Source organism: Erythrolamprus reginae, chromosome 2 (genome assembly GCF_031021105.1).
Source record: "Erythrolamprus reginae isolate rEryReg1 chromosome 2, rEryReg1.hap1, whole genome shotgun sequence".
Classification (NCBI taxonomy): domain Eukaryota; kingdom Metazoa; phylum Chordata; class Lepidosauria; order Squamata; family Dipsadidae; genus Erythrolamprus; species Erythrolamprus reginae.
In genome coordinates this window covers 238,092,185-238,164,273 of record NC_091951.1, presented here as the reverse complement: position 1 = coordinate 238,164,273, position 72,089 = coordinate 238,092,185, and positions in this window count along the sequence as shown.

Genomic DNA, 72,089 nt, shown 5'->3' with positions numbered 1-72,089 from the left:
TTTTACCAAGGTTAGTTGAACGAGGCATAATGGCCTGGCTTATGTATAATGCCAGGCTATCAACCATGATTTATAAAGCCAAATAGCTGAACTCACACCTCGTAGTATTTTAATTATTTGTTTGTTGATTTATATCGCTGCCCACTCAGCAAATGAAACAGGGAGGCTTATTTCACTAATAAAGATAATGACTCAATTTAAAAAACCCACACACAATAAAACAAAACATAATATAATCCAAAACAGGAATACAGAAACACAGAAAGTGTTGGGGGTGGGGGTGGGAATCATCCAAATAGGTCAGATCTAATGCCAGAGGGGGGGGGGAGTTAGTGGTGAATGTCTTCTGGAAGGAAGGAAGAACGGGCCAGCCGAATCTCAAGGAGGAATTTTTTCCAAAGATTAGAATAGCAACAGAGACGATACCTCTCCTTGGTCCTGCCAGAAGTTGTTGACTCAACAGCAGTACCCAGAGCACTTTGAGCCTGTCAGATCTTATTGAATGGGCAGAAATAATGATTTGCAGAAGATCCTACAAGTAGCCTGGCCTTGTGGAATGAAGAGCTTTATAGGTAAGAACCAAATCCTTGCTTTGCATCCAGAAGTTCACTGGTAGCCAGCGCAGCTTGGGAAGCCGAGATACTACATGAATATAATAAAGTATGCCCATAATTAGTGATGGGTGAACCCAACGGTGTTCGGGTTTGGCAAGTTTGGACAAACTTTACCCAAAATTCGGCCGAACCCAAACTGAACCCGAACTCGAACCCGAACGGGGAATCTCTCCCACTAAGAGATTCCAGGGGCAGAGCTTTGACGTCACCGGCAGGTTGCTAAGGATGCCAAGGTAATCACTTCCTGGATTCCATGGAATCCAGGAAGTGATCACCTTGGCGTCCTTAGCAACCTGCTGGTGACGTCAAAACTCCGAACGCTGAACACGACCCCGAACTTTGCCCGAAGTTTGAAAAAATGTCGGGTTCATGTTCGGCACCCTGAACACCGCAAAATTCAGTACGGACCCAAATTGTGCGGGTTCAGTTCGCCCATCACTACCCATAATTACTAATGATGCTGCATTTTTGACCAACTGAATTTTCCAACGGGTCGCCAAGGGCAGCCCCGTGTAGAATACATTGCAGCTATCTCCTCACAAGGTGGTTGAGGTGTGAGTGACTGTGAACCAGGAGCAGGCCCATCTGATGCGGAAGATGATACTGTTCAAAGCTCTTTGAGCTGTAAAATGAGAAAGATCTTAAATTATACACGGCAACTTGGGCAGTGGAACATTATTTTATTCCCTGGTTAGGGCTTTAAAAAAACCTTATTTGGAGAGAGTAATAATGAAAGAGCTTGCAAGCCAGTAAGAGCTGCAAAGACTTAGGGCTTGGAAAACATTCTTAGCAGAGAGTAACAATAAAATAGAATTCTTTATTGGCTAAGTGTGATTGGACACACAAGGAATTTGTCTTATTTATTTATTTATTTATTTATTTATTTATTTATTTATTTATTTATTTAGATTTGTATGCCGCCCCTCTCCGCAGACTTGTCTTGGTGCATATGCTCTCATATGAAAGATCTTGCAAGCCTATAAGAGCTGGGAACATTGTTAGCACCTTGTCAGGGCTGGAAAGAAACATTTGGAGCAAGTAGAACAATAAAAAACCTATAAAGACATGGTTTGAAAAACATTATTCACAGAGAGTGAATAAAAGAGAGTGAGCTTGCAAGGGGGTTAGAGCTGGGGACATCGTTAGCACCTGGTTAGGGCTAGAAAGAAACATTTTGACCAAGTTAGACCAATGAAAAAAACCCTGAAAAGACAGGGCATGGAAAACATTCTTAGCAGAGAGTAATGATGAAAGCGTTTTCAAGCGGTAAGAGCTGGGAACAATGTTAGCACTTGGTTAGGGCTGGAAAGAAACTTACTTGGAGCAAATTAGAGTAATGAAAAAACCTCTGCAACATTCTTTGCAGACAGTAACAATGAAAGAACCTGCAAGATAAGAGCTGGGAAGATCGTTAGGGCTGGGGGGGGGGAAGCTTTGAAAAAAGCCGCATCCAGGGTATTTATTTATTTTATTTATTTATTAGATTTGTATGCCGCCCCTTTCCGTAGACTCGAAAGGATTCCGTATAAGACGCACCTGAATTTTCTGCCTCTTTTAGGAAAAAGGTGTATCTTATACTCTGAAAAATATGGTAATTGCTCAAAGTTCATTTCTTCTTCTGCTAACATTTATCTGCTGGTCACCACACAGTTCTCTTAACATGTGATGGGTGGAGGTGGCTGAAAGCTGCTTGAATGAAAGCTAGTGCCTTGAATGATGGTTTGGGCCACTGTGAAATTGTCTAATAGGTCAGAGGTAGTATCTTGCCTATGTGATCTGTTAGGCTATTTTGAAAGCGCCCTAACCCTGAAGAACAAGTGAAAAATGTGTATGATAAAATGGGCTAAAGTGTTGATTATAATATACAAATAGCAATAGCATAGCATTTAGACTTAGATACCGCTTCATGGTGCTTTTACAGCCCTCTCTAAGCAGTTTACAGAGTTAGCATATTGTCCCAACAATCTGGGTCCTCATTTTACCCATGTTGGAAGGATGGAAGGTTGAGTCAACCTTGAGCCGGTGATGAGATTTGAACTGCTGAATTACAGCTAGCAGTTAGCTGAAGTAGCCTGCAGTGCTACACTCTAACCACCGCACCATCCTGGCTCAAAGGGGAAAATACTGTATGTGGTTGGAAGCAGGGGTGAGTTCTACTTACCTTCCCTACCAGTTCTGATCACAATGGAAGTGCACATTTTGCTTCGTCACGTCACGCAAAACACCCAGAAATGACCACTGTGCATGTGCAGAAGCCTTTCTGCATGCACAGGGTATTTTTCCAAGCCATGGTGACCAGAGGATCAGTTCGGGAGTGTGCACCCCTGGCCATGGCTGCTGGTTCGGTGAGCGGTAGTGTTGTGGTTAGCTCTGGCCCAGCTCCTGCCCCAAGGACTGTGGATGTGGGGGAGACATCCACATGCTGCAGGCCTGTTTTGCCCCCCCCCCCGTGGAATCTGCTGATGAAGGCTCCTCTGACCAAGAAGACACGAGTGACAGGGAGGAGGAGAGTGTGGCAGACAGCTCAGAAGGAGATCAATTCTCTAGCTCCTCCTTGGATTCAGAACAAGAGTTAATGATACAGCCACGCACGCGGAGAGCGATGCATAGGCAACAACAACTGAGAGATTATTATCAAAGAAAATGAGGCCACCTGTGGTTGGGTGGGGCTGTGGTAATTAGTGAGGCTGCTATAAAGAGCAGCCTGCGGGTTTGGCCATTGTGGAGGATTCTCTGATCTTTGTGTTTCATGACTGCTTTACTGACTTTGACCTTTTGTGTGCTGATTTTTCCCCGCTTTGAAACTAAACCAGGGCAAAGTGTGTTTCACTTTGTGAAAGAAGGACTTTGAATTGCCTCACAGCTGCAAGCTAAGTATCACAGAACTGATAAGGGACTTGTACAAATTACCAGTTTGTTTGAAGACGAGTGCTCTTTGCTATACCAAAAGAGGGCTTACTTTAAGTGAATTTTCATTATAAAGAACATTGTTTTGAATTTTCAAACGTGTGTGTGTCTGAAATTTGTACCTGTGAATTTTTGGGAGGAGTCTACCAGAGAGCCCAGCAGAACAGGTAGTAAATTTCCTCTATTTTTATTTTTGAATATGGGATTAGATGCCATCTTTACATTAATGATGTTCAACTATACACATCTAAGGAACCTGTCTGAACTAGTTGGGAGGATAGAGATTCATTTCATGTTGCAGCCTTAAAGAGATTTTTTATAAAATGCTGTATTACTAGTATTTGTCACCAGATAAATTGTTCGCAAAGGAACTTCAAATATTTGCTGGAACCACGAACAACATGAAGAGACATTTTACAATGTTTGCTGGACATGGAAAAAAAGCAAAAATGAATCAAATAAATACATTAAACCAGAAGATGTTGAAGGTTAAAGTGCAGTTGAAACCAGGGAATTTTCTTCTGGGACTAATGGGCAGACAACAAGAAAAAATAATAATGGAACTTTGTTTTTATATATAACAGCAAACATGTTCAGAAAGAAAAGGTTCAACGTTACCAATAACAGAGGAAAGGCTGGTGAATATGATGGATCTTGCAGAAGTGGCTAAATAAACATCTTTGATTAGATAAAAAACCACAATATTATGGCTGAGTGGAAACCTCTTAAGGATTTTTTGTATGAAGCAGAAAAAAGTGAACTAATGATTTGTGATTTGCGATGATTAGGAAAAAATGAATAATAGAAAATAGTGATATTTTATGTAATCAGAGAACCAATATTGTACTGCAATTTGAAATTTTTCTACATCTTTGGCTTCAATTTTTCTGCACTTTTTCTCTTCTCCTCTCCTCCCTTTCTTTCTTTGCTTTTTTATCCTTTACCTATTTAATAAAAATTTGTAAAACTTAATAATTTTTAATATATATAAAAGAAAGGGCCCTGTGTCCAAAAGCAGCCAACGAATAAGCTATTGGAAGAGGCAAATGGGGTGAATTTGGAAATGCTTGCTGCGGTCCAAGCCAAAATGGCTCAGAAACCACAGAAAAGGAAAAAGACATGCAATTTACACGTAAGACACGTAAGACAATATGTTAACAATTAACATTTGTAATCATTGAAGGGCTACCAAAATTTTTACTACCACACTATGGGCGTGGCCCTGCATTTTCTTTCAACATCTTTCAGTGCAAATTGGGTGATCTGGGATGGAGCTCCATTTTCGCTAGCCCACTGCATTTATTTATTTTATTTATTTATTTAATTGGATTTGTATGCCGCCCCTCTCCGGGGACTCGGGGCGGCTCACAGCTTATATAAAAACAGAACAATAATGTAATCCAATTAATACTACAATTTAAAAACAATTTTAAAAAGATTAACAAAACAAAACTTATTAACCAAACATTCAGCAGTCATACTTAAGGCATTCAGTGGTCAGGGGAAGATCTAAGAGTCCCAAGCCTGATGGCAAAGATGAGTTTTTAAGCTCTTTCAGAAGGCAAGGAGGGAGGAGGCAGTGTGAATCTCTGAGTTGATTCCAGAGGGCTGGGGCTCCTACAGAGAAGGCTCTACCCCTAGGTCCCCCCAACCGGGCAAGCAGCCCACCCCTGTTTGTAATATAGTTTATTAGATTTGTATGCCACCCCAGTTGTGTTTATTGAAATCTTTAGATTATCTGAAACTTGAATGAAGAGGAATTCCTCCACCACATTCTGATTAAACCCTATATGAGTTTAGTCATTCTATGCTAATGATGAAGAGAGCTATAGCTCATGAAAGTTTACAGCTTTTAATAAAAGATGCACTTGCAAGCCACATCTCCATAACCGCACTGGCATTCCAAGTCTCAGTCGCAACATGCAATAATTAATCATTAAAGCAAACAGGTTTTTATTTAGAATGCATTTAGATAAATGAGCATTGATAGATGAAGTTGCAAAGGAAGATTCCTCATTTTAGCCTGAGTAGAACTGTATCTAAGCCTGAGTAGAATTATTAGGAGAAGTATTACAATATCTTTCACACAACAATTGCATACATCATCCTATGTCATTGAAAACAGTGTCTTCTATAATGATATATTTGCATGGTGTAACCTTCCTCTCATCTTAATCCATAGCCAAGGATAACTAACCATTTCCCCCTGATATTAGATTGACGTGTTCTTTCTTCTCCAAATACTACCCTTACACCTATGCAAGATTTGTGTCATTCTACCATGAACGTGGTGATAATGAAATAGAAACATAGAAACATAGAAGACTGACGGCAGAAAAAGACCTCATGGTCCATCTAATCTGCCCTTATGCTATTTCCTATATTTTATCTTAGGATGGATATATGTTTATCCCAGGCATGTTTAAATTCAGTTACTGTGGATTTACCTTTATGACCTGCTTTGAGCTGCTGTGGGAAGGTCTCCTTTTCTCTGGTTGCAACCAGCTTCCTCCTTGGGTAGCGTTTGTTCTGGTATACTGATGTGACACTGGCAGAGAAATGCAATTAAGATTGCTAGAGGAAGTAGTTGACTGGTGTCTTTCGAAGTGATCAACCTGTCAGCTCCATTTAATAAGAAATGGTCCATCAGGCAAGTCTGTTTGTCTGTCTGTCTGTCTGTCTGTCTGTCTGTCTGTCTGTCTGTCTGTCTGTCTGTCTGTCTGTCTCTCTCTCTCCCTCCCTCCCTCCCTCCCTACCTACCTACCTACCTACCTAGTAGTATGCTAGGATCTTTCTAAATCTTTCTGCGGAGAGGGGCGGCAGAAAGATTTAGAAAGATCCTAGCATACTACTTAAATTCTGTTTTGCCTGCTATGGCTAAATTAATCCCATGGCCAGTATACGAGGTGATCAGTTCATTTCTAAATATTCTTGCCTATCATCTGGGCTACATTTTTTCCTATAAGGGTCTGATAGCTAGATTGGATGAAGATTGCTAGAACACAGTTTGAGGTTTTGACAGATAACCCACTGTTATCTATGGTACTGTGGTAACTACCTGCCAAAACTCACCACCTCTCCTAACCCATTTTAGGAGGTGAGGTTAGGGAATATATTTTTTTCATCCTGCAGAAAAACCCAGGATTTATTGCAACTTTATTTGCCTTGCGCTGAAATGGTGCCAAAACAAAGATTGAAGACTGACTATGTAGCAAAAGCAATTTTTTGTAAGATATTTTTCTGTTAGGGTTTTTTTGGGGGCCTGCCATTTTTTCTACAGTATTAATGAAATTCTTAATCATATAACCCATAGATGGGAAATATGGTTTTATCCAGATTATCCAGTTATTGCTCAACTATCCTTCAGCATATCCCTTGAATAGCCTTTCCAGTAAAAATGAGAACCACAACCCACCCAAGTGCTTTTACAAATAGAAAAGTCAGCTAAATATTTATCCATCCATCCATCCATCCATCCATCCATCCATCCATCCATCCATCCATCCATCCATCCATCCATCCATCCATCCATCCATCCATCCATCTATCTATCTATCTATCTATCTATCTATCTATCTATCTATCTATTAGATTTGTATGCCGCTCCTCTCCGGAGACTCGGGGTGACTCACAACAATAAAACAATGTCCAACAAATCTAATAATTTAAAAACACTAAAAACCTCTTATTAAAAGCAAACATACACACAAACATACCATGCACAAACTGTTTAGGCCAGGGGGAGATGTCTCAATTCCCCCATGCCTGACAGCAGAGATGGGTTTTAAGGAGTTTACGAAAGGCAAGGAGTATGGGGGCAGTTCTAATCTCCGGGGGAAGCTGGTTCCAGAGGGTCGGGGCCACCACAGAGAAGGCTCTTCCCCTGGGTCCCGCCAAATGGCATTGTTTAGTCGACAGGACCCAGAGAAGGCCAACTCTGTGGGACCTAACCGGTCGCTGGGATTTGTGCAGCAAAAGACGGTCTTGGAGATATTCTGGTAATAGCTAATTAACTAAATGACTGAATAACAATAGTGTAGGGCAGTGATGGCGAACCTATGGCACGGGTGCCACAGGTGGCACGCGAAGCCATGTCTGCTTGCACATGAGCCGTTGCCCGAGCTCAATTCCAACGTCTATGTATCTGGTGGCCAGCTGATTTTTGGCTCGTACAGAGGCTCTGGGAGGGTGTTCAGAGCTTCTAGGGGGGGTGGGAGATTGTGTTTTTACCCTCCTCCCCCCGCTCCAGGGAAGCCATTGGAACCTGGGAAGGGTGAAACATGTGCCTACTGAGCCCACCAGGCCATTTCCGGCCTTCAGAGTGCCTCTGGGGTGCAGAGGAAGCTGTTTTCGCCCCCCTCCAGGCATTGAATTATGGGTGTGGGCACTCGTGCACGCACGATAATGTGCATCCATGCTCTTTCGGCACCTGAGGAAAAAAAGGTTCACCACCACTGGTGTAGAGTTTCCTGCCTAAGCAGGGGGTTGGTCTAGAACAGTGTTTCCCAACCTTTTTTGAACCGCGGCACATTATTCATATTTTCAAAATCCTGGGAAACACTGAAGGGGGGGCGCAGGGGGGCTAAAGAAAAGTTTGTACAAAAAAATCTCCTCCTCCATTTCACTCTATTTCTCCCTCCCTCTTTCTCTCTCTTCCTTCCTTCCCTTCTTTCTCTCTCCATCCCTCTTTCTTTCTTTCTTCCTCTCTTTTTTGCTCTCTTTCTCTCTCCCTCCTTCCCTCCCTCTATGTCTTTCTCTCTCCCTTGCTCTCTCTCTGCCTCTCTTGCTATCTCTCTTTCATTCTCTCTCTTTCTCTCTCTTTCTTTGTCTCTCTTGCTATGTCTCTTTCTTTCTCTCTCTCTCTCTCTTTCTCTTTCTCTGTCTCTCTTGCTATCTCTGTCTCTCTCTCTCTTTCTCTGTCTCTCTTGCTATCTCTTTCTTTCTCTCTCTTTCTCTGTCTCTCTTGCTATCTCTTTCTTTCTCTCTCTCTCTCTCTGTCTCTCTTTCTCTCTCTTTCTCTCTCTTTCTCTGTCTCTCTGTCTCTCTTGCTATCTCTCTTCTATGTCTCCCTCCCTCTTTCCTCCCTCACTCCTTCCTTTCTATCTCTCCCTCCCTCTTTCCTCCCTCCCTCTTTCTTTTGTATTTCTCCCTCCCTCTTTCCTTTGTATCTCTCACTCCCTCTTTCCTTTCTATCTTTCTCTCCCCCTGCCTTTCTCCAAGCCCTTTCTTTTCCCTCTTCCTATCCTACTACCCCCTCTCCCTCCTTTTTATCTCTCCCTCCCTCTTTCCTTTCTATCTCTCCCTCCCTCTTTCCTCCCTCCCTCTTTCCATTGTATCTCTCCCTCCCTCTTTCCTTTCAATCTCCCTCCCTTTCCTCCCTCCCTCTTTCCTTTCTATCTCTCCCTCCCTCTTTCCTTTCTATCTCTCCCTCCCTCTTTCCTCCCTCCCTCTTTCCTTTCTATCTCTTTTCTTTCTATCTCTCCCTCCCTCTTTCCTCCTTCCCTCTTTCCTTTCTATCTCTCCCTCCCTCTTTCCTTTCTATCTTTCTCTCCGTCCCTCAGCGGCGGCAAAGAAGAAGGAAGGCAGGCTGCAGAGGACACCGAGGACAAGAGCGCTCGCTCCCTCCCTCGCCCTCTGACTTCCCTCCCTTGCTGCTGAAGGGACGAGTGTGGGCACGAGCGCGCGCGTGGGCCCACTGCAAGAAGGTTTTTTTGCTTTTTTTTCCTTCCCCCACCTCACGGGAGAGAGTGAGAAAGAGAGAGAAAGAGCAGTGCACTGTCGGTTCCGAGCGCAGCCAGGAAAAGCGGCCTCGAGCCAAGTGCGAACTGCAGGATGCGGCAAAGGACTCCTTGCCAACCAAAAAAGGGTGGGGGTGGTGAAGGCAAAGCCTGGGAGGCAGGGAAGGGAAGAGCGTGAGACCCCCAGACAGAACGGCTGAGGGGAAGGAAAGACGGAAGGAGGGAGGGATTGAGAAGCGAAGCCAGGGAGGGCTGAGAGAAAAGGGGAGCGGCACGCGCGAGAGAGGGGCGGGGCGGGCATTCCCAAAATGGATGGAGAAAGCCCTCTCTCACAGCCCCCTGGCTGGGAGGGAAAGATAGAAAGGAAAGAGGGAGGGAGAGATACAATGGAAAGAGGGAGGGAGGAAAGAGGGAGGGAGAAATAGAAAGGAAAGAGGGAGGAAGAGATAGAAAGGAGGGAGAGGGGGGTAGTAGGATAGGAAGAGGGAAAAGGAAGGGCTTGGAGAAAGGCAGGGGGAGAGAAAGATAGAAAGGAAAGAGGGAGGGAGAGATACAAAGGAAAGAGGCAGGGAGAAATACAAAGGAAAGAGGCAGGGAGGAAAGAGGGAGGGAGAGATAGAAAGGAAGGAGTGAGGGAGGAAAGAGGGAGGGAGACATAGAAGAGAGATAGCAAGAGAGACAGAGAAAGAGAGAGAAAGAGAGATAGCAAGAGAGAGAAAGAGAGACAGAGAGAGAAAGAAAGAGATAGCAAGAGAGACAGAGAAAGAGAGAGAGAGAAAGAGATAGCAAGAGAGACAGAGAAAGAGAGAGAAAGAGAGAGAGAGAGAAAGAAAGAGACATAGCAAGAGAGACAAAGAAAGAGAGAGAAAGAGAGAGAATGAAAGAGAGATAGCAAGAGAGGCAGAGAGAGAGCAAGGGAGAAAGACATAGAGGGAGGGAAGGAGGGAGAGAGAGAGAGAGAGAAAGAGAGCAAAAAAGAGAGGAAGAAAGAAGGAAAGAGGGATGGAGAGAGAAAGAAGGGAAGGAAGGAAGAGAGAGAAAGAGGGAGGGAGAAATAGAGTGAAATGGAGGAAGAGATATTTTTTTTGTCCAAACTTTTCTTTAGCCCCATCCGCCCCCCCCGCCCCCCCCATTCAGTGTTCCCCAGGATTTTGAAAATATGAATAATGTGCTGCGGCTCAAAAAAGGTTGGGAAACACTGGACTAAACAATGTCGTCTGGCGGGACCCAGGGGAAGAGCCTTCTCTGTGGTGGCTCCGACCCTCTGGAACCAGCTCCCCCCAGAGATTAGGATTGCCCCACCCTCCCTGCCTTTCGTAAACTCCTTAAAACCCACCTCTGCCATCAGGCACGGGGGAACTAAAACATCTCCCCTTTGCCCATGTTGTTTGCTGTCTGATTGATTGTGTGCTTGTTTTTTATATATATTGGGATTGTTTTATGAATTTCTCAACTTAAAATTGTAATTGGATTGGTGGGCATTGGATTTGTCACTATGTACTGTTTTTTACTATTGTTGTGAGCCGCCCCGAGTCTGCGGAGAGGGGCGGCATATAAATCCAATAAATCTAATCTAAATCTAATCTAATCATTAGACCAAGGGTGGGTTCCTACCAGTGCGGTCCAGTACGGGTGCTCCACTGAGGAGCCAATTTTGGCGTGATGCCTCCAGTGCTGTCTGTGCCCGGTCTGTGTGCGCCGCCATATTTTTTTTCAGAATTTTCAGAAATTTTTTGAGTCTCTGAGCATGCGCAGAAGTAAAACCGTCCCTCTGCGTATGTGCGGAAGTAAAATTGTGCAAGAGGACACGTACATGCATGCAAGTGTAACAAGCGCATGTGTGCAATAACGTCCTGCATTAGACCAGGATATTCCATAAATATGAATCTGAACACCTACCTTTATTCATTGGAAAAGCCTCCGGTGGATAAACTGGAGCCACTGGACGACATCTTGTCCTCCTCCATCTTGATTAGAAACAACAGAGTACTTGTCCTTGACACAGGAGAAATGAAGCAATGCCAAGACCTCCGTTGCAATCGAGCTCATTTAGTGCTTACAATTTTAACAATGAACAGTTACACTATCCTCATTTGTTTCCTTTTCTGTAAATTATGGTATCTTTCAAAATAATTAGTGTGGGAAAACCACTAATTGCTAGTTTCTCTCCTTTCCCAATTTTTAGATGTGTATCGGGCTTTTCAGTAATTGTATCTTTCTCGTCCAACTTTCTATTATGAAATTTTAAAAAGTCACATACCATATCTGAAGATAGCAGGTGCTCCCAGACGCTAACCCTCCCTACTTCTTAATTCAAATTGTGCAAACTCTGTCTTTTCCAAGTGGGTTGGAAATAATGAAAATACAATTCTTTCAGCCCTTACTTTATTGTTCTTTGTCCCTGTCCGTGTCTACCTCCTCCACCCCTCCTCCTCCTTTCTCCTCCTCCCTTCTCCTTCTCTTTCTCCTCTCTTTCAGTCTCTGTTTACACATACACACAAAACAAACAAACAAACAACCTTTTCCAGCCCTGTTTCCTCCCAGGAGATTCCTAGAGAGGCCCCACGGAGGCTTCTCCCTGCCTTTTCAGTTACAGTTTTGAAGGCTCGGGATTGTAAGTGGAAAATGGTTCTTGAGAAGAGGCAAAAAAAATATTGAACACCTGGTTCTTATCTAGAAAAGTTTGCAAGTAGAGGCATTCTTAGGTAAATTATACTTGATTATTCTGTTTCCACTAAAATGTGGAAGGCAAAGCAGAAGAGCATATCTATCATTCCCTTGTAACAAGTAAGCAAATTGCTACAACAATTTGAATTCTATCCTTTTTGACATTCCACCCTCATTTAGTACGAGGGTGCAGTCATTGTTTACATCCTTCCTAACTTTTCCCTTTTTCCACCTCCAGAAGTATCCTCCAGAAATTTGGCATTATAATATCCTCCTTTGTAAGATGTTTAGAGATGTATTGCTACTGATTCAAAAGAATGCTAGGTTGGAGTTCAGTGTTCCCTCTAATTTTTTTGGGGGGTGGGCGGAAAAGTATAGTGTCTGAGCGGCAGTCCCTTTGGGACTGGGCGGCACAGAAATAATAAATAAATAAATAAACACTGTGTGTCTATAACAGTGAGCTCATAATAGGGCAACTCTATCAATATCAAAATGCCACTTAAATAGTTGAGCTAGTTTCAAACTAGATTTTTATTTTCTTTCTCTCTTCCTTACTCCCATTCTTTTTCTTTCTCTTTTCCTTCCTCTCTTTTTTCTATCTGTTTCTCTCTCTTCCTCTCTTCCTCTCTCTCTCCTTCCCTCTCACTCTGTCCCTCTTGGCTTCTGGGCAGGTTTGGAAAACTCTGAGTTGATGATGATTTTTAAGTGAGCGATTGCTCACTGCTCAGCTTAGAGGGAACTATGTTGGAGTTGTCTGATATTTATTCTAAGAGAACCATATGGAGAACACATTCAAATATACAGCTTCTGGAATTATTTACCAGCCAAAGCCATAGCAGACCTCCACACTTCCTTCTATATCAGACTGGGTGCATATGTGTTGTCTTCATGTGTGATTCTACTCTCCCCTTGTTGCATTGCTGTGTGTATGTGTGTTCTGAGAAGCACAGAGTAGGTTGCATATATGCCATTTCGGGAAAGAAGAGAGATTTTAAAAATATTGGATTGTTCAGAAATGAATAGATTGACAATGAATACAACTTATACATTCAGTGTATAAGACGCACCCAAGTTTTCACCCTCTTTTGGGATGGTGGTGGTAAAAAGCTGCATCTTATACTCTGAAAATGCAGTATGTGTATTTTGTTAAAAATTAAGGTATATGTATGGATGTGTCGTGGAGAAAAACAATAAAACTTTATTTTAAAAAAAGGGAAAGAAGAGAGAGGAACTTTAGAAAAGAGAAGATAGCAGTATTCCAAGCTATTGTCCAATTGTCTTCCCCATAGAAAGGATCTTGCCCATTTTTCATTCATTTTTCTTTTTCTGGCTTCTCTTGTACATCAAAGTTGAATTTGCTCCGGGGCCTTCTGGTGGACAGACGGACCGACTGATGGAATCCATTTAATTTTTTTCCCATGGGTTTTATACCCCAGAAAAGTACACAACAAACTGCTGATTCTACAGAGCATGTGGTCATCTGGTTGCTTAATCAATAAATTAGGGATCCCCCAACCTCCAGTCTGGGGACTGGTACCAGTCCGTGAAGTGCCAAAAACCAGCTTGCGCAAACTAGCGAAGCCCCATTCATGGGGTGCAGGCAGCACATGAAACCAGGCAGCACATGAAACCACAGAAAAAACTCTCTCCACAGAAGTGGTTGCCGGTGCCAAAAATATTGGGTGGCCGCTGACATAAACAACTGTTGGAATAAAATGCACCATCATCCAATCTGATACCGACGTTTGGAATTCTTTTTCTTATTGTGCAATTGCTTGCTTTTTGTCTGGATTGGCTGATAAACCTTCTGAGACAGAATCTTTTGAAATGATGATTCCCTTTGTCTTAAATCAGTGAATGGCATTTTGCGTAAAATTTATATAACCAAACTGGCTTTGGAAAGATTAACTTTAATATACGGTACTTCATCTCTTATTTATCCTATGAGCTTCGTGATTTTATTTCTAATCTAATGTTCCTATGCTTTTGTTTTAATGTAGTACACAATCCCCTCTGGCAAAGAATGCTTGAAACATAGGTTTAAAATATAGACCTGTCAAATGTTTTCATCATTTTAATATAAAACATTAAATATTGTTCAATTTTTCCTTACAAAAACAAAACAAAACAAAGCAGAGTGGTATGCTCAATAAAGTTGTTGGACCTTAAAATGAAAACAATTGCTTTTATTTTAGATTGGAAAAGATCTGTAGCAAGCCCCCCCCCCCAAGAGAATGAAATATTTTGGGGAATATTAAAAGAGGCAGAATATTATATTTTTCCAAAAGAAAAATGGAGCTTCCTGCATAGTAAAACAGCATCCAGCAGATGTCTGAAGTCTTTAGAGATAGATCTTTTGTGCCCATTAAGAAATCTAGACCAACCTATTCAGAAACAAAGCACCTTCAGCTCCAATTGATGGGATTAACTATTTACATCCCCCCAACCAAATTCTAAGAACAGGCCATGACCTTTAGGATATAATAGGATTAACCCACCCACCACCACTCTCTACATGGGGCTACCTTTGAAAAGTGTTTGGAAACTTCAGATCGTGCAGAATGCGGCCGCAAGAGCTATCGTGGGGTTACCTAGATTTGCCCACATCTCTCCAACACTCCGTGGCCTGCACTGGCTGCCGATTAGTTTCCGGTCGCAATTCAAAGTGTTGGTTATGACCTTTAAAGCCCTGCATGGCATTGGACCAGAATATCTATGAGACCTCCTTCTGCCACACAAATCCCAGCAGCCGATAAGGTCCCACAGAGTTGGCCTTCTCTGGGTCCCGTTAACTAAACAATGTCGTCTAGCGGGCCCCAGGGGAAAAGCCTTCTCTGTGGTGGTGCCAGCCCTCTGGAATCAACTCCCCCCAGAGATCAGAACTGCCCCCACCCTCCTTGTCTTTCGTAAATTGCTTAAGACCCACCTGTATCGCCAGGCATGGGGGAACTGAGATACCTCCCCCATGCATATATAGTTTTATGTACGGTATGCTTGTGTTGTATGGTTTTAATGACAGGGTTTTTAGATGTTTTTTTTAAATATTAGATTTGTTACATTGTCATATTGTTATTATTATTGTTGTGAGCTGCCCCGAGTCTGCGGAGAGAGGCAGCATACAAATCTAATTAATAATAATAATAATAATAATAATAATAATAATAATAATTTCCAATAGCTCACCTGTTATTGGAAATGGTTCAAGAGTTCACACACACACACACACACACACAAGGGGGGAGAAGACAGGGATGGAAAAAGAGGAAAAGATAGTAATAATAGTAATAAATTTTGGTTTTGTTTTATTATTAATTTCTTTTAATAAAAAAGAAGGAAATTGTTTTCTTATTTATTTATTTATTTATTTATTATTATAGTAGCAAAAGAGAGAAGGCTCACACATTGCACAACCCCTTATAATATCTCAATCACAAAATCCCAGAACCCTATAAAAATCCATGTACTCGTCAAACCACATTGTCAGCTGCCCCAGAACTCAATGCTGTTGTTGATTTGGCTCACCTTCTTTCCTTGCACTCAGTCAGCCTCCATTTTATTTCCAGCGCCTTTCTTCTGATTTGTGACTGGACTTCATTTTTCTTCCAATAGATCATTCTGGAATTCTAAGGAGTATGGGCTATATACCGTGTTTCCCCGAAAGTAAGACAGTGTCTTACTTTCTTTTTACCCCCAAAAGCCCCACTACGTCTTACTTTTGGGGTATGTCTTACATTGGAAAAAAATTGAAAGGGTCACATTCCCGAAGGCATCTCCCCAGAGTCCAGAAGGGCAGACGCGGGACAGGAGCCTCATGAGCCCTTTTCCAAGTTCAACCTGAGGGCTCCAAGTGGTGTGCACGTGTGGAGCCGCAGACGCGTGTCGGGGAAGCGTGTGTCTGGAGGGGAGGAGCCGCTCTGCACAGTTGGGCAGCCCCACCTGCCTGCCGGAAAGGAGGCGGGCGAAGGAGGGCGCAGCTCCGGCCGCTCGCCTCGGAGCCGGTCGGCCTCGCTGGCCGCTTGCAGCCGAGCCTCGGCAGGACTCGGTTGCTGGGACGAGCGCCTTCGCTGCAAGCCGCCGCCCGCTCAGCTCGCTTCAGACCAGCGCCATCCTTCGCTTTGCCAAGCCGGGGAAGAGGCGGTGGCGCCGCGGTGAGGCAAAGGCGAGGGGCGCGCGGGGAGCTTGGAAGCGACGTCATCGGGCTCCCCCCCCGGCAATACTCCCGTGTTTCCCCGAAAGTAAGACATATGTCTTACTTTCGGGGTACGGCTTATATTAGCCGACCCCCCTGAAACCCCCGATACGTCTTACAATCGGGGGTGTCTTACTATCAGGGAAACAGGGTAAGTCTAACTTCTTACGTAACCAGAACTGGCCCTAGGAGGACATGCGAGCCGTTGCCCTAGCTCAGCTCCAGCGCACATATGTGTGCCCCTATCCAGCTGATTTTCAGCTTTTGGAGAGTCTCTGGGTTGCGGGGGAGGACATTTTCGCCCTCCCCAGCTCCAAGAATGCCTCTGGAGTTTGGGGAGGGTGAAAAATGGGCCTAACAAACCCACTGTAAGTCAGAAAATGGAGGAGCGGGGTGGGTCATGTGCACATGTACAGGTGAGGAGAGTGGGACAAATTATGGATGTGAGTACATGCATGCCCATGTTTTTGCCCTCCCAGGCTCCAAGAAACCCCCTGAAGCCTGGGGTGGCGAAAAATGGGTCTACTGGTACCACTGGAAGTCAGGAAATAGGGATCAGGGGGGTCATGTCCACATGTGCAGGGGAGTGGGGTGCATGGCGGGCATTGCATTACATAGATTTAGGCACATATGTGCGTGCAATAGCACACAGGCAAACACTTTTGGCACCTGAGGGGAAAAAAGGTTTCGCCATCACTGCTCTAGATTGATGAGGCAACAAAATGGAGGAGTTTTTGCTGAGGTGATTGCAAAAGTGGCATTCTTGGCGACAGCTGCAACTTCTATTTAAAAAATGTAACACCCATTCCCAAAATATCCAAACGAAATATCCAAAATTCAAGGGATGAATTACTAACAGTATTTGCTGCCCCAGCTGAAAAAGAAGCAACGGACCATTTAGACCTCTCCATATCAATGTGTCATTTCCTCTGTGTCAGCTATCCCACTGGGTGTCTCAGCGCTTCACTCCAAGATGCTTTTCTAGGTTCATTTGAAAGAGGAAGAATAAAAAAGCCACCCTCATAGAGTGACATGCAGCATTTGTTCATTTAGCATTGTCTGTCTCTGTTTTTATTTATTTATTTTAGTATAGTCTCATTTGCGGCCTATTTTGAAATTGTTGGGTTTAACTACTCTACTACAGGCTTGCACTGTCTTGTAAACACATTTCTATGGTCAGGTCGCAATTAACTGACCAGTGTGTCACCTTTTGATGACCAAAAGGGGCAGATACCCTGCAGGCTATATAAACCTCTGCAGAGTAGATGCCCCCCCCCCCGTTCTTTCTCTTCTACCTCTTCTACCTTCTTCTTCTGTGTGTGCTCCATTGTCTTCGGCTGAGGACACATGTGTGAGATGAAATCCAAAGCCATCCTCACACATGGGACCATCCAGAAGTTATTAATATGGACTGGAATATAAACTTATCTGCCTGCAATATCTATCAATTGCATGAATCAACATAATTGTAAGTAAAGATTGTATTTTTCATCTTTATGAAGGAGTGGTCATTCATTGCTAACAAATGGGATTCTGAACCACGTGTTATTTCTTGCCATGCTAACTCCGCTGCAAATTAAGCCAGCTGAACTCTGCTAATACAAGTAATATTAATAATAATCAAAATACCCAATAGAAATGCTTACATCTGTTGCTTTTGTTGGTCTCAGCAATTTCTTGTGCCCAAAGATCATATCAAATTGCCTGATTTCCCACCTCTTGACCTATTTTTTGTGATAGCTGGATGTATTTCGGAATGCTTCTCTAAATACTGATTGATTCTTCCCAGGATAATGCATTCCATTTTTAAAATGGAAATGTATTAGTACCATCTTTCTGCCAGATGAAAATTATTTAAACATTCACTTAACACCAAAGAGACTTATCAGCAGTAAATGAAATCTCTGCTCCTTGCAATCTTAGGAATGCTATCTGCCATTCCAACCATTTTTGGCTCTAGCATGTTGAGTGCCATCTGATCTGAGGAGTCCAACACTATCTTCAGTCAACTTATATCAATATGGATCTCTTGCCAAAAATATAGGAGTGATTTAATGTCGCCTTTACCTGTGTAGTAAAGGCGATCATGTGTCTTCAGCATCTTCTTCCATCACTGCTGCTCAACACACACTGTCAGGTTGTTTTAGTTGGGTAAGTAGGATGACCTTCACCCTTTGTGTGACCCTATTGCCAAGATGGCAAACTTATGGGATGAGTTCCACAGGTGGCACGTGGAGCCATATCTGAGGGTACACAAGGCATTGCCCTATGTCAACTTAGGCATGCATGGCCAGCTGATTTTTTGGCCTTCCAGAGTGTGTGGGGAGTATGTTTTCACCCTTCCCAGGCTTCAGGAAAGCCTCTGGAACCTTGGATGGTAAAAATAGGACTCAATGGGCCTATCACCCTTGCTCTCCACAGGCTCCGGAGGCTTTCCTGAAGCCCGGGAAGGGCAAAAACAACTCAATGGGCCTACTGGAAGTTTGGAGACTTCAGTGAGGCCTGCATGCCTGCATGGAGGGTCGCAACAGGGTGTGTGTGTACACGCACGAGGGAAGGGCATTGCATTACGGGTGTGGTCATGAGCGCACACCCTTTTGGCACTCGAAAAAGAAAAAAGATTCACATTCATTGCCCTATTGCATATTCCTGGCAGAGATTCCTGTGGTTGTTGCCTCCTCCTTTGCGAGAACACTTTCCCCCTATTCCCCCCTACTCACCTGTACCTGGGAGATCTTCAGGAGAACTAAATGTTTGTGGAGATTTTCAGTCATCCAGGTCATGGTTAGATTAGATTAGATTAGATTAGATTTATTGGATTTATATGCTGCCCCTTTCCGCAGACTCGGGGCGGCTCACAACAATGGCAAAACAGTACATAGTGACAAATCCAATACCCACCAATCCAATTACAATTTTAAGCTAAAAAATTCATAAAAACAACCCCAGAATATATAAAAACAAGCACACAATCAATCAAACATCAGAACAACATGGGCAAGGGGGTGATGTTTCAGTTCCCCCCATGCCTGACAGCAGAGGTGGGTTTTAAGGAGTTTACGAAAGGCAGGGAGGGTGGGGGCAATCCTAATCTCAGGGGGGAGCTGGTTCCAGAGGGTTGGAGCCACCACAGAGAAGGCTCTTCCCCTGGGTCCCACCAGACGACATTGTTTCGTTGACAGGACCCGAAGAAGGCCAACTCTGTGGGACCGAACTGGTCGCTGGGATTCGTGCGGCAGAAGGCGGTCCCGAAGGTATTCTGGTCCGGTGCCATGAAGGGCTTTATAGGTCATAACCAACACTTTGAATTGTGACTGGAAACTGATCAGCAACCAATGCAGACTGCGGAGTGTTGGAGTAATATGGGCATACTTAGATGAGCCCATAATTACTCTCGCAGCTGCATTCCCAAAGGTTGTCCAAAAGATACTCTTTGATAAGGTAACTGCACTCTCTTTGTCCAGTTGCCTTTTGAAAAAGCACTTTTGGGACTTCAGCGAGAACCTCAGTTTACGCTTGCCAATATTTCTTTAGCATGCATGAAAGACTGACACTTTTATAATTTTGAAGGATAGTTACCAGTCCATGACTAACGTGAAGCGCTTCCAATGAACACCTCAGCATGAAATATTTATTATAGGTAAACAGGTTGGTGTCCAAAGAAGCGTAAAATGCTCCCCCCACCACTCTTGGCTTGTCTCAGCTAAACTGGTGAGCAGCTGTTTTACAGAGAAGCATTGGCGTATTTGTGCATTGGTGTAAAAATACTTTAATGACTTATTCATGGGCGCTATCAATCTAATCCTTTGATTCTGATTCTAATGCGATGCATTTGATTCTTTAATAGACTTGGTCTCCATAAAAAAGAAAGGCACTCTTTGCCGCAGGGAACGATTTACAGATAGCTTAGTGTGCCACAAAGATTCCAGGATGCCTACATGGCAAGGTTTTATGGCATGTTTCAAAATACTCAAGGTTTTCTCTACAGCCATGAGTCAGCTCAAGGTTTAACTGAAAAGAAGAAATAACACAAAGACCTGTTTTGAAATGGAGCAATAATCCACAAAAGTGAAATAAATTGAAGTAAAATAATAATACAGTGATCCCTCGATTTTCGCGATCTCGATCTTCGCGAAACGCTATATCGCGATTTTTCCCACCCGATGACGTCATTCTCTTCCTTCCTTTCTCATCTTTCTTTCTCTCTCTCTTTCTCTATCTTGCTTCTTCCTCTCTCACACTCTCTTCCTCCCTCTCTCATCTCTTTCTTTCCTTCTCTCTCTTTCTCTATCTCTCCCCCTCTTGCTGGTGGGCGGGCGAGCGGCGGGCGGGCAAGCGGGGGCATCAGCGAGGAGCCGGGGTTTCCCCTTTGCGTGGGTGGCTGGGAAACCCCGATCTTCGTCTGCTCGCTGCTGCTGCGCCGAGCAGATCAGCTGCTGGACGGCCGAAGGAACCTTCCCTGGGTCTTCCCCCTCTTGCTGGCGGGCGGGCGAGCGAGCGGCGGGCATCAGCGAGGAGCCGGGGTTTCCCCTTTGCGTGGGCGGCCGGGAAGACCCAGGGAAGGTTCCTTCGGCCGCCCAGCAGCTGATCTGCTCGGTAGCGCAGCAGCAGCGAGGAGCCGAATCGGGGTTTCCCCTTTGCGTGGGCGGCGGGGAACGCAAACTCCACCATCTACGCATGCGCGGCCATAGAAAAAAAGGGCGCGCATGCGCAGATGGTGTTTTTACTTCCGCAACCCTACATCGCGAAAAATCGATTATCGCGAGGGGTCTTGGAACGGAACCCTCGCGATAATAGAGGGATCACTGTAATCATAACAGGGCAAAGAGGAGAGTTGCTTCTGATCTATGGAGAACAATCCCTTATTGCACTGCTGCTGTGGCTATAATAAGCATTCTTCAGATTTTAATCTGGGTCGGTCACCAGTTTAGCCTTCTGAGCTTTCAGATGTAGGCTAGAGCCCATCTTCATAGAACTTCTCTCTCACCAGAATGTGTGCTTTGGATTATTCTATGCATAATACTTATGAGGTGCTGGATTGCATGTGCTTTTTAGTTGTTGATTGGGTGTTGATGGCCGGTTATTAAATTGTTGTCTGTTGTTCCTTCTGCTGCCAAGTCCTTTGTTCCTAAGTGCCTGATAAGTTGGTGGTAAATCAACACTCCTGCTGAATAGAATAGAATAGAATAGATCCATCCTAAGATAAAATACAAATAATAGTATATGGGCAGACTAGATGGATCATGAGGTCTTTTTCTGCCATCAGTCTTCTATGTTTCTATGTTTCTTTATTGGCCAAGTGTGATTGGACACCCAAGGAATTTGTCTTTGGTGCATATGGCCTCAGTGTACATAAAAGAAAAGATATGTTAATCAAGAATCATAAGGTACAGCACTTACTGATTGTCATAGGGGTCAAATAAGCAACCAGGAAACAATAAATATTAATGAAAATCTTAAGGATACAGATACAAGCAACAAGTTACAGTCATATAATCATAAGTGGGAGGAAATGGGTGATAGGAACGATGAGAAAAAAATAGTAGTAATAGTACTGACTGACTGACGAGGGGCCCGTTTTCCCAGCTTCAATCATTTCCCTGGCTATTTGTGTATCTACTCAGCCAACAATCTGAGCAAGGGAAATGATTGAAGCTTAGGAAACAGGCCCCATATTCCAGTAGAGAGAAGTTCCCTGAGGATGCCCCATCTCAAACAAATCTGAAGGTTCAGTAGAACTGTGGTCCAACTGAGTGACCCAGATTGGATCCTGCGACATTATCATGGAACACGAATATTTGTCAATCCAGATTCATCCAGTGCAACCGACAAACATATGAACCAGAATTTTGATCACATGGCAACAACAGTTGTAAAGGTGAAAAATAGTCATAAATTGCTTTTGTTCAGTGTAAATTCAAATGGTCATTAAATGAATGGTTAAGTCAAGGAATATCTGTATTGTAGCATCTCAAACATAGTATTCTTCTGGAGACATAGTAAGAAATAAAATTTTTCATGGTGTCTCAAGTCTACGCAACATCGTGGACATTGTAAGAACCCAAAAATATTGGAAAAGGGCTAGGCAGGGCTTAACAACTAATTACCTTGATGATATTAAGCCAATTGTAAAGCTTGTCTTACTAACTCAATATTTTATTCTGGTTCTACAGTATTCAGCATTTAAGCATATAAGGAACAAAGTTGATTGTCTACTTCCTTTCTATGGGTGTTTAAATCTGAATAAAAGAATATGAGTAGCACTCTGCAGGGGATCCCTGAATCCTTGTCACCTGGGGACCTGGTTCAGTCGGAACCAGCTCAGAACTGACCTGGAGGGATGGTAAAGAAGAGGGACACTATCAGCAATCATTTGGGGTCAGCAAACCTCACAGAGAACTGATTTAAATCTATTGATCGGCGGTAGTGGAAATCAGCTTTCAAAAGCAGTCCAAGCCATGGTGGTCACGAACGCAAAGATTGATTTGTGTTGGAGATCGGAAGACACCTGGAGAGAAGAACAAAGAAAAGTGCTGGAGAGATAAAGAAGACTAAAGGTTGTGCTGGTGAGTAATTTAGCCAGATTGAAGTTTGGGACTTTTTTTTCTGATTTCAAATGGAAACAAAAAGATTGGGAAAAAATAAAGACAAAGCAGCTACTTAGCATCAAATCTTACAGTGGAAAAATACTAGAGAAGTCTGTAGAAGTCCAATGTTTGATGACATTTATATTTAACCTTTAAATTAACTCTGAAGTGAATTATTTGATCTAATAAAATTGATTTCATTAAACATCAACATATTAATTAAGAGAAAATAGAATTGTGGAATTAATGAGGAGTGCCACCTGCTGGTTGGAGGAATTACTACAGTGGAAGATTTTTGTGGGTGCTTATACATCTGCTGTCCTTGGACTTTGAAAAGATAAAATAAAATTGACATCTTATCTGTTCAGGCTGTGAACTTTGAATGAATTTCTATTTACTTGAAAGTTGAAAGGAAAAGATTATTTCAGATTATGAACTGGTGAATGGTGGCTTTGGCAATATGGCATTAGAAGATGAGGATCTTACAGCGTTATTTAATGATTATTTTGCAGATTTACAAAGATCCCTTTTGGAGTATGAAGAAAAAAATTGGAAAAAATGTGGAGAAAGCTCTTGAGCACAGCAAGTATCTTGAAAATAAGATTGCAAGGAACAAAAAACAAGAAGATAAAGAGGACCTGAAACCAGAACAGGAGCAGCTAGAGGAAGAGCTGGAAAATGATAAAGATACAGAGGAAGAGGATTTTGAAGACAGACTAATGACTAATTTGAGCTTTATGACTATACTGAATTTTATGATTATTACACTGGGATTTACAGTGGGAGGGAAAAGAATAAGGCAAGGATACATGTATTGGTCTAGGCCAGTGTTTTTCAACCGGTGTGCCATGGCACACTGGTGTGCCGCGAGACATCATCAGGTGTGCCGCGAAGCTCAGCTTCTGAGACCGGAAGCTGAGCTTTATTCTTCGCGCCCAGCTGGAGCTTCCCAGTGGAGGCGGCAACAAGTGTCCTTTCGGGCCCGGCGGGAGGGCAATGGCAGCAGGAATGGGAGGCTGCCGGCTGCAGTGGCCCCGGGCAGATGCTGGGGGATGGCAGTGGCGAGCAAGAGCTCCACGGTGGAGCCACCGGCAGCACCCCGCCCAGCTGGAGCTTTCCTGGCGGGGGTGGCAACAATTGTCCTTTGGGGCCCAGCGGGAGGGCAATGGCAGCGGAAATAGGAGGCTGCCGGCTGCAGCAGCCCCGGGCACCGTTCCCTGTAGGCTGGGCACGCCTGCGCCAGCGCACCCCAAAATGCCCCCCCGCGCACCCTTTTCCAGGGGCGTGCAGGGAGTCGCGGCCACCCGCCTGCCTGCCCGATTTCCCTCCGCGCGACTGGGGCGGTGGATTCGCCGCCCCGCCAGCCTGATTTCCCTCCAGTGGCTGGGGACGCAGATCTACCGCCCTCGCCAGCCTGATCGCCCTCCGTGGGGGGGGCGACGAACTGACGACCGGGGGCTGTCCGTCCGTGTTGGGTGGTGCAGGGCAGGCACAGGCAGCCCCAGGGGAGAACAAGGGAGGGAGAGAAAGGAAAGAGAGAGAAAGGGAGGGAGAGAAAATTGAATGAAGGAGGGAGAGAAAGAAAGAGTAAGAGGTAGAAAGGATAGAGAAAAAGGAAGAGAAAGGGAGGGGGAGAAAGGAAAGAGGGAGGCAGGGGGGAGAGAAAGAAGATATGAAGGAGGGAGAAAAAGAGATAGAAAGGAAAGAGGGAGAGGGAGAGAAAGGAATCAGAGAGAAAGGGAGGGAGAGAAAGGGAATGAAAGAGGGAGAAGGGGTGAGAGATAGAAAGGATAGACAGAAAGGGAGAGAAAGGAAAAAGAGAAAGGGAGGGAGAGGAAGGAAAGAGATGAGAGAGGAAGGAGGAGACAGAAAGAGAGGAAGGAAGGAAGAGAGAAAGAAAGAGGGATGGAGAGAGAAAGGAAGGAAGAGAGAGAAAGAGGGAGGGAGAGAGAAATAGAACGAAAGGGAGGAAGAGAGATTTTTTTGTCCAAACCTTTTTAGCCCCCCCCCCTCAATGTTCCCCAGGATTTTGAAAATATGAAAAATGTGCCACGGCTCCAAAAAGGTTGGGAAACACTGGTCTAGGCAAGTTAATAGAAGGAAGGGGAATTGAAGGGATATTTAGGCAATTATTATATAGAAAAAAGAAAACAAGGAAAGAAGTGAAAAAGAAGGGAGTGCATTCTTACAAGAAAGAAAAAGAAGGGGAAGATGAGATTAGAAAGATGGACATTTAAAGGAAATGGTTGATTGTCATCTGACTATTTGATCATAATTAGATTAATCTAATTTCCCTTTGTATTCATTTCCTTATTTATTTATTTATTTATTTATTCATTCATTCATTCATTCATTCATTCATTCATTCAATTTTTATGCCGCCCTTCTCCTTACAACATGTTAGCAATAGCACTTTTTAACAGAGCCAGCATATTGCCCCCACAATCCGGGTCCTCATATAGGAGCTCATTGCCCTGTATGTGTCAAGATACTTTGCATCACAAATAAAACCAAGTCTCTTTGGCAGTTTGAATAGACTGTGAAGCAGCCGCTGCAGTTTCTTCGGTAACATTTATTTTCAAATGGCTTATAAATAATTCTCTATATTTATCACCAATGCCTGAAAGGTTCCTGTTTTTCACCAAAGAAAGAGAAAATGGGAGAAACAGCACAATGCAAATATGCAAATTATCTGTCTTTCAGAGGCTGAAGCTTTCTGATCAACTAATTTCCAAAGAAACCAATTCCTAAACCACAACAATAATTCACACCTTTGACGACAAGGGCCAAATGAAATGCTGCGAAGAAGGGAAGGGCTTTCAAATAGCTTTTAACCTTTTATTCCCACCAGATCACATTAAACAAATTTATTTATTTATTTATTTATTCATTTGTCCAATACACAATACATATGGAAGAGAATAGACATGAAGTAATATATATAAAGATAATATGTAAAAATAGAGGAGAAGATATATGAAAGGAAGAAAATATATATGATATATGAGATAAAGGAAAGACACTTGAACAGGGGACGAAAGGCACACTAGTGCACTTATGTACGCCCCTTACTGACCTCTTAGGAACCTGGAGAGGTCAATCAGGAGTCTAAGGGAGAAATGTTGGGGGTTATGGGTTGACACTATTGAGTCAGGTAATGAGTTCCACGCTTCAACAACTCGATTGTTAAAGTCATATTTTTTACAGTCAAGTTTGGAGCGGTTAATATTAAGTTTGAATCTGTTGCGTGCTCTTGTGTTGTTGCGGTTGAAGCTGAAGTAGTCATTGATGGGTAGGACGTCGCAGCATATGATTTTGTGGGCAATACTTAAATCGTGTTTTAGGCGCCCTAGTTCTAAGCTTTCTAGACCCAGGATTGTTAGTCTATTTTCGTAGGGTATTCTGTTTCGAGTGGAGGAGTGAAGGGCTCTTCTGGTGAAATATCTTTGGACGTTTTCAAGGGTGTTAATGTCCGAGATGTGGTATGGGTGCCAGACAGATGAGCTGTATTCAAGGATGGGTCTGGCAAAAGTTTTGTAGGCTCTAGTGAGTAGTGTGAGATTGCCGGAGCAGAAGCTACGTAGGATCAGGTTAACAACTCTAGAAGCCTTTTTGGCGATATTGTTGCAGTGGGCTTTAGCACTTAGGTCATTTGATATTAGTATTCCAAGGTCTTTTACTGAGTGTGGGTTGGCTGTGAGAATTTGTTTATTCAGTTTATATATGAGGTTTGGTTCAGTTTATATATGAGTTAAATCCTTTAAGAGTTTTAAGAGTTGTGAACTTCAACTCCCAGAATTCTCCAGCCAGCTTTGCTGGCTGGAGGATTCTGGGAGTTGAAGTCTACAACTCTTAAAGTGGCCAAGTTTGGGGACCCTTGTGCTACACCATTGAACAGCAATGATTATCACTTGCGGAAAAGCAAGGATGATGCTGACTTGATTGTGCCATCCTTAGAAACTGGATCCCTTAAATTGGGAAAGCATAGGACTGCTTCCCTGCGTGGGGCTGGTTTAAGGTCACCTTCATGAATGAGCAGAAACTGCAGGCAGCAAGATCCATGTGCCAAGGCAGATGACAAATGCAGTGCGTGGACAAGAATCCGAAGCCAAGTTGGAGGCTTTTATCCGTAGGATTGAATCAGGGCCAGAGAGAATGACTTAGTGCTCTCTGTCCAAATGGCTGCTTCTCGGTTTTAGCCTCACTAACTCCCAAGTAGAGTTTAAGAGCAATTTTCCAGCTAAAGTGATTCTCTCGGTCTGATCCAAGTCTGCTTTAAAGATAAAGAACCACTGCCAAGGGGAAGAGGGATTTCAGTGGCCTCAGCCTTTCCACAATGATTGAATGAGTCTCTACTTCATTGGTAGTTGTTGATTTTTGATTGCATCCTTACAAGCCCCAGTAGTCCTTGACCAGTGATGGGCTACCAAAATATTTACTACCACACTGTGGGCGTGGCTTATGCATTTTGTTTCAACACCTTTCAGTGCAAATTGGGTGCTCTGGAGCTCCATCATCGCTACCCCACTGCGTTCTCCCCCATCCGGGCAGTAGCCCACCCCTGATTATCTACTATATAAAGTGTATGTATACACATGCATGCATGTACAGCTCTTCTAAAATTATACACATTCAAACTCATTTACTGCGATAGGAAAAACATACCCAGAGCCCAGAAGGGGGAAAAAAAATATCAAAATTTTGCTACCGGTACTGCGTACCTGACCATAGGAGCCCATCACTGTCCTTGACCAGATGTAGTATTCATCCAATTCGAACAGGTTCAGGCGAATCAGTAGCGGCGAACTATGGGTGGAGCTGCCCAGCCATCCCAAAGCTATGCCGTCCTATTTATGCATGTTTTGAAGCTGTGTGCATGTGTGCAAGCCATGCGCACGAGCAAAGCATATGTGCAGAAGGTCATGCACATGTGCAGAAGGGGCATGTGGCACTGAATCGAGTGTCGACACGCGCACGCTCACATTTGCAAACTGGTAGGGAAGATAAGTGAATACCATCTCTGTCCTTGACTTACAACCAAAACTGAGCACCACATTTCTGAGAACTATGCAAGACTGTTGTTCAGTGAGTTTTGCCTCATTTTATGAGCTATCTTTCTACAGTTGTTAAGCGAATCACTGCAGTTGGAAGTTACTAACACAGTTGATAAGTGAACCTGGCTTCTTCATTGACTTAGCTCAGATGTCTTCAAACTTGGCAACTTTAAGACTTGTGGACTTCAACTCCAAGAATTTTGAGAGTTGAAATCCACAAGTCTTAAAGTTGCCAAGTTTGGGGACCTCTGACTTAGTTTGTCAGAAGGTCACAAAAGGAAATTACATGACTTCAGAAGAGAAGGATTTAGGGGTAGTGATTTCTGACAGTTTCAAAATGGATGAGCAGTGTGGTCGGGCAGTAGGAAGAGCAAGTAGGATGCTTGGCTGCATAGCTAGAGGTATAACAAGCAGGAAGAGGGAGATTGTGATCCCCTTATACAGTATAGAGTGCTGGTGAGACCACATTTGGAATACTGTGTTCAGTTCTGGAGACCTCACCTACAAAAAGATATTGACAAAATTGAACGAGTCCAAAGTCAGGCTACAAGAATGGTGGAAGGTCTTAAGCTTAAAACGTATCAGGAAAGACTTAATGAACTCAATCTGTATAATCTGGAGGACAGAAGGAAAAGGGGGGACATGATCGAAACATTTAAATATGTTAAAGGGTTAAATAAGATCCAGAAGGGAAGTGTTTTTAATAGGAAAGTGAACACAAGAACAAGGGGACACAATCTGAAGTTAGTTGGGGGAAAGATCAAAAGCAATGTGAGAAAATATTATTTCACTGAAAGAGTAGTAGATCCTTGGAACAAACTTCCAGCAGACATGGTTGGTAAATCCACAGTAACTGAATTTAAACATGCCTGGGATAAACATATATCCCTTGTAAGATAAAATACATGAAATAGTATAAGGGCAGACTAGATGGACCATGAGGTCTTTTTCTGCCGTCAGTCTTCTATGTTTCTATGACATCCTGCAATGATATGAGCCAGGTGCCAAGGGATCATAAGTCCATTTCTTCAGTGCCATTATAACGTAGTACAGTCATTAAACAAAGTGTTGTAAGTCTAGGGCTATCCATACTTGTAATTTATAAGCATGAACCCATACATTCACTGAAAAACAGGTTAAAATCACATGTTCATTGGTTTGTTAATTTTACAAGTTATGTAGCCTGGATCTAAAACATTTGTAGTACAAAAGATGGAAATAACAACAAGGAAAACAAAACCACATTTCTAATATCAACCCTGAAAACATCCCTTTCAGTTTGGAGAAAATGATACTCTTATACTAGTACTGTACTGACATAAGTTGGTACTTAGATAAATTGTATGCCCAACTGGCATCAAAAGTGTTGCAAAGAACCAGAATTACAGGCCAATGAGCATTTGGAAACTTTTGTCGCTCTCAAATCAATATTTGTAATTTATTGTCCCCTTGTAGCAGTATGGATGGATTTCATTAGCAGAAGGACTAGAATGTACCACCGGAGACCTCACTCCTATATAAAATGAAGCATTTCAGGCAAAACGCTCAGTGGGAGTAATTGAAAAAATGAAACGTTATTACATTCTTATACTGTGGGTTTTGTTGGATTCGACAGAGTGAATTAGAAAGTACTAAAAGTATTTTACTGCTATGTCAGTGAGTTTGGTTTCTAAATATACCATCATGTATGTGCACCTTAGCTGTCACTTTATAATGCAGAGTATTGTGAGGAAAAAATAAGAAAGGTCTGTATCATTATTAGCACAGCAAAATTATCTGGCTTGATTTGCTTATTACTGAACATAGTGTTACCATCTCGCTTGAAAATTTCTTTCTTTCTTTCTTTCTTTCTTTCCTTCCTTCCTTCCTTCTTTCTTTCTTTCTTTCTTTCTTTCTTTTTTTTCTCTGTGCTCTTTAGAATTAAGAGGTAGAGAAATATCAAGCCAATGATACAGGTCAAGTCATGTGAAACATATTCTGTTTTTATAACCTGATTCCATTAATCCGGAGGTAGGTTCCTTCCAATTCAGACTGGTTTACCCGAACCAGCAGTGACCCACTGGTGATGTCATGATGACATTATGGAACTGTTTCGGATGGTGCCAGTCCATGCGCACCTCCATCTTTTCTTTTTTTTTTTTTAAATTAAATTTTAAATTTTTTAAAATAAATTTGGGGAGTTTTTTTACATTATTCTGAGCATGCGCAGAAATCGAGTTTTTTAATGGTAGGTATCCAATTTTATGGTTTTGCCATGAACAGCTTTTGCTTGTTTAGCAAATAGTAAAAATTTGTTTAGTAAAAATCTATTAGACACTCTGCAAGAACGGCCTGTAGAAAGTGAGAATGAAAAAGAAATAAACAAACCATGAAATCCTCTAATCTGCCTAAATCAGGATTATGCTTTCCTCCTGGTAGCCAAAATAGATAGATAGATAGATAGATAGATAGATAGATAGATAGATAGATAGATAGAGAGACAGACAGACAGACAGACAGACAGACAGATAATATCTTGCTGTAGTGTTCTGTTTTGGAAATTAATTTGGTACTGTCAAAATGAAATTGACATGACATGAATGAAAATGACATGAAATTGATTTTGACAATACCAAATTAATTTCCAAAACAGAACACTACAGCAAAAGAATAATCATGGAAGCCATCGAGATAGAAAAACATCCCCAAAATATGAACAAGCGGGATGATACCTCCCGCCTACCAGATATCTGGAAACCAGCCCTCAAACGTATCCCAGCCATAGAAACTGAAACCAGACTCAGAACACACATCGCAAAACAATCAAGTAGCCTCCAAGCTCCAACTACTCAGGATATCACGCCTAATCCACAACCATTAACTAATCAGCATACCTCAGTTACATCAACGACCCCAGGTGCTACCCCACTGACTCACCAGGAAGTTTCTACACAGCCATCAAACCACACCCAGCCACCAGTATTCATAGAAGGAAGGCAGCTCAGGTCTCGCTGTGTTTGCCCTAGAACAAGGACAGAAACCAAAGAGGAAATAATAGAAAATAAACAACTGACATTCCGAGACAGAATTTCTGCTGTTTGTTGAAATAGGAAAATGCAGCATTTAAATAAAGATCATATTAAGACCCATTAACAGAGGATGCATCCACTTTCCACACAGCCAATTGAAATATGTGCCAATGTATTTCTCCAGTAACTTTTCTGTTCATAACAATGTTAACAACCAGCTGGAAAAGTGGGTTGCATATTTGACAGTCAAAATTTGGGCAATTTGTGACAGTCACAAATTGCCCAAATTACTGGGCAATTTGTTCTCCTTTACTAATTCACAAGCCACATGTAGTATCTGTCTTATTCTCTGAATATCAAAATCCAGGAACTACTATTCAGTTCATTTTTTAAAAAGGGAATAGATAAGATAAACTTCCTTTAAACAGAATTGAAATATTCCAAATATAAACACTTCCTATTCACAATAGCTCCATCATATCTGAATCCAACTTTACTTAGCTGGCCCTCTTTCAATCCATCCCTGCTTCTGGGGACGATCAAGAAACTTCATAATTCCCTGCCTATTCAAATCCACAGGTGACTTCCACAAAGTACTTCATATAGATGCACAGGTTGAACAGTAGGGGAGAAATAATGGAACCCTGTGAGACCCATAATATGCCATAAAACCAGCCAGTCAATAAATTTCTACTTACTTACTTACTTACTTACTTACTTACTTACTTACTTACTTACTTACTTACTTACTTACTTACTTACTTACTTACTTACCTACTTACTTACTTATTTACTTACTTATTTATAATTTATATGCCATTCATTCCAAAACTGTCTCAGAGTGGCTAACAAGTAAGATAAATACAACAATAGTAAAATAGGGAAATAGTAAAAAACGATCCAATTAAAACCAATAATATAATAAAAAAATAATATCCTAAAAGAACCATACGTACACTACAGTCAATCTAATTCCAGGCCTGCTGGAAAAGTCAGGTCTGAACGGCTTTTTGGAAGACCAGAAAGGGGCAGTTGATTCCACAGGGTTGGATTCTGGGGGCAGTTGATTCCACAGGGTTGGAGCGACCACAAAGAAGGCTCTCTTTTGTTTTCTAGTCATACTAAATAAGTGAATTTTAATTAATCTATAACATGATAGCAATAGATATGATTTAATAGTTTAAAAATAATATAAACATAGAATATTTTTGCAATATTACCAATATTAAAGTGTTATTTTTTTATATTTTATTACTAGTTTAAGTATTTTATATTTTATAGATAAGAAAATTAGTTAAAGTTATATAAACTATAACCTAAAGATAATAGTGTTAAATTCAATAAGAACATAGAGTGTGTGTGTTATATTTCTGAATCGATCTGAATATAGTTAGGGTGGGTTTTTTTGTATTAGTTAGACTTCTATGATAAGCGGAGCAATGGTAGCTCCTTAAATGTTTAATGTTGTCTGTTTTTGTTTGTCTAATGAAAAATAATAAAAAAAATATTTTTTTTAAAAAAGAGAAGGCTCTTCCCCGAGGTCCCACCAAAATATTCTTCTTTTTGTGAGTATAAATTTTTATTGTTTTTCACAATTTACATACCTCAAATTAAAATATAATACAATACAATATCAAATGCCAAATTCTTAGTCAAGTTAATCAATTTTTTCTAATTATCCAGTTATTTCTGATATATATCATTCATCCTGTGCTACCTCCTTTCCAAGTGCTATCATCCGGATTTTAGATAATGTTCTTCGCTTTCATTTATATTTAAAGTGATACCATGTTTTCCCGAAAGTAAGACAGTGTCTTACTTTCTTTTTACCCCCAAAAGCCCCACTACGTCTTACTTTCGGGGTATGTCTTACATTGGAAAAAAATTGAAAGGGTCGCGTTCCCGAAGGCATCTCCCCAGAGTCCAGAAGGGCAGCCGCTGGACAGGAGTCTCGTGAGCCCTTTTCCAAGTTCAACCTCAGGGCTCCAAGCGGCGTGCACGCGTGGAGCCACAGACGCGTGTCGGGGAAGCGTGTGTCTGGAGGGGAGGAGCCGCTCTGCGCAGTTGGGCAGCCCCACCTGCCTGCCGGAAAGGAGGCGGGCGAAGGAGGGCGCAGCTCCGGCCGCTCGCCTCGGAGCTGGTTGGCCTCGCTGGCCGCTTGCAGCCGAGCCTCGGCAGGACTCGGTTGCTGGGACGAGCGCCTTCACTGCAAGCCGCCGCCCGCTCGGCTCGCTTCGGACCAGCGCCGTCCTTCGCTTTGCCAAGTCGGGGAAGAGGCGGTGGCGCCGCGGCGAGGCGAAGGCGAGGGGCGCGCGGGGAGCTTGGAAGCGACGTCATCGGGCTCCCCCCCGGCAATACCCCCGTGTTTCCCCAAAAGTAAGACATATGTCTTACTTTCGGGGTACGGCTTATATTAGCCAACCCCCTGAAACCCCCGATACGTCTTACAATCGGGGGTGTCATACTATCGGGGAAACAGGGTATAGCTATCTAAATTTCTCTTGGCTATTTGATATTTTTCCTAACTATGCCATCGTGCTTCAGTCCCTTTCTAGCTGTGGCGAGGGGGGCGTTTGCCCAGGTTCACCTGGTGCACCAGTTGCGGCCCTACCTGGACCATGAGTCACTGCTCGCAGTGACTCATGCCCTTATCACCTCGAGGTTCGACTACTGTAACACTCTCTACATGGGGCTACATTTGAAGAGTGTTCGGAAATTCCAGATCGTGCAAAATGCAGCTGCGAGAGCAATCATGGGTTTCCCTAGATAAGCCCATGTCACGCCAACACTCCGAAGTCTGCATTGGTTGCCGATCAGTTTCCGGTCACAATTCAAAGTGTTGGTTATGACCTATAAAGCCCTTCATGGCATTGGACCAGAATTTCTCTGAGACCGCCTTCTGCCGCACGAATCCCAGCGACCAGTTAGGTCACACAGAGTTGGCCTTCTCCGGGTCCCGTCGACAAAACAATGTTGTCTGGCGGGACCCAGGGGAAGAGCCTTCTTTGTGGCAGCCCCAACCCTCTGGAACCAACTTCCCCCAGAGATTAGGATTGCCCCCACCCTCCTTGCCTATCGCAAACTCCTTAAAACCCATCTCTGCCATCAGGCATGGGAAAATTGATTCCCCTGGGCCGTTCCCGCTTTACGTATGGTTTGTATGAGATGTATGATTGTTTTTTATATTAAGGGTTTTAAATTGTTTTTTTAACTATTGGATTTGTATTTTTCTGTTGCTGTGAGCTGCCCCGAGTCTTCGGAGAGCGGTGGCATACAAATCTAATAAATAAATAACATTCTTAGAAAACACATTCCTACTTTCATTTAAGAAAAAACCCTCATTTTATCGTAACTGCCCTTTCTATATAATAGAAAATATCCAAATTTACGTCTCTTTAAAAACCCAAGAAGGAAAGAATTTTTTTTAAAAAGAATATAAGGAAAAAGGAAAGAAAAAAGAAGAGCGGAAAAGAAAAAGAAAAGGAAAACCACTATTCATATCATATCTTAACCTATACATAGGAGGAAGGGTTGTTGTTAGATATTCTTCTGAAGTAGGAACAGAACACGGCAACACCAATTTTGACGCAACAAGTACATATATGAATATTGCATAGTTAGTAGTTGATATAGCTGGAAGAATCAACATAGAAGCTCTCTGCCATCATTGTCCCTATGGAGGGCAAACAAAGCTATTTCTAGGGGATATCCAAATCTGAAGCCAAGTATATAGATTTACTTCCAAGCACTGCAGTTACATGGCCATTGTATTTTTTAATTTTTTTGTCAACTGGGCTGAAACTATCCCAAACTCAAATGGAAGTAGAAGTCAAAATACAGTGACTTTAAAAATTGATCAAAATCATAATTAAAATTGTATACATGTTAAGAATTATCCAAAGATATAAAATAGCAATATTTACTTTATCCGCTCTGTGGAGCCCAAGAAATGTTTTTGGAACGGGGAGAACAAAACTTCAGTTTTCACAAATCTTGTAATGTTAAGCTTTCAAGCAATTGATGTCTGCCTTAAGAGTCCATTTATCTATCACAAATGTGAAATGCAGAGATTGTTTTTAAAGAAAAGAAACCAAACCTTTATAAAACACTGTGAGGCCCATATTGAAAAGAAGCCATCCATAAATAAAGAGGATTGACTGTTTAACCTGAAAATGATTAGATAACACTTTCAAGTACTATCTTCCACATGGTTGGTTGAAGGAAGCACTCCTTGGCATACAATGAAAGCAAAAGGAATTTAAAAGAGACCACACGTGAGAACTAAAATTTTATTTGTATGTTTGTTAGTTGGTTTGATTTCTAAGCCGCCCTTCTTGAAGTGACTCAGGGAGGTTGTATATATTGCAGTCAAACATCATAAAGTCCATCACTTATGACCACAAGAGTGCCCCAAATTTCTATTGTTAAGCAAGACATTTGTCCAGTGAATTTTGCTCCATTTTATGACCTCTCTTGTCACAGTTGTTCAGTAAACACGTCGCTTGTTAAGTTAGTAACATGGTTGTTAAGGGAATCTGACTTACCCATTGATATAGCCTGTCAGAAGGGGATCGCCAAAGTGGAAATCACGTGACCCTGAAACACTGCAACCATCATAAATATGAGTCGGTTGCCAAGCATCAGTATTTGATAGCAGTCTACAAGTATACGAGGGGATGCCACAGAGAGGAGGGGATCACTTTATTCTCCAGGGCACCAGAGGGCCAGATGAGGAACAATGGCTGGAAGCTGACCAAGGAGAGATTCAACATGGAGATAAGGAGGAACTTCCTGACGGTCAGAGCGATTAACCAATGGAACAACCTACCAGCGGACGTTGTGAACTCCAACACTCTGGACATTTTTAAGAGAAGATTGAACTGCCACTTGACTGGTGTGCTATAGGGTTCCTGCTTGGACAGGGGGTTGAAATTGATGGCCTTCATGGTCCCTTTTAACTCTAACAATAAACAAACAAACAAACAAACAAACAAATAAATAAATTGGATGACTATGGGGATGCTGCAATGGTCATAAGTGTGAAAAAGGGTCATAAGTCAGTTGTTTCAGTGTCATTGTAATTTTGAATGATCTCTAAATGTTGTAAGTTGTAAGTTGAGGATTACTTATATGTTAGAGACTACAGTAGGCCAGTCTAAGATAGTAATAAACATATAATTGGACTTTCTCAGTGAGAAAAGAGCATGGAAATCAGGAGTGGGTGTCAATTACTTTTGCTACCAGTTTGGGAGCAGGAGCGTGCAATGCCTTCTGCTGCATGAATCCCAGCGACCAATTAGGTCCCACAGAGTTGGCCTTCTCCGGGTCCTGTCGACTAAACAATGTCATCTGGTGGGGGCCAGGGAAAGAGCCTTCTCTGTGGCGGCCCCGGCCCTCTGGAACCAACTCCCCCCGGAGATTAGAATTGCCCCCACCCTCCTCGCCTTTTGTAAGCTTCTGAAAACTCATCTATTTATTTATTAATCAGATTTGTATGCCGCCCCTCTCCGTAGACTCGCCAGGCATGGGGAAATTAATATACCCCTTGTTCTGTCGAGCTCTCTGGTAGAATCCTCCCAAAAATGCACAGATACAATTTCAGACACACACACGTTTGAAAATTCAAAACAATGTTCTTTATACCGAAAAATGCAAATAAACGAAGCCCTCTTTTTGTAGAACAAAGAGCACTTGTCTCCAAACAAATTGGTAATTTGTACAAGTCCCTTATCAGTTCTGTGATACTTAGCTTGCAGCTGTGAGGCAATTTACAGTCCTTATTCTTTCACAAAGTGAAACACACTTTGCTCTGGTTTAGTTTCAAAGCGGGAAAAATCAGCACACAAAGATCAAAGTCAGCAAAGCAGGCATGAAACACAACGATCAGATAATTCTCCACAACGGCCAAACCCATAGGCTGCTATTTATAGCAGCCTCACTAATTACCACAGCCCCACCCAACCACAGGTGGCCTCATTTTCTTTGATAATAATCTCTCAATTGTTGTTGCCTATGCAACGCTCTCCGCATACGTGGCTGTATCATTAACTCTTTGATAAAAAAATTCCCCAGACCATGAGAATAAAAGCTAAAAGACCACATGATATATATATCATAGAAACATTTATTAAACAAAACATATATCAACACATAACATACAGATCCCAAACATACCAGTGTGATAATATCACACTGGGACCAATTTGAAGTCACAGGTATTTTTACCCGTCTACCTCAAAAGGTAGAGTACCTAACTTCAAGTATCATCTTTTATAGTAGTTTCATGTCTAATTAACACCCCCTTCCTCCTGTCCATATATGGGGTTGTCTTGCATCCAATTTCATCATAGTTCCTTGGAACTCTCTAGATTAATCCATCAAGTTATTTATCTTGTTTATGAATGTTTATTGGCCTAAACAATAGGATTTCTTCATCTTGATACAGGATGTAAACATGTTTTTGTACATTCTTGCTTTTCTGGCAAGGACTGCTGTCCAAAAGGTCGGAAGTTTAGTACTCTAATAAGAGTGTTTTGTATCCATCTAGGCCTTAGATGCCTAGATTCTATAGATTCTATAGATTCTTCTCTCAATCCCTCCTCTTATTCTTCTAAGAATTATTTATCAAAATTCTTGGAACATGTCTATCATAATGCAGACCACCCAATTCTTGGGGATATTCATCCTTATGTCAGCGGGCCTTCCATCAGATAAAGCAAACCAGCATACATTTGATACAGATACAGAACTTAATACATAACTTAATACAATGCTTATAATAACTCCTACAAATGAGTCTGGCAACCAAGAGTTGGAGTGTTCCATATGTCACTAGATGTAGCATTGTATGATTCTACTCCTAACTGCAGTTTCTTGTGCTTTATTTCTACTTGCATAACTCATCTCCCATGTCTATATCTATATGCCTTTATGGTTACTCTATTTTATATTATAGATTCATTACCTCCTTTTCCAATGCACATGTTCAATGCCGCATTTGCTTAAATTGAGTTCTTTAAGGCATATCAGGGACGTATACTCAACAAATCATCTTACATGTTTATACTACTCCCACCTTATTCATGAGTGTGGAATATGTCACCAAGTATATTCTATTCTCTAGGCTTTGATCAAACAACATTTGTAAAGATAGGCCTCTAAATAAACCATTATCTTGGTATATGCTTATAATGGGGTACATATACCATTTCTCCACCTTCTGGGACATGTTTATGTATTGTTTCTTTCACCTCACCTTTCTCTATTGTAATGCCTGCTAATACATGACTATCATGTTATAGTGTAGAATGATTTTTTCCTCTCAGTTACCCTTTCACAAATGACCCATTTGTTTACAACAAATGTTACCTCCATAAATGTTAGATTTGTCTATTTTACAGGGCCCATCTAATCCAGTTGCAAGAATGCATAAGCATGAACATATAAGTCACTAAATTAAAAACCCACTTGTCTTAGGGCTTCAGCTTTTTTCCCTTTCCAGCAACTCTATGGATAATTGTGTTCACACCTCTTGCCTATATATTACATACCAATTGGCTGGTAACATATTTCCCTACAATCACCAGGCATATTTTACTCTGTCCATTTAGAACATCCCAAGTAATCACCCTTGCAAGTTAGATTTCATAACAATCTTGACTTCTTCAAACAATAGGGGACATATATGCATTATATCTGGCTTGTTAATTCCCCTTTTCTTAACGTCTCCCATCTCCCTTGTTTAACTTCGTCTCATTTTATTCACATAGCTCATTTGCTGAAGCTACATTGTATAAAAAATACCAGTTTGGAAGGTGTTTTTGTTTCATGATATAGCAATAATAATTCGTCTTCTATAATCCTTCACTTCTTATACAAAGGTATGTAATCTATACCTTTAAAAATATTACTCATAAATTACTTCCACTTCATAGCTAGTGGATCTGAGGCATATTCCAGTTTTCAAATCTGGATCAATTAATACTAGTGATGATGTTTGTGTATACCAATGATCCTGTCCGGTATGGCAACAGAGCTGCTATCCTATCACCAGGTGATTAGATAACACAGCCTCTGATCCCATCCCCTTTGTGTACAGTATAACATTCCACAAAACAATCACCAACTTTATTATCACATTCATGCTGCTATGTATTATGTGTACTAGCCCCCCCCCCCAGCGTATAGTTGCATGTCATGTGTATATGTGACAGTATTGTATACACTAACACTCTGAATTCAGGGGCTTACATCCACAAATTTACACAACATAAATGTGACTTATTCAGATATATCCTCTTCTCTATGAGAATGACAATGGCAAAATAAAACATTCCTATCCAGATTCACAAATCCACCCTCCAAAGTTCCATTTATGAAAAAAAAACATTAAAAGGTTTCTCAGTCCTTCTTTCTCTCACTCTGCTTCCGGGAGACACTGATAAACTGACAAAGTCCATTCCTTCATGCATCAGACCCTTCATATGTGTCCATGGCATGCACAGTCATCTCAATCATTATCAGTCTTTTCCATGGACATTCCCAAATAAACTTCCAGTTGTGTCCTTTTAAGTTTTCAATCAGGAATCTGTCACTCTTAAAATTATGCACTTGTAAATAAGCCACCAGCCCGTCAGACCTTAAATGAGAAAAAACTGGGACAAGTACTTTTTAGTTGTTTCAGAGACAATTTAGCATCTCAGTGCATCTCATTCCAGTATTACACACTTAAATATACATTGCACAATCATTTATACACATACAAATGCTAAAGGTAAACGTTTCAAAGTTGTTATAACTTTATACTGCTTCTGGGATTCAATTTTCTCCCCAGCCTTTGCCAAATACACTCAGACAGAAGGGAATCCTTTTCAGTTCCCTATTCTACTAAATAGACCATAAAACGTGTACCTATATCATTATTAATATACATTATTAATATACATATTAATATACATATACTTTTCCATACCAAGGCATATTTGTTTCACTATTATATTCACTCTCATCTTAAGTATTTATCATTACAAATGAAAATGTTTTCACCCATCCACTTAAAGGATTCAATTCTTACCCAAATACATATCTCAACTGCTGGCATTTTTCCCCCCCCCACTCAATTCACTGAAATAACCAGCTAGCAGGTTACCTACTACAATTAGTCCTCTCATTCCTTTGAATTCAAACAGTACACTGAGATCCAGAAATACCCTCCTCTCCAGATTTTCCAAGTTCACCATTAAAGACCCTTTGGTCCTGGGAATTCAATATTACCAGGTTCACCTTGTGTACCAGCTGGATCAGCTGGACCAGGGCAACCATCAGGTCCAGTTGAACCAGGAAGACCTAGACCTGGGCTTCCAAATTGTCCTGGAAGACCTCATAGACCCATCAGACCAGGTGCACCAGTGGGGACTAATAGCATCAGCTAAACCTTGTACCACCATATTTGCCATAAGACCCTGGATCACAAGATCCAGATTCTCCAAAAAGAACCTATTGAACCACAAAAACCTTGAGGCCCTGTTTAACCAGGTTCACCAGGCTTGCCTGGAGGTTCCTGGTCAACAGGAAAACCAAGTAATTTATTTATTTATTTATTTATTATTTGGATTTGTATGCCGCCCCTCTCCGAAGACTCGGGGCGGCTCACAACAAGTGAAAAACAATCCAATACAATCCAATTAATTAAAATATTATAAGTTTAAGAAAATCCCCTGTACTAACATACACACATACAGACATACCATATATAACTTCAACGTGCCCAGGGGGAGATGTTTAGTTTCCCCATGCCTGACGGCAAAGGTGGGTTTTGAGGAGTTTACGGAAGGCAGGAAGAGTAGGGGCAGTTCTGATCTCCGGGGGGAGTTGGTTCCAGAGGGCCGGTGCCGCCACAGAGAAGGCTCTCACCCTGGGGCCCGCCAACCGGCATTGTTTAGTTGACGGGACCCGGAGGAGGCCCACTCTGTGGGACCGAATCGGTCGCTGGGATTCGTGCGGCAGAAGGCGGTCTCGGAGATATTCTGGTCCAGTGCCATGAAGGGCTTTAAAGGTCATAACCAACACTTTGAATTGTGACCGGAAATTGATCGGCAGCCAATGCAGACTGCGGAGTGATGGTGAAACATGGGCATACCTGGGTAAGCCCATGACTGCTCTCGCAGCTGCATTCTGCACGATCTGAAGTTTCCGAACACTTTTCAAAGGTAGCCCCATGTAGAGAGCATTACAGTAGTCGAACCTCGAGGTGATGAGGGCATGAGTGACTGTGAGTAATGAGTCCCGGTCCAGATAGGGCCGCAACTGGTGCACCAGGCGAACCTGGGCAAACGCCCCCCTCGCCACAGCCGAAAGATGTTGTTCTAATGTGAGCTGTGGATCGAGGAGGACGCCCAAGTTGCGGACCCTCTCTGAGGCGGTCAATAATTCCCCCCCAGGGTGATGGACGGACAGATGGGATTGTCCTTGGGAGGCAGAACCCACAGCCACTCCGTCTTATCCGGGTTGAGCTTGAGTCTGTTGACACCCATCCAGGCCCCAACAGCCTCCAGGCACCGGCACATCACTTCCACCGCTTCGTTGACTGGGCATGGGGTGGAGATGTAAAGCTGGGTATCATCCGCATATTGATGATACCTCACCCCATGTCCTTGGATGATCTCGCCCAGCGGTTTCATGTAGATGTTGAATAGCAGGGGGGAGAGGACCGACCCCTGAGGCACCCCACAAGGGAGAAACCTAGGAGTCGACCTCTGGCCCCCCACTAACACCGACTGCGACCGGCCAGAGAGGTAGGAGGAGAACCACTGAAGGACAGTGCCTCCCACTCCCAACCCCTCCAGCCGGTGCAGAAGGATACCATGGTCGATGGTATCGAAAGCCGCTGAGAGGTCAAGGAGCACCAGGACAGAGGATAAACCCCTGTCCCGGGCCCGCCAGAGATCATCCATCAACGCGACCAAAGCGGTTTCCGTGCTGTAACCGGCCCTGAAACCCGACTGCCGGGGACCTAGATAATCGGCTTCTTCCAAGGACCGCTGGAGCTGGAGTGCCACCACCTTCTCGACAACCTTCCCCATAAAGGGAAGGTTGGAGACTGGACGATAGTTGTTAAGTACGGCTGGGTCCAGGGAGGGCTTCTTGAGGAGGGGGCGCACAAGCGCTTCTTTATAGAGTGATGGAAAAACTCCCCTCCCCAAGGAAGCGTTGGTAATCTCCTGGGCCCAGCTCCGTGTCACCTCCCTGCCGGCCGAAACCAACCAGGAGGGACACGGATCCAGTAAACAGGTGGCGGAACTCACAGCTCCAATGGCCTTGTCCACTTCATCAGGTGTCACCAGATCAAACTCTTCCCAGACAGGTGGACAAGTACGTGCCCCAGTCACCTCGACTGACTCGTTGTCAGTCGACTCTGTTTTACAATTGGAGTCGAGGTCGGCTCGGATCCGAGCGACTTTATCAGCGAAAAACGTGTTAAAGTCCTCGGCACTACTCTGTAAGGGCTCCCCAACTCCCCCCTGGTTAAGAAGGGAGCGGGTCACCCTAAACAGAGCGGCCGGGCGGGATTCCGCTGATGCAATCAAGGCGGCATGGTACGCGCATCTTGCCGCCTTGAGCGCCACTTTGTAAGTCTTAATAAAAGCTCTTACAAGTGTTCGATCAGATTCAGACCTACTCTTCCTCCATCGCTTCTCTAGACGTCTCTTTTGGCGTTTCAACTCCCGGAGCTCCTCGTTGAACCATGGGGCTCTACGGGGTCTAGCGCCACGGAGAGGTCGCAAAGGCGCAATCCGGTCGAGAGCCTCCGCAGCAGCCGTATTCCAGGCCTCCGCAAGAGACTCCACCGAACTGTGGATGAGTGCCTCTGGAATAACCCCAAGCGCCGTCTGGAAACCCTCTGGATCCATTAGGCGTCTGGGGCGGAACATCTTCATTGGTTCCGCCTCCCTGCGGGGAAGGATTGGAGCCAGGAAGTCAAGCCGTAGTAGAAAATGGTCTGACCATGACAAAGGCACTGCTTCTAAGCCCCTTAGTCTCAGACCATTGCTCAATTGCTCGGAAAGGAATACCATGTCAGGTGCGTGCCCCCCCTCATGAGTTGGACCCCGTACTACTTGAGTCAGGTCCATGGCTGTCATGGTGGCCATGAACTCCTGTGCCAACCCCGAGGTTTCGCCGAGTGACGGCAGGTTGAAGTCCCCCAAGACAATAAGTCTGGGGAACTCCACCGCCAACCCGGCTACCTCCTCGAGTAGCACAGGCAGGGCTTTTGACACGCAGCTGGGAGGCAGGTACGTGAGAAATAAGCCCACCTGAACCCCTAAGTCCAACTTCATCAAGAGAGACTCGCAACCCGCAATTTCCGGAGCAATGAGTCCACGTAGGCAAAGGCTCTCCCTGGCTATAATAGCCACTCCTCCCCCCCTTCCCCGAGGTCGAGGTTGATGCCATATCTGAAACCCAGCTGGGCAAATTTCAGAGAGAGGAACACCCCCCTCTGGGCCCAGCCAGGTTTCAGTAATACATGCCAGGTCGGCCTCCTCATCCAGGATCAAATCCCGGATGAGGAGAGCTTTATTTACCACCGACCTGGCATTGAGTAGCAGCAACCTGAGCCCAGGGCCAGAGTTACATTCATCACCAGTACCCAAGATTGGGCTCACAGAGCCAGAACAAGGGATCGTTATTAAGCAACGATCCCCCGTTCCCCTGGAACGGCTAACTCTGTGGCCCCCGCCATATCTGCCTCTCCCCAGCAACACTGGAATATTCCGACCCTCTGCCACCCCAGAGATCAGTGCCCCTTCCTCTCCTGTCTCCCGAGCGTCAGGTGGGCCAAATCTGTCGTTCATACTATTTTCATTCATCTCATGCATACCACAACCCCACCCACTCCAACCATCACAGTCACACCAATCATTCATCCTATGCACAATATTACATACACCCCAGTCATCCATTCATTAAGAAACCCCCCAATAATATTAAGATTAAATTAGTAATAATTAAAATAGATTAACTTGATTATTAAAATACAATAAGAAAAATATCTAAATTTATCAAATTTTAAAAAAACCTATAAATATAAAACTGAATAAAAATAACAATAAAAATACAGAAAATACAAATATAGGTAATAGTGAATGATTCAATTCATTTAGGGAATCCGGTCAGCAGCAACTAATAAAAGTGCTAAGGTTCTCAACGTGCTGAGTTTCCCAAAGTGCCAAGTTTTTCAAAGTGCCAAGTTTTTCAAAGTGCCAAGTTTCTCAAAAGTGCCAAGTTTCTCAAAGTGCCAAGTTCTCAGGGGCAGAGGTTATTCAAAAGTCAAGGATCATTCAGCATCTCTCTCTCTCCCCCCCCCCAGAATAGGGAGGGGGCGTCCATGTCTGTATAACTCTCCCACCACCAGACCTTGCTCTACCAGTCCTCCTCCCTTGGTCTCCTTTCAGTCTCCTCTCTCCTATTGCAATGGTCAGTTCTCCGTCCGCCAGGCCTCCTCCAGCGCCGAGCGCACCCACCGCACAGCTGCTCAGCGTCCCGGTCTGCCTGGCTGGTCGCATTGTCCTCACGAGTGTCCTCCTCCAACACAGTCAACTCGATCGGCTCACCCGACTCACCAGCTTGTTCATTCGCGAATCTCACCCCAACTCCTTCACCCGTCCCCCCAGCCTCAATCTCGGCGTGGGAACATTCCCGGAGCGAGAGAGGAACTCAGGGAGAGAACTCGGAGGCGGGGCAGTTCACTCACTCCACAGCGGCCGCCATGTTCCGAGCCCCAGCTGTTCGGGGCTCTCAGCTCTCCGCTCTCCCACAGCAAAAAACAGGGGGAGGACGCCGCACAGGAATCGGGCATCAAGATGAAGAACCTTCGGCCCACCGAGTATGCACGCCGGCTCACTGAATATCCACGCCGGCTCGCTGAATATGCACCCCGGCTCACCGAATGTGCCCGCTGGCGGCCGCCATCTTCCGAGCCCCAGCTGATCGGGGCTCCCAGCTCTCAGCTCTCCCACGGCCAAACCAAGGAGAGGACGCCGCACAGGAACCGGACACCGAGACAAGGAACTTTCAGCTTCCCGGACATGCACACTGGCCTCCAAACTAGTTCAAAACCACCTATATTTTTGATGTTATCGCCGTAGTCCAGCGGAGCAGCGGTATCCCTTCCTTCTCGCTGCTCTGCCGGAACCCAGTAGGCGGAGCAGCGAGATACAATACAAAACAAAAAAACCCCCAGCAACACCACTAAAGCCAACAGGGCTGACTACTACTAATATCAGCTTGTCCTGGAGTACCTTCTTCACCAGGTACACCAGATTTACTTTTGTTATCAACAGTATCAGGTTATTCATCCCAACCACTGTATTCCCTTATTTATGTTAATCCAATACCCATGTTTTAGTATATACCCTCATTCACACTCAATCAACAACAAACGTTCTTTCACAATGAATGGAAAACAGTTATGCATCCTTTCATGCATATGTCCAACATATTTCTCACACTAAGTTAAATTATTAGTTGTCCTTCTTCTTCCCTACTGCCTCTTTTACAGTACCTCATCTTTACTCAATAATCCACATCTTATACAGGCATTTCTTATAATCAGTCACACCGATCATTCAGCTTTATTTTTCTCAGACAGCATATAAAAACCCCTGCTTATCACATACATTGCTTACTACCACTGCTTGTTAAATCTCTTCTATCCCATTTTTGTTACATTTGTAAAGCAACCCCCTTTCACAAAACCTTTCCCAGTTCACTTACTAGCAGCTAAACAAAATTATACTATAAACAAACACCCTACCAGTCTATACTAATCCATTCAAATGCCTTCAGCCTCTAACACCTTCCTTCACCACAGGAAATCATCAATCTAAAACTATCAAACCTACCTGTCTTCTAAATCACAACAGTTTTATCTAATGTAGCTATACACTTTTTATTACATTCTGTAGCTAACCCAACATTCACTACCACAAACAACCCAAATACTAACACTACTATTATAACAGCCAGAGTTGGAAGGGACCTCAAAGGTCATCTAATCCAACCCCCTTTCTTCAGCAAACAGCTCTCTACCAACTCATAAAAATGACAACAGGCAAACCGCTCCACTATGTAATCGCTGGCTTCATTCCAGCATCCTCATACGTATCCTCCCACATCATATCTTCTAACAGTTTTCACATAGGAGTATTTCTTCATCAATAAACAATATAAAACACAGAACCACAATCCCAAACATATGTATAAACACTACTTATACCATGCTGTACAAAACAACCACACTTCCCTGTATTCTCTCAGATTACAAACCACAGAGAGAAAATAATGTGTAAAAGGAAAAGAATGTTGCACAATCAACATTCATACACTCATAAACAACTTTCTCTTCCCTTAAAACAGAGCCAAATCCAGAAATACGTTACCATACAGTGCAAAAATCTATTGTCACAGAACCGATTTATCTAAATCTACACGAGCTTCTCAGCTGTATTCAATGATGCCACAGATTTAATCCAGAAAGCAAGTGTCTATCATTGAATTCTACTCAATTGTGAAAATTTTTCCTAAAATGTTTAGCTTCCTTACGAGCATTTTAAAATCCAGCAACAATTGTCACAGCAACAATTAAATATTTTCATTTCATAACACCACAAGACTCCCTACCAGTACTTTATTCCATTTATCAGATTTGTGTACAATTCATAATTCATAATCAAAGCTTTTTACAATAAAATAAAATATGATTCCCCTCATCTTGAATCTCAAGATATCCTTCAAAATCTCCCAGCTAGCAATTTTCTTATGGGCATACAATAAGAGACTATTACCTCCAACAGATATAAAAGGCAATTGTTAAAGAAAATCCAATTCCTGCTATGTATCTTGACTAGGTTGTTTTAGAGATACAGTGTTAGCTTTTCCTTTAACTTAATAAGTAATTACTAGTAACTTAATAGGCTTGACATTCCATCTCAGTTCACTGATTCAAACCAAGATAAACACTTACCGGTATATCAAAAAACATCAAAATAGCTATTTCCCTCAATACTGGACTCCAGTTCATCATATGTAAAACATACACTCTACTATGCATAGAAAAAAAACCTCTTTCATATCCACATCTATACACTAATCTTGGAATTCACCAATACGGAATTCCCTCCAACTGCCACATAAAGCCATAAAAAAAACCCCTTTATAACTCTTTCTCATCCTCAACCTCTTAATATACGTAACAACTCAGCCACAGAACTGCAAACCTTTCGCCTGTGTATTAAACACATGCCATCTATCCCAATACAATATTTAAATTCTCTACTCTCTCACATAACAAATATCCACAAATCCCCTCATCTCCAGCTGCTTATAAACCAAGCCTGCTGTAATAAATTAATCCTCCTTCAAACCTACTGCACCAAACTATCCCAGGAACAACAATAGCCCCTCAACAATTAACAACTTACTTCCTCAAAAAGAAAACACAGCCTGTCAACCCACTTAACTTCAAAACAGCCTCACATTCTCACATTCCTTGTTTTAAACAAGCAATATTATAAACCCTACACATACAGCCTCAACTCCAATTCATCAAACAAAAAAAACCCTTAGTACTTACCATCTATCTCTGATTATTAATCACATTTATCAAAAGCTCTATTTCTCAAGAATTCAAGAATATCAGTTAGACTTCCCTACACCTCTTGCAATAATCTTTTCGCTCTACCAGCAATCTAACTATAACCATATGTATTACACTTCTTAAATCATACCAGCAAAAGGACAAAATACTACATAGCACAGCTGCTATTTCCCCATAAAGGCACCATTCTGCTCTTCAATGCAAGACCTACAAACAACCTACATCCCTTGTCAGAGAGGGGGGGGGGGAAAGAAAGAAGAAAAACAAAACAAAACACATACTTCCACCACAGCATCTGCTGTCAGTTTTAAGTAGACGAAACCCATTCCTAGCATACGCTATATCCTAAGTTTAAAATCAACACCCATATTTATGTTCCATAATAAAATCCCTGTTTCATTATGTCATAGACGTTCACCCTGAAGTGAAACATAAGCAAACCGATATTCAACTATGTAAATATCCACTCTGATCCCTTTAAAACTCTTACTCCACAGTGTCACCACCCAACATGTGTTTTAAATTAGTTCTCGTGCACAAGAACCCAGCACAAATATAGAGACATTTCTCTCACATGCTCTGCGTGCCCACATGTATTCAATCATGCTACTACATATCACCAACTCAGGATCAGACCCCTTGGCCACCTTTACTCACCAAGGACGCTTGCTCTCGCCGGCAGCTGCAATTTTTCCCTGGGAAACCTCTTATTCTCTTGGCCTCTCAGTTCGAAAAGAAGCTAATTCCTGGACATGGAAGCAAGAGAAAACCAGCCACTGGAAAAAACTCCAGTAAGGGCCCTGCCAGGTTTCTCTCGTCCTCCATCCAGGAAAAAAGTTCTCGGGCCCCACGTTGGGCGCCAATTGTTAAAAAAATTCCCCAGACCATGAGAATAAAAGCTAAAAGACCACATGATATATATATCATAGAAACATTTATTAAACAAAACATATATCAACACATAACATACAGATCCCAAACATACCAGTGTGATAATATCACACTGGGACCAATTTGAAGTCACAGGTATTTTTACCCGTCTACCTCAAAAGGTAGAGTACCTAACTTCAAGTATCATCTTTTATAGTAGTTTCATGTCTAATTAACACCCCCTTCCTCCTGTCCATATATGGGGTTGTCTTGCATCCAATTTCATCATAGTTCCTTGGAACTCTCTAGATTAATCCATCAAGTTATTTATCTTGTTTATGAATGTTTATTGGTCTAAACAATAGGATTTCTTCATCTTGATACAGGATGTAAACATGTTTTTGTACATTCTTGCTTTTCTGGCAAGGACTGCTGTCCAAAAGGTCGGAAGTTTAGTACTCTAATAAGAGTGTTTTGTATCCATCTAGGCCTTAGATGCCTAGATTCTATAGATTCTATAGATTCTTCTCTCATTCTTGTTCTGAATCCAAGGAGGAGCTAGATAATTGATCTCCTTCTGAGCTGTCTGCCACAGTCTCCTCCTCCCCTTCACTCATGTCTTCTTGGTCAGAGGAGCCTTCATCATCAGATTCCACCGGGGGCAAAACAGGCCTGTAGCATGTGGATGTCTCCCCCACATCCACAGTCCTTGGGGCAGGAGGTGGGCCAGAGCCAACCACAACACCCCTTAGCTATTATAGTTTATGTATGGTCTGGTTCAGCTGTATGACTATTTTATAAGGGTTTTTAAAAATTATTTTTAACTATTAGATTTGTATATTGTGCATATTGTTGTGAGCCGCCCCAAGTCCTCAGAGAGGGGCGGCATACAAATCTAATAAATTATTATTATTATTATTATTATTATTATTAATTATTATTATATGCGCAAAGTGTTTTTGATGACATTCGGGATGGAGCCTCCCACCACTACTACTGGTTTGCTAAACCAGTGCAAACCAGTAGCAACCCACCAATGGTGCAAAAGTCTGAAGAAATGAAAAAGATACAGTGGAAAGCAAGAGGAGGGGAAGAGAGGAGAGGAAAGTGTGTGTGTTTATGTGTGTGTGTGTGTGTGTGTGTGAGAGAGAGAAGGCTGTATACATCTGGTTTTCTGCTTAAATTATGGCTTCTCATTTATTTTTATTTTATTTATTCGATTTTTATGCCACCGTTCTCTTTAGACTCATTACACTGGTTTGTCAAAGTTTATTTTTGACTTTCAAAGGTAGATTTGGAATTTGAGTATTGGGGAAAGCTTGACATTGTATTTGCAATATCTGTTTCTTGATTTTCAATTAACACTATATTTGCAATTTCAATTGACACTGTATTTGCAAATTTCTCTTTCTTGGTTTTCAATTAACCTTTGTCAAATTTCGGGCCAGAATTATATTCCATATTTTTTTGATCATTCAGTTTTGCCATTTTTTGGTATTCCAAGTAACATACTGATTAAAATCCAAAACTACATTTAAAAGAGAAAAGAAAGCAACAGACTCTGAATCTGAACAATCTAACCACTTGTACAGAATTGTAAAACGTTAAACGTTAAAGCTTCCAAAAAGTTTTTTTTTTTAATAATTGGTCAGATAAGCCACTTGTGCCAGGCTCACTATATGAATGGAAAAGGAAAACAACCTTTAGTTTAATTTAATGGCGGTTAAGTACCACATCCATGATTTGTTTTAAATGTTTTTCAAAACTGTGCTGAAACTGTTTTCTACTGAATGATTCCTCAACCCTTTCCATTGAGAATGGAATTTAGGCATGAATGAGTACAAAACCAAGCACCCATAAACTTCTGAAATTAAATGTCTATACAGATTCTCAGATATCCAAGTTATGGTTGCCTCAAAGGTGCTTTTTCAAAAGGCAACTGGACTTTCTTTCTTTTGCTTTGAAGATGTTTCACTGCTCATTGAACAAGCTTCTTGAGTTCTGACAAAATGGTGCAGAATGGAAGTAATTTATGATCCTTGTAGTCACTGCCTCCCCCTGCCTCCCCCCCCCCAAATATTTAACTACATTAGAAATTGGAAACATTTTGCACTGGCTGATAAATGTTTCCCTAAGTGATTAAAAGGGTTTGAGCTTTTCATTTGAGAGCATAATGGGAATGCATTGAAATGGTGAAGGTGTGTGGGGGGCAAGGAAATACTGTAATTTATATTATAGCTTTATCTGAGAGTGATAGCTTTAATTGTTCCCTGCCTGTCAAAGTCTCATTTGATTTTTTTCCCACAAGCAAATTAGAATTTCTCAACACTAATTGTTCCAGCTTTTTTGCTATTAATATTCCAAGATATTTAAAAGAGAAAAAAAATGAGTTGCAACCCTGAAAGTCCATGAATTTTCTGCTGTATCCGACAGGAACTTCTGACAAAAAACAGGGTTATAAATAACCCACTTGCTTGTTGTATGTATGTATGTTTTTGTTTGTTTGTTCTGTTATATGTTATAATCAATATTTTTTTTAAAAAAAGAATAATTAGCAGGAAACAAACAAACAACCATTTTGTTCCTTTTTAACATCAGGACTGATATTTCAGAAATTAAAAAAAACAATCTATACAACTTTGGGTGTTGTTCTTACTGGGTTAGAATTGAAAATCAAATTATACGTGTACAGAGTAATCTTATGTTGAGTAAGATTAATACAAATACTAATATAATATTGGTTCTTATACTGTGAAGCTTTCCACTAAAAGTTCAATTATAATTGCAGAAAAGAAAGAGGAACATTTATACCTCTATTGTTGTCCTGTTTTGGCCACCAGCCCATACTTTAATGCTCTTTTTTTTCTGTTAACATTAACTGGAAATCTTGTAACAAAAGGTCACCTCTCTTCAGATGCGAATTTTCTATTGCCTTTGCTCAGGGATGTTTTATGAGCTTTGGATTCCCTGTACTTTATTTATTTATTTTATTCATTTATTTTGTCCAATACACAATGAGGGTTTTAGTGGGTATACAGTATATCTATATACACATAGTAAAATGATGAAGGTTATAGAGGAGATACTCATAGTAAAATATATTTAAGAAATAATAGAAAAGAAGGTATAGTAATAGAACATATCAATGAAAGAATAGAAGAAGAGATATAGGAATAGAAGAAAGGTATAGGAGATATAGGAGAGCAATAGCACAGGGGACGGAAGGCACTCTAGTGCACTTGTACTAGCCCCTTACTGACCTCTTAGGAATCTGGATAGGTAAAGGGTAAAGTGTTGGGGGTTTGGGGATGACACTATGGTTCCACGCTTCGACAACTCGGTTACTGAAGTCATATTTTTTACAGTCAAGTTTGGAGCAGTTAATATTAAGTTTAAATCTGTTGTGTGCTCTTGTGTTGTTGTGGTTGAAGCTGAAGGAGTCGCCGACAGGCAGGACGTTGCAGCATATGATATTGTGGGCAATACTTAGATCTTGTTTAAGGCGTCTTAGTTTAAACTTTCTAGGCCCAGGATTGAAAGTCTAGTCTCGTAAGGTATTCTATTTCAAGTGGAAGAGTAGGGGTCTTCTGGTGAAGTATCTTTGGACATTTTCAAGGGTGTTAATGTCTGAGATGCGATATGGGTTCCAAACAGATGAGCTGTATTCGAGGATGGGTCTGGCAAAAGTTTTGTAAGCTCTGGTAAGTAGTGTGAGATTGCCAGAGCAGAAGCTACGTATGATTAGGTTTACAACTTTTGAAGCCTTCTTGGCTATATTGTTGCAGTGGGCTTTGGCACTTAAATCTTTTGTTATTAGTATACCAAGGTCTTTAACCGAGTGGGCATTATCTGTGATAATTTGATTATTCAGTTCGTATTTGGAGTTTAGATTCTTCTTCCCAATGTGTAGGACAGAGCATTTGCTAGTTGAGATTTAGAGTTGCCATGTGTTAGACCACTCAGAAACAGCGTCAAGGTCTTTTTGGAGAGTAGTTGTGTTATCGGTAGTGTTGAAGAGTTTTACATCGTCGGTGAAGAGGACACAGTTGCTTGTGATGTAATCGCAAAGGTCATTGATGTAGAGAATGAAGAGCGTTGGTCCCAGTATACCTTGGGGAACACCGCTTTTAACAGGGATGGGGGTGGATATGGTGCTTCCTATTTTGACCACTTGTTGTCTGTTTGACAGGAATGCTGTAATCCAGCTATGGAGGGATCCTGAGATGCCATAGGATTTGAGTTTTAGGAGTAGTTTATACTTTATCACCCCTTTCTTCTCTTTCCCAGTTCCTTTCCTAGAACATCTGGAAACTGGACAATTAACAACTGTACATGCAGTTATACATTGGAAGGCTAAAAGAAAAAGAAAACTGTATTGATATCTTCACTTTTAGAATCAAAAGCTTAGTTTCCTTCATGTGTTCAGAATAATCTTGATAGCACATGAGTGCAGAGGGCTATTCCCAAGCTTTTAGCAGATAATACTTCATGGGACAATTTTTTTTTACGCATTAAAGAGCTCTGTTGATTTGAGCGAGCCTATTATTAAAGATCACTTTGCAGATAATATCATTTTTCATTATTAGAAAATAAAAAAGATAAAACATTATTGTGGAAGGGTGCAGTAAAGGAGAAGTGGCTTAGAGATAATTGGTGGTTGTGAAATTCCAGTTAGAAAATATAGTGCTTGTGGATAATGTGTGAACCATTTGCATACGCGATCAGAATTTCTGCTGTGCGGTAAGGAGGCGTTAACTAGGCGTGGGAAGAAAGGTTGAAGCTAGTGACTCAAATCTAAAGACGTTAAAGTACATCCTGCCAAGATGTGAAATATGTCAAGATTTCATGACAATAAATCACTTGACAGAAATGTAGGTTCCACAGCATATTCCACTACAAGGAAAAGAAAGGAAAGAAATAGAAAGAAAGAAAAGGAAAGAATTAGAAAGGCAACTACAGTATATAACCTGAAAGAAAGTTCTTGGGTAAGCATAGCCAGATTTTTGCTCTTCCCTGTATCCTGAGCACTTACTGTAGCAGCACTTTGCGGTCCTTGGCTGGTTGCAAAAACAACTGAATAGAGTTGGACTTTTCCTGGGAGTCTACTACCAGAAAACTCCAACTATAGACTAGACTACAATGTTCAGAAAATGTCTCAGAAGAAAAGCAATTTCAAACCACTTCCATGCAATGATGTGTCTGCATAATCACCAGCAACTGAACCAGGGGTGGGTTCTACTTATCTTCCCCTTTGATTCACATCACGACAGAAGTGCATGATTTGCACTTCCTTTTCTGTTCGGCTCGGTTAATTAGCAGTAATTAAGCCCCAATGAAGACTCGAAAGCAAAGTCACTATGCATATTTGTCTATTTACAAAGAAGTGTGATGGAAACAGCAATGAAATAATAGGGATTTCAGTCCGACTGGCAAAACCCCCTGGTTATCAGCCCAACTGATAACAAGCATCCAAAAGAAAGTCATAAATTCAAGTCATTAGGTCTCAGCATTGACAGGTACTCATAAATGCTTTTCAAAACCAGGATTATGGGATTGCAGAAGGATTTGAGAGAGACCCTTTGGCTGCTAGTTCTCTTTCTCCATATGGACATGTTGAACTTCTGCACCAGGATTTCCCATCATCCTCCCTTTTATACGATTTGTGATGATGATGAGCTGTGCATAGAAGTATTCAATGCCTAGATCTATGTTGCTGAAGATAACTCTGGTCTCCCACTCATCCTTCTTACTCTAGCATCTATAATTGGGTCCACAATATCTTGCTCCTCATCTGACTCTAACATTAACACAGCTAGGGGGTTTGCAGCCTCTGGCAGTTTCCCTGGCCCTAACTCTCCCTCACTCTCACTTTCTAATTCATCTAATAAACACACTGGCCTATGATACCCAGATAGACCTGGTTCGTCCTCCTCAAAGTCCATGATCAAAGGAGCCAGATGTGAGCCAATAACAACACTTCCATCATGAGTTTTGCTCATGCATGTGGGTACATCACTTTCTGGAATTGACACTTTGCACAGAAGCCTTTGCGCATACACAAAGGGGTGGGTGGGTTGTAATCTACGGTGACCAGAGGACTGTTTTGGGAGTGTGGACTGCTGGTCATCACTGCCAGTCAGTGAGCGATGCCAAATTTCTACTACTGGTTCTAATGAACCGGTCCCCACTTGCAGCAATCATCTTTGAACTAAACTCAACTTACTTTCAAAACTGCACAGAATTAACAAATTCTTCTTAACAAAGCAAAGTCGCCATGCCCTGAGACTGAAAAGACTTACAGAAAAGGGATATATATCAGAAAATACTTAAACACTCAAGCTAGAAGGTCTCAGATTTATTCTAACCATTAGATCCAAACAGTCCACAAATCACAAGTTTGAGAATGTGTGTGAAAAAATTTGGGACTGCTAAGTTAATGGGCAGTCAATGTGTCAATCTCTGAGCAGTTCCCACCCTTCATTAGCATAGTCCTACTATCCTCCCAAGATTTGGTCAAACTAAATTAGAATTTATCAAATAGCATATTACTGAATAGTTCCAGAGAGCTTCCTGGTATTCAAAAGATTTCACGTCTTCTAATTTAATTGAAATTTTACAGTAATACCAAAAAATAAAACATGCACTCATTACGAACCCTGAACAAGGTTGTTCTTAGGTATGATGCTTTCTTGCTACCTTCCCACTGAGAAAGGTGTCCACCTTCCTCTTTTGTGTTTCTGACATCAATGTAACTTTAGAGACATGCCACAAAAATGAATTGTCTCCTTACCTGTGGTCTAGATGGCAGTTTGATTTGTACAGCTTTTGTCATATTAGGTTTTTCAAAGTTCACTAAGCAGTTTTCCTCCATAGTAGTTGTAATACAACAGATGGGATGCAGAAGTTAAAGAAGGTCATAAACCATCCAGTGGAATGAGACAGGATGCAAATGTAATTCACCTGGGTGAAGACTAGATTTACTTTATGGAAATCTATAAATGAATCTCACAGGAGCAATTTATGAGACTTTCAGGGCAGAGGCATTTAAGCTAGGAAACTGCCAAATCCCAGCGTCATCTTGAACTGAGAGCAAATACTAAGGAGAACAATACAAAAATAGTGTCCCTGTTCCTTTTAAAGGCAATTGCCATAAACCATTCTATTTGCTTACTTATTTTTCACTATCTGACTATTTCATTTATAGCCATTCATGGGATTGAAAATCATGATGTAGATTTGCTTGTGTATTGAACCAGGGCTGTGCCTGTAAATTAAGCATAGTTTTTGAGTCTTTCTTTGAACATGTCCTCTGTCTGTCCTTCACAGCCTCACAGTGAAGCTGGATGAGTTGTTCAAAAGCAAAATATTACCATCCAGCAAAGCATTTTAAAAAGAGGGGGCTGGATATTTAGAAACAGTCATAACAATTCAGAAGAGCATACAGTATAATTGAATTTTCTTAGCATCTATCCACATGTCTTAAAGCACTCCAGTGCTTAATATCACACACCATACTAAAGACAGACATATACACTGAATGGGAACAAAACTTCAGAAGTGGGAATTTAACAGAAGGCTGTTATATTAAAATTTCACTCAAGAAGAATCATCAGTTAAATGAGTGGGCTGTGAAAACAAAAGAGACAGAAAGATTATTTAAAGGTAAACATTTTCTCAAAATGGTGCCTGCAATTGTGCACCTGAATTATGCATTACACACAGGGCACATTTAAAAGGGATGGAGCTTCAATTGCATGGAACTGCCTTCTACCGCACGAATCCCAGCGGCCGATAAGGTCCCACAGAGTTGGCCTTCTCCGGGTCGCGTTGACCAAACAATGTCGTTTGGCAGGCCCCAGGGAAAGAGCCTTCTCTGTGGCGGCCCCGGCCCTCTGGAATCAACTCCCCCCAGAAATTAGAACTGCCCCCACCCTCCTTGTCTTTCGCAAATTACTCAAGACCCACCTTTGTCGCCAGGCATGGGGAAGTTAGGATATTCCTTCCCCTAGGCCATTACAAGTTATGTATGGTATGTTTGTGTGTATGTTTGGTTTTTATAATAAGGGTTTTTAGTTGTTTTATTAAATTGGATTGTTACATGTTGTTTTTTTTATCATTGTTGTTAGCCCCCCCCCGAGTCTGCGGAGAGGGGCGGCATACAAATCCAATAAATAAAATAAATAAATAAAATAAATAAAATGGATGTGTCCAACATCTTCGCTTGTGTAAATGCCCCCTCCCTCTTATGCAGATTTTCCCAACCTTGGCCATTTTAAGATATGTGGACTTCAGCTCCCAGAATTCCCTAGCCAGCCATGCTGCCCTTTACAGAGCATGCTCTGTGCTGGCTGGAGAATTCTGGGAGTTGAAATTCATGTATCTTAAAACTGCTAAGGTTGGGAAACCCTGCACCCCAGTTCAATAATCCTGTATAATTTATTTATTTAAATTTATCTTCCACCTTCAATGGACTCTGGGTGGTATACCAAACTAGGAAAAAATATATAAAAACAGCTAAAAACATTGAATCAAGAAGACAGCACAATCTAAAATAAACCAATACTATGGGGCAGTGATGGCGAACCCTTTTCCCGACCGAGTGCCTGAAGCATGCAATGCAATGCGTGTGCAGCCTCCACATATGCCCTTTGTGCATGTTCACACGGACCCCTGTGCATGCCTCCATGCATGCATGTTTCCCCCTGGCATAGACCCCCACAACTAGCTTGCCAGCAGTAGGCATGCATGCATGCACTTTGGAGATGAACTTGGGCAATGGATCATGTGCCCACAGAGAGGGTACTATGTGCCACCTGTGGCATGCGTGCCATAGGTTTGCCATCATGGCTATAGGGCAAAACCAACTAAGTAACAAAATATTTATCCAATTTTGTTGCCAGTCAACTCTGGAGGGATCACAAAATACAGAACAATATAAAAAGAATAAATAGAAATGTCTTAAAGAATAATCCAAACAAAGAAGACGAGACGGTTAAAAGATGACAATCCAGTCAACATGTCAAACACTGCAGCCCAAGCTCTGGGGGAACAGCCCAGTTTTCCAATGAGCTTCTATGCCTGAAAGTGAACGTTAACCTGGATTTTTCCAGTCCTAATTCCTTCACCACTACACCATGCCAGTTGCTATCTCAATGCCCGATGGTGGATGCTGCCTATCAAATATTGTCTGGCACTTGCTCCCTGACAAAACAACTGAAAATGAAATTTCAGCTGTTAAACATGATCATGTCTAGTGATTTATTAATTTGTCCAATAACACATGTTGAGACTGTTACGTATCGGATATGATTAAATCCTGACAAAGTTGTTACATTCTATATTGTCAAATGAGTTTTTCTCCGTTTTGTAAAAATCGGGGAAAAGAATGTCAATGTTAATTATTGCCTAACTGCAGAATATCCATATTTCTAACCACTACCTATATTCACTATCAAAATTGAAGGTCTTTATGGAAAAAATATGGGATGAATTAATTTCAGCTTTCATACTGACAAGTATTTAGCAATTGACAGTGGGAGATTTTGTATCTGACAAGTAGCTACTCAGGTTTTCCAGAAGCATAACTGAGATAAACTTTCAGCTCACATTCATAATGTGGAGGAAAATTAGAAATACTGATTTTCATCTTGCTCTCAAAAGTGTTTCATCTTAATGTAAATATAGCTAATAAGTATGATGCTAAAGTAGTTTTTCCTTGTTTTAAACCTACAATAAATATTCCATTATTCAGTCATATAATATTATTCAGACAAGGCAATATAATATAGCAATGAGGACATGCTTGAATACAGCAGTGATTTTGCTTGTATCCTTATTACTTATATCAATATAGATTGTTTCCTGATTGCTTATTTATACCCTATGACAATCATTGTGTGGTACCCCATGATTCTTGATGAACGTATTTTTTCTTTTATGTACACTGAGAGCATATATATCAATGACACATTCCTTGTGTCATTGATATATATGTACACTGAGAGCATATATATCCTTATGTACACTGAGAGCATATATATCAATGACACATTCTATTCTATTCCATTCCATTCCATTCCATTCCACTCCACTCCACTCATAATATTATCTTTCTATCATACCTATCTATCATCTATCAAAGGTATGGATACTGCTGAACAAAATACAAGTTACTGCATTATGGGAACAAGCTAATTCAACACCTGGACAAGAATCAGCTGTTTGCACTTGGTTGCTGAAATCAGAAACAGCAAAGCAGAAACATCATCGAGATGTCATAAGTGTGGGAAGACAGGCCTTTATGACTGATTTATTTATAGCGCAAGTGTATAGAATGGCACAGCGAAAAGTATATAAGCTATAAATATCAAGTCTATTACAATACCAGCTGCCAATGAGTGATGAGTACTTTAGGAAATTTTGCTGCCTTGGTGATGATGTTTATTAATGCACATTTCTTCAGGCCTGGGAATTAGCAAAGAATAACAAAACTTTAGGAATTGACATTTTAAACTTTCGGCTTAGAATGTTGATAAGCATTGTTGGATAGTGTTTTTCAAAGTAGGAGATGTTTCCTCTCCCTCCTTACCCACCAATCTGATCTCATTTAGAACAAATGTTTATGCTCTTCATGTTTAGGGATGAACAAAATCTATGAGATTATTATTTTGTCTTAGTATCCACAGAGGGCTCTGGGATTCTATCTGTCTATCTATCTATCTATCTATCTATCTATCTATCTATCTATCTATCTATCTATCTATCTATCTATCTATCTATCTATCTATCTACCTACCTACCTACCTACATCTATCTATCTATCTATCTATCTATCTATCTATCTATCTATCTATCTATCTATCTATCTATCTATCTATCTATCTATCTATCTATCTATCTATCTATCAACATACTTACCTACCTACCTACCTACCTACCTACCTATCTATCTATCTATCTATCTATCTATCTATCTATCTATCTATCTATCTATCTATCTATCTATCTATCCATCCATTCATTCATTGACCCAGTTTGGGGGTTATAAGTTGCTCTATCTCAGGAGTGTCAAACTCGATTACGTTGAGGGCTCCTCATTCTCCACCTCTTCCACCCTGCTCAAGCAATGGTGGGCTCTGTGGGACAACAGGGTCTCTTATTTCTCCCTCATCATGGCAATCTCCAGCAGGCTGGATATGGGTGTGAGGGACTGGCCCCATGGTGCTTCCTTGTTCAGTTGAAATCTTTGTTACTGCACTCAAACAATAAGGCCTACTCACACGAGTGAGCAGCTCCTACCTCCTTTTTGGCCTGGATGGCCACCACCAGGTTATAGATCAGTGCCCAGGCAGCCTGCGCTGGGCCAAGACACCCAGGCAAGTCCTTTGTGCTCCCAGGGCAGCTCTGCAGGCTAGATCTAACCACATCACAGGCCAGATTTGGGCCCCGTCCTTGAGTTTTTAACTGAGGACATTTGTATTAACCAAAGAAATCTTACCAATGAAGCACGGGAAAAAAAAATCAAGGGCAACATATTGAAATTTTAAAAGGCCATATTTAAGGCAATAAAGTTATGATGCCTACTTGAGGCTACCAGATAATTTACAGGCATTCGTGTCTTCTTGATCAGGCAAGATGGTAAACAAAGCAAAGCAAAACGAGTGGAAGAAGAAAAAAAGAAGGAAAAAGAGGTCTAAAGCTCTAGCTATGCGTTTTCCTTTGATTTGGCTTTGGTTAGGTTTTAAAGAATGTAAAAACGAGCTGTAGACACTGGGAGATACCAAGTGCTAGAGATAGTGTCAGGATATATGTAGAGCTGCTGGAATAAAAGTGTAGAAAATGCTGGCTGAATCCTAATGAGTTGACCAGTTTTGGCAAGTATGTACAGAGTCAGAGGCACCCCATGGTTTTAGGGTAGTCATGACCTTGAGAGGAGCCAATAGCAAACCCTTTACCTCTTGTTGCCAAGATCATAATCTGGACATGTCTATAAGTCACCAGATGAACATGAAAAACAACAACAATAACAACTCTAACCCCTGGAAGGAGAAGCCTTCACAATCATTCTATACCTATAATAATCTATAATAATCATTAATTACTTAATGTCAGATTAAAAGGAGAGAGACATTTTATCCTATGCTCTTCTACCTCTTTTGTAAGATTTACTGTACAGAAATTGAGATCTTTACTTAAATCCAGTGTCCAATGCAGAAACTAATTTCTGTAAAATGTGTTATTTCTCTTTAACTCTTCTGGTGGTGTTTCAGGTTAAAAAAAAAGCGCGCACACGTGATTCCCATTTTTTGACATTTAGTATTTTGAAGGATATCTTTTATTATGGGAAGAAAGCCCCTTAAGCTTTGCAGCTTTGAAAAGGTCCTTTTAAATGTTTTTCGGACTCATTTGTGGGCTGGGAGATGGCAATATTTACATATTTATCAGTATATAAGAATAGCCACACATTCCTTCCTTTTCTTCTCTCTCTCTTTTTAGTAGGGCCTGGGATTTTGAAAAGATCAACAGTCCTCTTTCCAAATGGATAAAGATTTTTTTTCTTCCCCGATTGCCCTATTCTTCACATCTTGGAATAAAATGATTCAGCATCATTTGGGGAAATGATGACAGCTTTTTTTGGAGGGGAAAGGGAGGGTAAGAGTCAGAAGCCAAAAATGGGGCTTCATCTCAGCAGAGCTTTTTAATTTGTTTGCAGGATATCAGGAATTTGGATCAGTTTCTGCTCTGAGAGAAGTCCCTACGCATCTGTGCGCATGCGAGAGAGAGAGAAGGATTTTCTCTTACTGTGCTTGTGCTGTAACAAGGTAGCTGAACGCACCCTTAAATTTATAATGAAGCGTACGCTGTCAACACAAATCATCATTAGCAGGATTCCTTTGGTTTCCCAAGTTTGAAACTTGTGCCTGAATAGGCATTTCGCATTTTAAAATGCATGTTTCCTCTCGAAACAAACTGTGGTTCCAAACGAACCAGCCCGGTGATGGCTTTTTATTAACCATTTGCGCAGGAGAGTTAGCATAGCATAATGGGTCTGTATGCGGGTGTCTTTGGGAGGGCTATCATAATGTTTCCTTTCCCAATTAAAACATGATTTGGAGTGTCTGCAAAATCTCAATAGAAATCCGCACATTTATTTTTATGATGTTCCTACTGCCTAATTAGGCAATAAATCACCCCTTAATTCCTTGAAAAACACCCCCACCAGATTTAGAACAGGTTGAACAGGCTAAAAACTCTTCCAGAAAGCTGAACCTGTCAAGGTGAGTAACTGGCTGCAGGTTTTACTGGCATCAACTTGTCTCTGTTCCCCACCACCCATGGGGTTAACCCGGTTACATAGATCTCAGTTCAGTTCCTACATTACCAGGGTAATTATCTCCTATGCATCCCAGCAGGCATACTATTTGTGTCTTTTACGGACCTTAAACACTTTGGAACAAAGATGATTATGGAAATAATTGCTTTTTACAGCTGCTATTTTCCCCAGTTTTCTCCCTTCCCTGACTGAGATTCCATCTTTGCTCAGAACTGAATGCACTCTACTTAAGACTGCAGAAGCTTAAGTTTTTATGCCTTCTCTGTGCGTACTCTCCCTCTATGTCTAAGTAGTGATAGAGAGCTTCTACACAGATAAGGTGAGCACAAGTTGATTTTAGGATACTATGCACAAATTGGGTTCTTGGTACTCTCTGAGCTTGGTTGTTTTCTTGCAGATCTTTCATTACCCAGCTAGATAACATCATCAGAGTGTAACTCTGGCCCTGGGCTCAGGTTGCTGCTGCTCAATGCCAGGTCGGTGGTAAATAAAGCTCTCCTCATCCGGGATTTAATCCTGGATGAGGAGGCCGACCTGGCATGTGTAACTGAAACCTGGCTGGGCCCGGAGGGAGGAGTTCCTCTCTCGGAAATCTGCCCAGCTGGGTTTCAGATATGGCATCAACCTTGACCCCAGGGAAGGGGGGGAGGAGTGGCTATTGTAGCCAGGGAGAGCCTTGGCCTGCGTGGGCTCGTTGCTCCGGAGATTGCGGGTTGCGAGTCCCTCCTTGTGAAGTTGGACTTAGGGGTTCAGGTGGGCTTGTTTCTCACGTACCTGCCTCCCAGCTGCGTGTCAAAAGCCCTGCCTGTGCTGCTCGAGGAGGTAGCCGGGCTGGCGGTGGAGTTCCCCAGACTTATTGTTCTGGGGGACTTCAACCTGCCGTCGCTCGGCGAAACCTCTGGGTTGGCACAGGAGTTCATGGCCACCATGACAGCCATGGACCTGACTCAAGTAGTACAGGGTCCGACTCACGAGGGAGGGCACGCACCTGACATGGTATTCCTTTCCGAGCAATTGAGTAATGGTCTGAGACTAAGGGGCTTAGAAGTGTTGCCTTTGTCATGGTCAGACCATTTCCTACTACGGCTTGACTTCCTGGCTCCAATCCTTCCCCGCAGGGAGGCGGAACCAATTAAGATGTTCCGCCCCAGACGCCTGATGGACCCAGAGGGCTTTCAGACGGCGCTTGGGGTTATTCCAGAGGCACTCGTCCACAGTTCGGCGGAGTCTCTTGCGGAGGCCTGGAACAAGGCTGCAGCGGAGGCTCTTGACCGGATTGCGCCTTTGCGACCTCTCCATGGCGCTAGACCCCGTAGAGCTCCATGGTTCAACGAGGAGCTCCGGGAGTTGAAACGCCAGAAGAGATGTCTAGAGAAGCGATGGAGGAAGAGTAGGTCTGAATCTGATCGAACACTTGTAAGAGCTTTTATTAAGACTTACAAAGTGGCGCTCAAGGCGACAAGATGCGCGTACCATGCCGCCTTGATTGCATCAGCGGAATCCCGCCTGGCCGCTCTGTTTAGGGTGACCCGCTCCCTTCTTAACCAGGGGGGAGTTGGGGAGCCCTTGCAGAGCAGTGCCGAGGATTTTAACACATTTTTCGCTGATAAAATCGCCCAGATCCGGGCTGACCTCGACTCCAATTGGAAAACAGAGTTGACTGACAATGAGTCAGTCGAGGAGACTGGGGCACGTACTTGTCCACCTGTCTGGGAAGAGTTTGATCTGGTGACACCTGATGAAGTGGACAAGGCCATTGGAGCTGTGAGTTCCGCCACCTGCTTACTGGATCCGTGTCCCTCCTGGCTGATCTCGGCCAACAGGGAGGTGACACGGAGCTGGGTCCAGGAGATTACCAACGCTTCCTTGGGGAGGGAAGTTTTTCCATCACTCTATAAAGAAGCGCTTGTGCGCCCCCTCCTCAAGAAGCCTTCCCTGGACCCAGCCGTACTTAACAACTATCGTCCAGTCTCCAACCTTCCCTTTATGGGGAAGGTTGTCGAGAAGGTGGTGGCACTCCAGCTCCAACGGTCCTTGGAAGAAGCTGATTATCTAGGTCCCCAGCAGTCGGGTTTCAGGCCCGGTTACAGCACGGAAACTGCTTTGGTCGCGTTGATGGATGATCTCTGGCGGGCCCGGGACAGGGGTTTATCCTCTGTCCTGGTGCTTCTTGACCTCTCAGCGGCTTTCGATACCATCGACCATGGTATCCTTCTGCACCGGCTGGAGGGGTTGGGGGTGGGAGGCACTGTTCTCCAGTGGTTCTCCTCCTACCTCTCCGGTCGGTCGCAGTCGGTGTTAGTGGGGGATCAGAGGTCGACTCCGAGGTTTCTCCCTTGTGGGGTGCCTCAGGGGTCGGTCCTCTCCCCCCTGCTATTTAATATCTACATGAAACCGCTGGGTGAGATCATCCAAGGGCATGGGGTGAGATATCATCAGTACGCTGATGATACCCAGCTTTACATCTCCACCCCATGTCCAGTCAATGAAGCAGTGGAAGTGATGTGCCGGTGTCTGGAGGCTGTTGGGGCCTGGATGGGTGTCAACAGACTCAAACTCAACCCGGATAAGACGGAGTGGCTGTGGGTTTTGCATCCCAAGGACAATTCCATCTGTCCGTCCATTACCCTGGGGGGGGATCCTTGACCCCCTCAGAGAGGGTCCGCAACTTGGGCGTCCTCCTCGATCCACAGCTCACATTAGAGAACCATCTTTCAGCTGTGGCGAGGGGGGCGTTTGCCCAGGTTCGCCTGGTGCACCAGTTGCGGCCCTATCTGGACCGGGACTCATTGCTCACAGTCACTCATGCCCTCATCACCTCGAGGTTCGACTACTGTAATGCTCTCTACATGGGGCTACCTTTGAAAAGTGTTCGGAAACTTCAGATCGTGCAGAATGCAGCTGCGAGAGCAGTCATGGGCCTACCTAGGTATGCCCATGTTTCAACATCACTCCGCAGCTTGCATTGGCTGCCGATCAATTTCCGGTCACAATTCAAAGTGTTGGTCATGACCTTTAAAGCCCTTCATGGCACTGGACCAGAATATCTCCGAGACCGCCTTCTACCGCACGAATCCCAGCGACCGATCAGGTCCCACAGAGGGGGCCTTCTCCGGGTCCCGTCAACTAAACAATGTCGGTTGGTGGGCCCCAGGGGAAGAGCCTTCTCTGTGGCGGCCCTGACTCTCTGGAACCAACTCCCCCCAGAGATTAGAACTGCCCCTACTCTCCCTGCCTTCCGTAAACTTCTTAAAACCCACCTCTGTCGTCAGGCATGGGGGAACTGAAACACCTCCCCTGGGCATGCACATTTTATGTATGGGATGTTTGAGTGTATGCTTGTTAACAAAATGGGGTTCTTTTAAATGTTTTAAATTATATTTGGATTTGTTACAAACTGTTATGTTATGCTGTGAGCCGCCCCGAGTCTGCGGAGAGGGGCGGCATACAAATCTAAATAAATAAATAAATAAATAAATAAATAAACAAATAAATAAATAAATAAATAAATAAATCAGTGCCATATGTATATCAGTGCCCTGTGCTGTCCCCAGAGACAGAGATAGTTGGACTGTATTTAGGCATGTTTCTTTAATATATTGCATTAGGGGAAATGTAGTGAAATTGCACTCTGGGTAATGTAGTTTTACATGTGACCACATTTGTGTATTCCTATTGGCTCTAACTCGGGATGAGGGGTAATTGGAGAGAACATTCCAGTGGGTCTTTTGTCTTCACTCACTAAGCCAGCCAGCATGTAGATGCTACACCTAGAGCCTGGGTCAATTCAACCTCTTTTTACCTGCACAATGGGAAAGATTATACTGCAGAAGAATCGCATCATAACTGTGACTTATTGTGAGAATGCCTGTAATTAAATGATCTGGGATATCTTGTTGTGCTGAGTTATCTGACTGGGAAAAGTTGATTTTGTACCAGAACATGCACTATACAAGGTGGAGCAACCTAAAACACCAACATGAGTAAGAAAAATATGCTGGCTAGAATTTAAGGGGTGGAAATGCGGACCAAAAACCTTATTTGAAAGGGACGGATCACAACCAGCATCGTAGGCAGTCACTAGGGCAAAGGAGCAATTGTTGAGCTTACTTTAGCTATGGCTTTATTAAATAAGCTATAGTAAACTGATTCACATATAAATCTAAGTGTGACGTAGAAGTTAGTTTATTGGATTAGGATGGTTGAACTGGGCCAGTCACCTGCTTTCACCATTATCTTCTTTACAAGATTGCTGTTATGGAGGAAATTAGGAGAAGAGCATATTATTATGAATAACATGTTCAGGTCCTGATAAGAAGACCAGAGCTAACAAAAGGAGAAAGGAAGGTAACAATAGCAATAGTGTTACCTCCTAAGGAGATGCTGTGTCTGCCTAGGAATTACCAGCTGTTTTCTCATTGGCTGTTTTTCCATCAGCTATTTTCCCATTGGCTGTTTCCCACCTAGCAACATAGAAAACTGGGGTCAGAAAAAAGATCTAGTGGTCCATTGAGTCTGCCCTATGAATTTTTGCTGTTGTTTTCTTTTTAATTAATTAAGTAATTAATTTCTTCTTCCTCATTTTTATGTTTTGTTTTGTTTTGTTTTGTTCCATTCTGTTTTATATCAGATGATGGATACATGTATCCCAAGCATGTTTTAAACTCAGTTATTAACAATTGACCCACTACGTCCGTTGGAAGTTAGTTCCTAGCTTCTGCTACTCTTTCTGTGAAATAATTCTTTCTGACTTAATTTTGAACTTTATTCCATCTTGGCCTAGCATGATATTATAAACCTGGACCCAGCCTGCCATCTTGGCATTCATTTGTTGAAAAACCTTGCATATTAGTTTTACATTGTATTGTAAGCTGCACAGAGTCTTTTCCGATAGTAAAATGGGAGCATATATAAGTATATTAAACACAGGGTTTAAGAAATACACTGATTGTAATATCTTCACTAGTGACCCTGGAGTAGTTATTGAGCTTGCATTTCTTGTACACGTCATATTTTAATTTCATGTCCATTCCCAATTTAGGAGTAGACTAATTATTTCCATTATTGAGTTACAATCTAAATTACAGAGAGATTGAAACTGGAGTCCTATGACTTCATGTACTGTATGTATTCATGGAAACAATGAAGACATGGTTTACTATTCTATTATTCCTGGATTTTTTTCCAACCTCCCAATCTAGCCTATAGCTTTAATATCACTTGGAGGTTTCTCAGCTGAAAACCAACCAGACCTGAAATGCCTTAGTTTTCCAAGCTCATCCAAATTAATTAGTAATTAATACTTATTATTCTCTTACAATTAAGAACAAGAAGAGAATAAAATAACTGTTGATACAATAGCATAATAGCTAGGATTATAAGATCACAAGGTGTTGCAGTCTTCTAAGAAAATAATCAACTATGGTAGATTGCACCAATAATTCCAAGATCTAATTTTAAAGACAGGGGTGGGCACCTTTCAACCCATGGATCCAATTTGTAAGCTTAGTTAATACTCAAATCATCTTGACCAGTGCCTTAAAGGTGAAGGGTATACCAAAATTCAGTCCCGTGGGCCATTCATAATAAGTTTTTTTTTCCAGATTACATGTTATATAGGAATGTTCAAAGGTCATGCATGAAATGAGTAAGGAAGTGTTTTGAAGAAAAGGGCAATCAATTTGCACATTTAATGTAATTTACATAATAAATTGTCTTTGCACAACTGATTTATGGCATGCCCTGTACCAGTGTTCCCTCTAATTTTTTTGGGGGGTGGGCGGAAAAGTATAGTGTCTGAGCGGCAGTCCCTTCGGGACTGGGCGGCACAGAAATAATAAATAAGCAAGCAAGCAAGCAAGCAAGCAAGCAAGCAAGCAAGCAAGCAAGCAAGCAAGCAAGCAAGCAAGCAAGCAAGCAAGCAAGCAAGCAAGCAAACAAACAAATAAATAAAAAACCCACCCTGTTTTGCCTCAGAGAATTTAAAAATAAAATACTGAACTGTGTGTCTATAACAGTGAGCTCATAATAGGGCAACTCTATCAATATCAAAATGCCACTTAAATAGTTGAGCTACTTTCAAACTAGATTTTGATTTTCTTTCTCTCTTCCTTACTCCCATTCTTTTTCTTTCTCTTTTCCTTCCTCTCTTTTTTCTATCTGTTTCTCTCTCTTCCGCTCTTCCTCTCTCTCTCCTTCCCTCTCACTCTTTCCCTCTCGGCTTCTGGGCAGGTTTGGAAAACTCTGAGTTGATGATGATTTTTAAGTGAGCGATTGCTCACTGCTCAGCTTAGACGGAACTATGCCCTGTACTCTGTATCAGCAATTAATGATTATTACGCAAGAATGGTTAAGGTTGTAAGGATAATTTTGTGCAGAAGTTCAGTTCAAAACCTTGCAAGCCTAAGTTCAAAATGGGTCCATAAGAAAGTCAAATTTGTTGAAGCCTGAACTTGAAAGTTTGTATTTGCACATTTGAAGCTGCTTTGTATTTTAATTTTTCTAATGCTTGTAATTGTACTTTTTATTTTATATTTGTTCGCCAGTCAGAGTCACTTATTGAGATGGCCAGCTAGTTAAATTGGATGAATAAATAAATACACCATAATAAACTTCTTGTGCAAAATAAAGCTCCATATAACCCCAAGATTATATTGCTGTAATTTAGCAGCAACTTAATTAAAAGCAGCATGCTTTGGGCTTCTTCAAATTTTTTTGAGACTTTTTACTCCCCTTTCTACTTTAGAAATTTCCTCCCAAAGGTATTAATGGGCTGAAAATTTTCAGGCATATTCGTTGTGGATGATGTAAATGGATAATTTCATATCATTCTCTAAAAGATCTAGGACATGAGAAAGTTGTTGTTATTGTTGTTGTTATTATTGTTATTGTTATTTCACTCAGAATTTCCAGCTGTTATGGACATAGACCGATTTGCCCCCAAGCTCATGGTTTTTGGCCAGAAAGCTAACTTTCCAGGAAAACAGTATGGTCTAGTTTTGACACTTCTCAGGAGTCAAAATCTTGGAGAGGGGCGGCATATAAACACAATCAAATAAATAAATAAAATCTGATTTGAAGGTGCATATGTACAAGCACACATAAACAACTACTTTGTGTTAATATGTTTCAGGACCTATGAACAATGATTTTTGCTTAACAGAAGGGAATGTCCTCCTTTTCATGTATGTTGTCAGACATCTCTTCAGTGCAGGCTCTATGCTGTTTTTTTATAGTCACCTGTCATGCCCCCATCAGAGTCTGAATCTGAGATGGAAGGTGAACATCTGACAGAGAATGGGAGAGTGGCTCTGTTGGCTGTGGAGGAAACTGGGAAAGGCAAAGTCAGGCTGGGCAGAGCAGGAGAGAGGTAGAAGAACAAGGGAGAGGGCTTCAGATGAAGACCAAGGTCCACCCCCTCCTCATCTTAGGGCACACAGGGAAGTAAGTAACATGAGTTGCATGGCTTACGAGGAAGGCACTGATTCCCTTTACAAGGCACACCTGGGAATGGAGTTTAAAGGAGAGGCAGTTGGGAGGGGCATTTGTCAGAAACAAACACTGAATTCATCTGGTGTTGAGAGTGTGGCCTGCATTCCTGGCACTCCTCTGGACTGTCTGCATTATTACCATGCTACTGTGTGCTTATCTTGCCCTGCTGGAGTGATTGCGTTGGCTTGTCTCGGTTAGCTAGGCTACCTTCGACAACACCGAGCAGAGAATTTTAACAGAGCGTGGATGTGTGATAAAGCCAAGACACAGACTTAGTTAATAAGTATTATTTACATATAAACAAAATATAAACAATCCAGAATAAGCACGAAGCAAATACAGAACAATAAACACTGAGCAATCCCAAAGCAAATAGCACTGAGCAAAATACAATACTGTATAGATAATAAAGCTTATACAAGCACGAAGCTTATACAAGCACGAAGCTTATACAAGCACGAAGCTTAAACACAATTCCCCCTTCTCAGGCAAAAGTAAAAGGAAGTGACTGAGCAGAATAATGAGCTTTTATAGCTTCAATGAGGAAGTGACGAAACAGCCTTGAATATTAACTCTTCAAGTACAAGTTAACTCTTTAAATGCACATTAACTCTTTAAGTACAAGTTTGGTACAAGTGTACAATATGCAGTTTATAATGGCAATCCCTAACAACCATGTACCCTGTACTAACAGATTGATTGCAGTCATTCTGTTTACATTTGGACTGGAGTATCTGCAGATTTGTGAGAAAACTTTTCTCCAGGCCAGAGAGTAAAAGGGAAGTTGGGAGCAAAGTTGGTGCCATTGAAGGGACTCACGCCAGTTCTCTGCTGTGTTGCTTTCCTGCCATGTCCCAGGTCATCACAGTGATCAATGTGCCTTGTGCCAGAAGCTAAGCATGTAGTGGTTAGCTCTGTGTCTGTTTGAAAACTGATCATCTACAAACTAAGGAAGAAGGTTTTCATATTGCCTCGTGAAGGAATTTATTTGATGCACCTACTGCCTGAAAGAGCTTTCTGAGAAATATTAAACAAAGATAAAATTAAAATTATCATATAATATGATCCCTAAATAGAAATCCCATGGATAGAGGCAGCATACAAACAAGTTCTCAATTTTGGATATAGAGAAATTAGAAATGAAGATTGTAATGTTTATCTTTAGAGCAATTTTACCCAATCAGAACCCCTGTAGAGTTTTATAACCTCCAGCTATCACAACCTTTATAGGCTGATTGTTCTGGGGAAACAGTTACAGAAATATCTAACTTATCACCCTTGGCAAAGGAATGTTCTTGTGAGCTAGAAAAAACATTTTTAAAATTCTTAATTGAGGGAAGAATTGGCTTTATCAAACAAAGGTGTTTCTGTGTATCAATGAATTACTGAGTGGAAGGACATGTTACTTCTAAATCACTGTTGGTGTTGCCCATTCTGGTTTGCAGCTGAGGCTCTGAGGTTAAAAAGCAAGATATGGAAAGGTGGTAAAATAATGATACAAAGAATAGCTTCATTGGAAGTGGAAGAGCTATGGTGGCACAGTGGTTAGAATGCAGTATTGGGGCTAATTTTGCCTACTCACAGCAGTTCGATTCTCACCAGATTCAAGGTTGACTCAGCCTTCCATCCTTCTGAGGTTGGTAAAATGTGGACCCAGATTGTTGGGGACAATATACTGTCACGGTTTGTAAGCGATTAATGTCTGTTTGAATATTAACCCACCGCGGAGGCGATGGATGAGAGCCCAGTCATTTGTTCAAAACAAGATTTCTTTTATTATAAAAGTAGAAAAATAAACATGTCCCGGTGGACAAAACAACAAATACGTCTTACATGATAGAGGTTAGAATAGGAATGGAGAATCTTTGCATGAAGAAGAAGGATGTGAGGTTAGATGTGGCAGGATATTACATCATAATAGGAGGATTTTAATGAAACACACACAGTTAACTATTTAATTACTGAATGTCTCTGGGGCTGTCAATATTCAGCTTGGCATATACCGACTCTCTAAACTGCCTAGACAGGGCTGTATGTATTTATATATAAGTCTAAGTGCTGTTGCTAGTGCTATAGTATGGAATAATATGGAATTAAAATGAATTACCATTATTGGCCTTCATGAATGATCTTACATATCTGCTTAAATTGTGTCGAGAATGCTGGATTGTCACTTTCTGGGATGCTTCAAAATCTGGTGGGAGATGGAAATATTGACATTTGGTATTATAAACTCAACAAGAACTTGAGAAGAACCTGCTTGATGAAGCAAAGGCATGCAATTCATAGACCCAGAAGTTCCAGGAAGTTCCTAAAGAAAGGGGAATACACTCCAAGACCAGGGAAGTCTTAATACCACTCTACTACACCCTGGTCTGACCACACCTGGAGTACTGGTCACCACACTTCAAAAGAGACATTGAAACTCTGGAGAAGCTGTAAAAAAGAGCAACCAAGATGATTAAAGGACTGGAAACCAAGACTTACGAAGAGAGTGAGGGAACTGGGCATCGATAGCCTAGAGAAAAGGAGGGCCAGAGCGGACATGATAGCAGTCTACAAGTATACGAGGGGATGTCACAGAGAGGAGGGGATCACTTTATTCTCCAGGGCACCAGAGGGCCGGACGAGGAACAATGGCTGGAAGTTGACCAAGGAGAGGTTCAACATGGAGATAAGGAGGAACTTCCTGACGGTCAGAGCGATCAACCAATGGAACAACCTACCAGCGGACGTTGTGAACTCCAACACTCTGGACATTTTTAAGAGAAGATTGAACTGCCACTTGACTGGTGTACTATAGGGTTCCTGCTTGGGCAGGGGGTTGAACTTGATGGCCTTCATGGTCCCTTTCAACTCTAACAATAAATAAACAAATAAAGCATTTTAAGATAATAATATGTCCTGTGGGGGGCAGACAGTAGAATATGATCCATGAAATCATCACATACTGGAAGCCTGTAATAGTGGTGAA